Raw genomic sequence first — 70,411 nt, forward strand, 5'->3', positions numbered from 1 at the left:
AAAATTTGGCACGAAAATGGTACAAAATTTTGGTGGGAATGACATTTTCAAGGGCGGGTGATGGCGTCACCCGCTCCTGGTAAAGGCTTTACAGGGGCGGGCCTTTTACCCATTCCTACAAACAGCTATTTGTAGTCAGTGTTATCCTAAACACTAAACGGTAAATAGTCGGTCACCCTTTGTTTAGCGTTTAGGCCGTTTAAACAGTTTTGTATATAACACTAAAATATACATATTTATGTATATAAAAGTTAAATATACTAGAAAGTCTACATATTTACAAATGTAAAATGTAAGTATTCTACCAAATAATCTTTTTGGAAGAAATTTAAATCCATCAACACTTCATATACTTACGATGCTAATTAGTTAGTGTTGATTGTGATAGTTGTAATCCTCCTATTGACTAAATTATGAATTAAATGGTCATTTAGCTCATCTAATCACGTTTAACTTGATTCTGTTTAGACGGTTTAGATGGTTTTTAACGGTTTAAACGGGTTTAAACAGTCCAACCATTTAATTCACCATTTAGAGCCTAAACAACACGGGAGGCCTTTGTTTAGCGTTTAAACGCTGCTTAAACGGACTAAATGGCCGTTTAGGCGAACAGTGTTTATAGGTGTGAAAGCTAGGAGCGCGTAGTGCGCCCGCCCATGAAAATGCTACTTCAACCACCCCTGGAAACCGTTTTTGTAGTAGCGAGGGAATATGGGAAGAGCCCGACAGTCGGTAGGAAGTGGCAAGCTCCTTCTGCTTGCGGTCGGAGGAGCTAGTTAGGGTAACACCTCGAACCAGCCTTCAAACTCTAGTCACATCTCATGATTTTTACTTTTTTTTAAACTCCTTCTGCATGCAACATATGCTCCTAATTGCCCCTCACAAGATTTGGATGAAACGTTGTGTTGACTTTTGACTTAATTGATTGATCCATTCCCTATGGTCTCCACCCCTTGTTTATTTATATAGTACCCTCAAAAACGTCATACATGTAAGTATAAGTCCTAGTAGAATTCAATGCTTAATTTCTAGTAGAAGTAGCTATGGCGGAACCCCCAAATTAACTTAGCTAAAACACAATTAGGTCGCCTGACACACGATTATGTGCTTTAATCGAGTTAACTCGGCAGTCCGTCGGATTTCATCCGATAAACCACTACACAGGACCAAGAAAGCATAGCTCACACGAAGGTGAGTGGTTTCAGAGAATACAATAGATCATCCAAATTAAACTAATACATTAATTTATTACATCATCAGGTTCGAAATTCAAACATAGTTTACAGAATTCTTAAGCAGCGAAAATAAACAACGAAGGCTAGCGCCGAAGTCGACGAGGCCGATCATGACATCACTGATCCTGGTCCTCGCCGTCCGAGGAGGGATCCCACTCGACCGTTCACCCAGGAGGAAGCTGGGGAAGCCAAGTGCCACAAGCAGCAAACTCAGGGGTGACAACATCACCTGAAAAGATTTGCCACAACAAGGCCGAGCGACTACGCTCAACAAGACTTAACCGACAGGTGGTAACTACTCCACCAACTTCTAGACATGCAAGGCTTTTTGGCTGAGGGGTTTGTTTTTGCCAAAAGCGACTATAGTAGGTCCTTACTTTCAACATTTTAGCCACAGGCTCTATGTTCATTTACCAATCTAAGTTAGCCACTATACTAACCAAGCAAAAGTTTCCAAGCAATTTATGACAAGCATTAATATTAACATCACCATCAAGTTCCATTCTTACTCAGTGTAGCATAACGATCAAGTAGTCTCAAACTGTGAGAGGCAGACAAATCAATTTGAATTTCTTAACCATGCATGGTGAACCTAATCTCACGACATCCGCGCACCATGAACGGTCGCTTCACTTGTCAGCCGTTCCCATCAATTCCCAGGCGCATGTTAGGTCCAAACAACCTTTGGCATGCAATGCTCCACAGTCCCGGTCTCTACCATACTGTGACCGCACTTGCACCCACATGATGCACCATGGGAACTACGTTCCAAGGACAGCAGGGGTATAAGCCACTTGCCGGTTCAATCAGGTACTAGGCTTCCCCATCCCATACTAGGTATGAGATTAGTACTGTTCAAATACTTGATCACGAACACTAGCACATCTCGACCTTAGTCAAATTCATTTAGATAGATGGGGCAATCCACCGACCACCAAAACAATTCACAAGGTCCTGCCCCATCCATCATCCTTATAGTTGTAGCACAAGTAAAGCAATCAACTCCTATAACTCGCGAGTGATAGGGAATCACTCGACTTTTACCGATATCTGTTTAGCAAAGCAACTACTCGGCCTATCATACTAGTGTTCAGATCAAAGGGAATCTAAGTCATGCATCTACGATTTCAATCAACTCCCGGAACGTAAATTCGCACTCATAACAACAGAAGGCATGCACAAGTTTAGATAAACTGGGTTATGCTCTGGGGCTTGCCTTCAAGCGGGGCGGTAGCGAATTGGTCCTCGGCGTGCACAGGCTCAACTCCTGCAGGTAGCAGTTCAGCTACAACTTTGTCTTTCGGCGCCGGGTGAAGCTCGTAGGTTTCGTCTGCGAGGTTCAGCTCTACACAAATGCAATGCAAGGATAAGACATTTAGATGGTGATTTCAATAGTATTTGCAAGGATTTAAACCAAAACTGTAGCAAAACTACACAAAAAGGTGTGAAACCCACTTTATTGGATTCTACTCAGAACGAGGATTCCAACCAAAGTGATTTCACATTTTTCTGATTTTTCCTCGATTTAATATGTAACTTCCAAGTTTCTGTCGATTTCATTCGAGTTAAAAGAGTCGGATCAGGGAAAACTTACGATCTGACCCTTAGACTTAAGGAATAACTGTACCGGGATCCTCAGATTTAACACAGAGAAGTCCTCAAAATTTTACGTGGATACCCTCGATCAACAAAAAAGATACAACCGAGCCCTTGGACGAGGTGGACAACCCTCGGGCGAGGCGAACAGCACTCGGGCGAGTCGGGCAAGGCGGACAAGACTCGGGTGAGGCGGACAGCACTCAGGCGAGTAGAACAGGGTTGGGAAGAGCTGGAAAGGGGTTAGTAGCTCGGAAGTGTTCGGAGGAAGGAAACGAGCTCGAGCGGGCGAGAGGATAAGATCGAGGGAGAAGGAAGTGCTCTGTCGCGGCGAAGATTGGCCGGCGTCTCCATTGGTGAGCTTGGACGCAATCTTGCCCTGGTTGGGCAGCAAGGATTTTGGGGCTGGGGCAAAGCGGGTTTGCTGGGCGCGCGGATCTACTAGGTTTGTGCAAGTGTGTGGTCGCGGCCATCAATGGCGGCGGCGCCATTGGCGGACAGGAGGGAGGGAAGGGCATTGCAAGCGAGGGCGCTGCAGGTGAGGTGACAGGGCGAGCAGTGTGGCGCGAGCATGCGTGGGGCTAGCGGCTCTGTCGGGGCACGCTACTGGCGAGGCGGGGGAAGGAGTTGTCACTGCCTGCGCGGTGGTTGGCGGAGGCGATAGCGTCGGGGCGTGCGCGTGGGCAGCGCGGCCGGGGTGTGACGGGAGGGCCGGAAGGCGTTGGGGCGTGCGATCGAGGATCCGGGTGGGGCGGATGCGCGCGGGAGGCGAGGCCTCGAGCGGGACGAGACGGGGCGGAGGGGCCTGTAGGGCGCTACTGCGCGCGACTGGGGAACGAGGTGTGCTGATCCATCTTGTCACGGTCAGCGACTGGGCGAGGTGGAGCTCGCCAGCGAGGTCACGCCACACGGCGGCGGCGCTCTGGAGCGCGGCGCACGCGCGCTCTGGCGCTGTCTGGCCGACGGATCCGCGAGATCCTTTGCCGGGCCCATCTTCAAGCCTCTTGATCTCCCGATTTCCAAACCGCACCATGTTGACTCCCTTTACAAGAGTTGTAGAACACAGACCAAGGTCCAACTTTTGTAATTTGACCGAGTTCAAAAACATGGTGGATTTGAAGATTCAACACTTCAAGGTTCGGAGGCACGCCTGTTTTTAGGACTTAGAGAAAAACGGCTGTTTGGCTGGTTTTCAGGGTTCTGGGTTGACTTGAGCTGCAGATTTGGGAAACTTCGGAGGTGAATTGGACAAAGGTCCAATTACAAAGTTGTTGTAGGAACCTAGTTCTCCAACTCTTGATTGGATAGATCTTTAAGTTCCCAAGCAGAAACTCGAGTTACGGTTTTTGGGCAGGGCTTTAAGCTGGTGAGGGAGAAAAGGGTACTTTCACTTGCCTTAATATTGCCCAAGTTCTTCTTTAAGCACTAAAGAACTTGTTCTTACGATTAAAACACCGTTTAAGCACCCAGGTTGTTACAGTAGAACTCTGATAACACATCTCTATTAAGTCCAAGTCAAAATAAGATTTGAATCACCACGCAATAAACTTAATGGAGTCCCATAGCATTTTACTTTTAATTTCAAATAGAGTTTCAATTATAATTCTTGTCTTACAAGATAGAGTTTAGGCAAGTACAAAATTTACCTATCTACCCTTTGGAGGTGAATTAGTAACATCATTTATGCTGTAGGATTTCTCGAACTCAATAAGACATTCCGCATTGTTCGCCAAACTGATGTTGAAGGCCCTGTTTGGGAGGAAGGGGCTAAAATTTAGCCCTGGCTAAAGTTTAGTCCCCTCAAATGGAGTGCTAAATTTTAGCATTGTGGGATGTTTGGATGGGGGCTAAACTTTAGCACTTTGATTGTCAAAAGACTCTTTTACCCCCTTCTCTCCTTCTTCCTTTACCCCACGTGTGGTGGCGGTGCTGGACCAGGATCTGCAGCCCGACGCCAGCATCGTCGATGGCGTCTCGCTTTCGCCGGTGCCGCCCATGGTCTAGGCGCCCTTCCTGATGGTGGGAAAGGGAGTGCTCCAGGCGCGCGCTCCATGTCCCGGGGGCCGACAACATCGGCGGGGATAGGGAGGAGGAGGGGAAGAGCGGCGGCGGCTGCCGGACCCGAAGCGACGGCGGCGGCAAGGATGGGGAGTGAGGATCCGGCTGGCCACCTCGGATCCGGCCAGTCGCCTCCGTCCTACTACTCTTCCCCGTCTCCCTCGCCGACAGGGAGGACGGGCCCGGCGGCGCCGAGAGAGATAGGGTTGCGGAGGCGGCGGAGTACGGCCGAAGGAGGCGGGTCGGAGGCCGCTGGTCGCCGGAGGCCGCGGGGCTGGCCGGAGGCGGCGGGTCCGGCCGGAGGAGGTGGGGTCGCCGGAGGCCGCCGAGGCGGAGGCGGTGGGACCTAGCAGAGAGGAGGCCGGCGGAGACGGCGGGGCTCAGCGGTGGCGGCGAGACCCGACGGCGACGGAGGGGAGGCCGGCGGGGGGAAGGCGGCGGTGGCGGGGCCGGCGAGGCGAGGCGGTGGTGGTGGCGGAGCCGGCGAGGCGAGGCGGAGCCAGGCGAGGCGAGGCGGGGCCGGGCGGAGCGTGCGGGGAGGAGAGAGAGGGGAGGGAGGGAGGGGGTGGAAATTTGTCTGGGGGACCACTTTTAGCCCCCTTTAACCCATTTTAGCACCCCTTGGAGGGGCTAATGGATTATGGAGGGTTAAAGTTTAGCTCCGCCATTTTAGCCTAGGTGTTTGGGAGGAGAGGGCTAAAATCTAACTAAAATGGGAGGTTAAAGTTTAGTCCCCCTCCCAAACACCCCCGAAGTATGCTGGCTGTTTTGGCTCAGGCAAACTTGAGCTCTCGTTAAGCAGCGAGATGACATCTGTCATCGTAGGGCGATTAATCGCACTGTCTTGCACGCACATCAAAGCGACGTTTATGAATCTCATCATCTCGACGTCATTATGTTCGACGTCCAAACAAGGATCAATAACTTCTAACCATTTTCCTTCTTTCGATAGTAGCCAATTGGAATGCAAATATTTAGGTACTAGAATGCCCCTAGAAAAGTCAGACAACCTATAATTTGAAATGGAGGGAGTATATTGATTTACGCACAAGTTATATATGTTGTTGTAGAGTATACTTTCCTTTTTTACAGGAACAACACGTGTAACAAGAATAATAAAAACTGGCCGATTTCACTTACATATCCAATAAGATTGGGGAAATTCCCAGATTGATGGAACCCCGTGTTTCTTTTACCAGTAATTATCTCTAGGAGCAACACACCGAAACTGAAGACGTCATACTTGATTGAGAAGTGGCCCTCTGAAGCATATTCAGGCGCCATATAACCACTGGACGGAATAATATTAATTAAAGTTTGTAACACTTGAAACTAAAAAAAAATCACCATGTGGGATGACGCCATTGAGTACTATAGTTGAGCAAAGTTCTTACTGTGTCCCCACAACTCTACTTGTATTTGCATGGGTTTCGTTCGAACCAAATATTCGAGCAAGACCAAAGTCTGACCCGTATTATCATCTAAGAGAATATTGCTCGCCAAGCGCAAATGCTTGTGGAGGTAGAGAAGTTCTTGAGCTATCCCATCAATTATATGGCGCCTCCTATTCCAATGCAAGGATGCACCTCTTGTTGTATCTATACAAATAGTGCTTTAAGAACTGTAATAAATTGAAAGTCAGAATGAAACTGAGTAATACCATTCACGGATGCACATTTTGAATAAGATAGCATCTTCAATGCGTAGCCTTAACCACTATCCACTACATCACAAGACATACATTAGTGACGGCTAAAATACATATTAGTGACGGATATTTCTCGCGTCACTAAAATGCCATCACTACGTCACTAATAAATTCTTACCAATGACAGTTTTTTACCACCCATGTCACTAATATGTATCAATAGTGACGCATTTTATGAATATTCATATCACTAATATGTATCAATAGTGATTCGTGTCACTAATTCTACAACAGTAAAGCGTGAAGCGTTTTCTAGTATACCGTGCCACTAACGTGATCTACCAGTGACGGCTTTTAAAAACCCGCATCACTAATATGTATCAATAGTGACAGATTTTATTCAAAATGCGTCACTTGTAAGAGTGAATAGTGACGTGTTTTCCAAAATGCGTCACTGGTAAGAGTGAATAGTGACATGTTTTTTAAAAAACACGTTACTAATGATGAGGGAAAAAAAAGAGGGCGGACCTGATATGGTTGCATTCTGAAATACAAGATCAACATGCACTTCGCTTTTTCTATTATCACAATCAAAACAATATTGTACAACATATTTATATCAACGTGAACCAAACTACAACACCACATAACAGCTTTTGCAAGGTCATCTAAACACAAGAGCATCAGTTTGAGCTTTTCTATTTCACTCATCATCCAAATTAGTCAGGACCAGCATCGGTGAAATAATTTCAGATACAATAGTAACATGAAGCAGTTATTACAAAATAGATTAGTTTGTTGCTCATCTTTCCTTCTTAAAGTTGGCATCAGCATCCAACTGCAGCTGTACGCCCTCCCTCGGTCTCCCTAGATCTGATCCTTAGATCTTGTTGAAGAGATAAAAACACATAGTGCTGTCAGGTTCCAGAATCTTCATCACTAATGCTGTCACGTCACTTGCTGCTGATGCCAAGCAAACCGATATAGGAGGAAGTAAGCCCAAAGAGAAGCAGTTTACTTGCAGTTTTCATTATATTTAGACAACAGGAACCAAGTAGCGACATTGTAGGAATCATCCAAACTGCTGGGTGCTCTAAAACTCCTGGGACAAAAAGAAAAGGAAATTTCAGATGGCTTTTTAAGAATATTAAGCCTTGCATATTCAGATTAGACATTTCAGCATCCATGCATATATCCACAAAACTTGTTGAAATAAGGTATAGAGCTATGCACGTTCAATATAGTCATGGTTCAGTATATAGTTTGACAACCACAAAGTCACAGGTTCAAAAAATTACAAAGTAACTCTAACTTTCAATTGTGACTACCTCAACAAAAGGAGCATGTGGATTCTGAGATTCACTCTCATTGTTAACTAGCTGCAGTGTTGATGTCGAGCCTACCTTCTGTGTCTTTGCCTTACTTTCCCACAAAATCCTCAAATCAATCTACTTCTTGTTCTTCATTTTGCAATTTGCAAAGTTCTATGATCTCCACTTAAAGGCATACACTGATACACACTAATTAACAAAAATAGTATATCAATTGTACTCAAACAGAGTAACAGACATTAGCGCTCACCTCTGGACCTCTGGTTGTCGCCCCGGCAGCAGGTCGCCTGACGCCTCTGGTATATCTGAAAGGAAAAGCTACAGAGAATACTTCAGTTTATATTGCAAGCGTTATATATCTACATAACCATAAGAGATTAAATATTTCTCACCTACAGCTGGTCTAGTTAGTGAGTGATATGGATCAGTTAGTTGCTCACCTGCCCTTCTCAAACTTGGCATCAGTGTCCAGCTGCAGCTTTGTGCCCTCCCTCAGTTTGATCCTTAGGACGAGACTGAGGACGTGCTTGCTTCCCAGCCATGGGAAGCCACGCCACGGCTGTGGCGCTGATTCTAGGCGCCACACCCGCCACGCTACAGTGGCGTGGCATTCCATGGCGGGGAACCAAGCATCCTCTGAAACACACAACTAATTCGCAAAATATACTGAGCCGTTGGGTTCTATAGAACATCAGGAAAAATTGTTAATCTCTTAGTGCATTCCTTATATGATCGGTTGTATGACCGACACTTCACAAAATATACTGAAGCTGTTGTATGACCGACTCTACTAGAGATCTGGGCTTCACAATTGGCGGCGCATCACTAACGGTTGGCCATAGTATTGATGGCAACACTCTCGGTTCTGTGGCTCTAAGGATAAATCAATCATGAAGCCGGAAAGAACAAGGAATGATGCTAGATAGGTATCACTCCCCGTTCATAGGCAAGCACGGGATGACACTCATGGCTACTTTTAATAATCTGTGCACCCTGTCAATATGACAAATATAGTGTCCTTGATAGTGAAATCAATTTAGAAAATTGATGTTCTATGAAATGAATGAGTTAAACCTTTTTTATGTATGATACTAGAGTAGATGTTGGAATCAGTTTTATTTTGTTCTTCGAAGAAGAAGCTACAGAGGCTCTGTAGCTGGAATTGTTTAGAAATTAGAACACCTTTTTTCTTTCTTATTTGTTTTGTGGAAAAAGTATCACTTCCGATTGGTAACACCAACCAGTAGTGAAAAGTGATAATACCTTTCACTCCGAGTGGTGGAACCGGGAGAGTGGGAGTGATACCCACTCTCGTATACGTAGCGCTGGTTTACTTTTCGGTTGTGAATGAAAGGAGGTTTGGACCCAAAGAGTGAACGAAGCAAGCCAACTTCTCTACTAGTACTGAGGGAGTATGTTTTACTACAAGCTGTGTCAGGGCAGATGATTTTCAAGCGTCATCCCACAAGGTTTTGCTTTTATCTCACGCAAAGTCTATGGCTAAATGGCTAGTGCTGCCATTATATCAAATGATTGACACACGTTGTGCAAGCATAAATAGTCCACCGTCAAACTAAAATGACTGCACCCGCGCAAGCAGGAAAAAAACTGCTGGGACCATAGGCTGTATTCGGTTGTCTCTCTTACTTCCTCTGTCCCAAATTACATAGCTATTTTGGGACGCAGAGAGTATGCGGTGACAGGTGCATACCAGCTTAATATCTTAGTTAATATTCACCTTTTTAAGCCCCCTGCATGTCGGAGACGTCTATTCAGAACGTGAGGATTGAAGTGATTCTTTGCACATACTTTGTGTATGGAGACTACTCACAAAACTGCAGTTGCGCCTCTATCTTAATCCTACAGATTTTACCAGTGGAAGAGCCTGCATTGATGTAAATGATGGCCACCACTCACCAGGACCCACTAAATAAAAAATGACAACTTTATCTTTCACTAAAAATAGAAACTGTTGAAAACAATATCATAATACGCAAAAAAATGATATCGGATGGTCGGTAATTTTCTGTTCCGCTTTCAACCTGCAGCTTAGCGCGTTGAACTAGTGCTCTGCTTTAACTGTGCCTGCTGTGTTCCGACAGGTACCTTAGAAAATCTCGCAGGCACTGATCATTGGCCTCATCATTTCCAAACACTCTGGCGGCCTCTTTGGCCTTCATCCCCAACTCCTCGCTGGCATCCTCCACCATGACCCTCCTCAGCGCAGCTGCAATGTCCTTGGGCGCGAACGATCCGTCCTCCTCGTCCCGCACCACCTCGACGCCCATCTTCTTCTCCACGAGAAGCCTGGCGTTGAGTCCCTGATCGAACATCAGGGGCAGCAGCACCAGCTTCACGCCGTTCGCTAGGCCCTCGGTGACGGAGTTCCAGCCGGCGTGCGTCAGGAACGCCCCCACGGACCCGTGAGCCAGGAAGCTCACCTGAGGCACCCAGCCTCGGCAGACGACTCCACGGCCGGCGACCCGCTCCTCGAAGCCGGCCGGTAAGCCGCCGCCCGTGCCTTCGTCTCCGGTGTCGGCGCCGGCGCCGGGAGCCCTGAACGCCCAGAGGAACGGCAGGCCGGAGGCCTCCAAGCCCAGCGCGATCGCCTCCAGCTGCGCGCTTGCCAGCTTCGCCTCGCTGCCGAACGCCGCGTACACGACGGAGCCCGGCGCCTGCCCATCCAGCCACCGCATCGTTGCCTCGTGGCCGGCGACGTCTTGTGTTGGCGGCGGAGGGAAGAGCCCCACCGGGATCACCGGCTTCTGGTACAGCTCGCCGAGCAGCCGCAGCCACTCCGGCTCGAACTCCATGCTGGTCCTGATGCCCACGACCTGGCTGCCGGCGATGGACATGCCGGAGCGGTGGAGCTCCGCCACGCCGGACACGTCGGCGACCGCGACCGGCCTGAACATCCCGCGCGCCTCGTGGCCGCGGTACGCGACGGTGCTCGGGAAGGGCACGAAGTCGGGGACCTCGGTGAGGTGCTCCGGCGCCGTCTTGGCGTGCCTGCCGCGGCCCATGAGCGCCTCCGGGGTGCCGAAGAAGCCGAGCGCCGCGGCGGCGTACAGGCTGAGGTACGCGCACGGCACGCCGTGCCTCGCCGCGGCCTCCGGCGCCCAGTACGCCGCGTAGTCGGTGAGGACCCAGTCCGTCCGCCACGACGGCGCCGGCGCCGCCTCCAAGATGTCCGACAGCGCGCGGGCGAAGGCGTGGTCGTAGGCCAGGCGCAGGTACGGGCGGAGGTCGTCGGAGGGGAGGTCGATGCTCGCCTCGGCGTCCTCCGGCAGGTGCTCGACGCGCGGCAGCGGGATGTCCACGATGCGGATGAGGGCGGCGAGGTCCGGAGGGATGTCGATGAGCCGGCGGGTGTTCCTCGGTGTGGTGAGGATGGTGACCCGGTGGCCCTGCCGAGCTATGCGCTTGGCGAGCTCCGTGAAGGGGAGGATGTGGCCGAAGGCCAGCCATGGCAGCAACACGACATGCATGCCGCCGCTGCTGTTGGCGGCTATGGCAACGGAAACCAGAGCCTTTTTCAAGGAGATTGATGGATGCAAAGATTCTTCAGTTTGAGTTCTCCCAATGTCACCAATCAAATGCTTCCTCCATTTCGTTTTGGCCTTAGATACGTATCTAGACATAGTGTATATCTGAATGCATTGCAACATTTATAAACCTAGAAAAGTCAAAACGATCTATAATTTGAAACCGAGCGGAGGGAGTAGCAATTGGGGAAGCGGCCAGTCACAAGCCACAACTCGCAACAAACCAATCACCGTCCCACGCGGATGTGATCATTTTAAACAAGGACAACAATTCAATACTCAAATAACAACTATTATTCACCAGACATGGATGGTGGATGCTGCTACACGACGAACTAGACAGTCAGGTGCAATGCATTCCTGAAAACAATAGGTGGATCCTGATTCCTCCTTTTGTTGTATGATCAGGCAAATTTGTTCTCTCAAATAAAAGATGTTGAGAAATGAGAACAGGTGAATGCAAAACAAAATCAGAATCAGTAAATTGCGCCTGATCGGATAAGGAAGAAAAATTAACATAATTACAAGAAACGGCTTTATCAATCTCTTGTTATGCGAGCAAGTAAACCAGTAGGTGTCTGAACTGTTTTTATGTGACCGGATCCAATCAAATCGCGGAGGAGGAATCGTGTATCAAGAGGCGATAATCTTAACTTTGTCTTCTCCAGCGAAGAGAGCAGCATCTCCTTGTACTTTTTACGGTTCAACAACGAAAGAATTTCCTTCCTACCCTGCTCAACAGAACCAAATTAAATGGTAAAAGATGTCCATATTGATAAGTTTGCAAAACCTGAAAACTGAAATATCTGTCAAGGCGCACAAACCTGGGATAGGCCTTTCAGTATAGGGCCAATTCTTGGAATAGCAAACCAGTAAATGTTTGGATCAATAAGTTGGCGAGTCTGGAAGGAAAAAGACCAACATAAACATGTAATACAGTATTTAATAAGCACTGATCAAGAGAAATCTAATCGTATTTTTATCAAGCCAGGCGTAGCCATCGACTCACTGATAAGCATAGAAACAAACCATACAAGTAGTATATATACAGCCACATGTATTCTTTCAGTATTTAGAATTGGCATAACTTGAAATTATAGCCACACTACCTGTGTTAATTATCTTAAACAACAATGAGGAAATTACTTACTAAGAGACCAGCATTCATCAATAGTGTGATATGTTTGTCTGTCACACCACCACCGCGTGATAACAGTGAACACTGCAATGAGAAATATTAGATATATTTGAATATTTTATGTAAATCTTGGTTCGTCGCCTAATTCTTGATACTTACCAGCTCTATTTGATTTATGCTAACATCCAGTTTCGAAGGGATAACATATCTCTCAAACCATTTAAACACTTCACTACCATCTTGATCTTTGCCCCCTGACCGCTTGATAGCAAAAGCAACCTTCATAAGTTCAATGCAACAAAGAAACAGATAAGTTAATAGTTTAACAAGAAAAACATACACAAATATGATGGAGATATATATGGGTATGGTATTTGAACATAATAACTAAAACTATAGAACAAAACAGGAGTGAATATAATGAATTACATATTCACTGCTTTGGGCACATTTGTAAAAACATACTATTCAAAGACAAAGTGAATGCAATGTACTTCTGTTGTTGAATTTAAATGTGTCTCTTTCTCATAATCCCATGACAAGCAAAGCCTTACAGAACTCATCACGAAAAACATCACCACTTAAAGTTAAGTGTGTAAGGATCAAGTACAGTTGAATATTGAAACATGATATCAAATAAGAAATTTGCATGCATACCTATACGAAATTTGATGGAACCATTTAGCAGTCCAATAAAAGACAAGGTTTTCTTATGTTCAGGCATCTAAAAATATGCTTAAATACAGCATAGTGCAACAATCTGATCAAGCCATACAAGTAACAGCCTTGAAAGAACCAAGCTTGTCTGGTGCATACAGCTATTAGGTGGAGTTATCTACAACTCACAATTCGCAATACAAAAGCTATTCTGTCCAATATCTCGTAGATGACAGCAAAGAGAAATGTCTGTCTCTTCCCTTTTTAACACAGAAGTTTCAACATAGAGTTGTTCACATTTTTATGATGTAGATTCATAGTCCAATTACTGTCATCTAGTGAGCTCATTATTGCCGAATTCATGACATAGAGATACCTGTTTCAAATAATCATCCATGAACATGATTGCATGATCATCCTGCCCAGAACTAAGTTTGAATATACGTAATAATTTGTCTTTCTTGAATGACTGCAAAATAAGAAGCCGCTCATTTTTCGATGCCATGGTGATAACCAAGAAAAATTTCATCAGAATTTAGATTTTCTTTTGTCATAATCTGGAATCTCTGAATGTGGTCAGCGATAAAAATGAGCATGTTAACATGATATTTCTAGAAACTAATGCAAAAACAGAGGCAAAAAATGTATTGTTCCACAAAACATACTGATGTACTGGTGTCCCATTAAAAAACAACAACATAAGTTCAAAAGAAAACCTCCAAGTCTCTGTCAACTTGTGTTCTATCCTTCACGCTGCTATACAATTGTGACTGCAAAATGAATGGCTGCACCACAACCTGCAAGTGACAGAAAAGTAGGATTTAACTTACTCAATGCCAAAAAAAAGAAGTAACAATGAGATAAGTAGCATGTGATTAACAAAGTCCACAAATAGATTTTTGAATATATGTCTTACAAGTTACAAGGAATCAAGAGTTCTAGGTGCATTTTTTTCTGTGTCAATGATTTTAAAGCTGTGATTTGAGGTTAAGTAGTTGCGGTGTTTCATATAACAGGGTAAGGACTAAGGACGCGCTAAACAGTATAGTCAAAGTCTAAAAGACAAACAGGTAAGGTGCAGCAGGGGAAATATCCTTGAAGCTGCAAAAGGTGCAGCGTCCAAACACAGACTTATAGCAGAAATACCGATGGCACTAAGATGCCAAGTAATTTGCCTCTAAACAAATCAAAGTAAGTGAAAGATAGAAAATGGAGAAATTTTTGTTTCTGAATAGAGTTTAGGAGTACACAAATAGATTAAGAGGTCTATAAAATATACAAAATCCAATAAGAAACTATGATGATCCTTTATTGTGGACAAAAAACTATGGTGATCCTGTGTCTTAATCCTTTTTTTCCTCGAACAAGCAAGAGAGATGCACATCTTTGTATTAAGAAGGAAGATAGAAGAGAACAGTCCCATATGTCATACAGGCCTTAAGGGACAAGTTTCTTCCAAAGCATACAGTTTTTACTTCTATTTTCTTGAGTCTTGACTATAATTACAGATCAAATAAAAGGACAAAAATAACGCTAAAGCATTAGACATGTGTTACTCTGAAGATTTATTAATCTTTTTGGTAAAATATTTGCATCTTTTGAGCTGTCATGCTTATAAGAAACAAAAATGCTGTGAATGTTTGTTAAAAAAAAGTGACAACTTATTTAGTGGATTAATTATTTGCAATGGCTAAGAGAATCAAGAACAACTAGAAGAACACTTCCTCCTAGATCTCATTCGAACTTGATTATAAATAATGACTGATAAGACGTCATGTTTTTTAGCATACATTTTTTTTGGCACATTGTGCTTTAAGAAACTGATGAAGCTAGAGGCAGCAACTTCTATTGAATTTGTTGTGCTCAACATTGATTAAGTCTTGACTTTATTCTTCCTTGATCTAAGCACATGGGTGGTTGCACAGGTACTATGTTTAACAATTTATAATAAGAAAATCGAGTCCAGAAATATGTGAAACAAAACATATTCTTTACCAGGTTAAGTTTGCACGCAAACACTCAGCTTTGTGTATATATACTGGATTTAGTCTATCTGGATTGCAGAAAATAAAGCAACAAACTACATGTTTCCTTGTGATCATACTCTCAATGATCTTAAAAGGATCGGAAAGATGAAACTCAATTTCCAAGGAAGACAAAATACCTTTTCCAGCTTTGGAAACTGTGTGCGCATCAATTGAAGGGCTATCATGGTATCATTGAATGTAAGATTGTCCTCTGCATCATCAGAACTGTTAAATACAGTAAAAGTTCAGTTTTCTATAACTGAAGACATACAACATAGGGAAGCATACTGGAGAAAGAGAGTAGCACGCACCAAGGCTTGAGCATATTTGATCTCTGCCTTGAGGATGTTCATCATTATTATTAGGAGAGCGTGGTCGTTTTTTGGAGGACAATGAATACGATGATGATGGTTCTGCCATATTGATCTGACTCCCCTTTTAACTCAGACAGATGGCATCACATGAACAAGATGAAACTTCGGTGTACAATGCCAGAAGCAGATCCTCTGTTTTGCATGATTTAAATTCATCAATTTTAAATAATCAAAGTACTTGATTACTGGTAACAAATACTGCAAGAACTGAACACAGATAAAAGAACGGAACTTCAAACTTGATATCATATAAATATGGATGGTACGAACATGGTTAATGTATTGCTGATATTCGTTACATGTCATTATTCAAGAGAAAATCATATTATGAGAGCCACTGTTCACTTACCAGCAGGTCAAAATTAACCACTAAAACCAATCATAGTACCCATTTCTAGTCCTTTGAGAGGCTAATAACACTAACCTTGTTGTTCCTTTGAAAGACTACTTTCACACTAATCTAAGCAATAACCAAGCACTAAACAAAACTAAAAAGACCCAGGTTTGCAGAGCCGCAACTACTGCAGCAGCAGAGGCTAAGCAGAGGCCAACAGCAGGTCCACGTGGCGCTGCACGTTGTCCCTGAGCCGACGGAGCGCCCTGGCGAACTCCGGCAGCTCAGCCTCCCCGAGCGCATCCACATCCGCCTCCCACCAGAACTTCCCCCCGGTTTTGACCATGGCCTGGCGCACCTTCTCCCCGATGGCGTCCATCCGAGCCTTTTCCGCCGCCACGTGCGCCTTGATCTCCTCCGTCCGCCGCACAATGGCCTCCACGGCCCCGCGGTCCGCCATGGCGCTCACGCCGTCGCCTTCCTGAAGCAGCGCAAGGAGCTCGCCGTCGTCCTCGTCGCCCGGCAGCGGGTCGAAGCGGCGGAGGACGTGGTCGACGGAAGGGGTGCCCAGCGCGAACGCCCTGCCGCCGGGGGAGAAGACGACGAAGGCGACGTGCGCGCCGCAGAGGAGGGAGAGCTCGGAGGCCTTCTTGAGCAGCCCGGACTTGCGCTTGGAGAAGGTGACCTCGAGCCGGTCGGCGTCCTTGATGAGGCGGATCTCGATGCGCTGCCGCCCCTTGCTCGGCCTCCCCATCGTCGTAGCTGCCTGCTGCTTGGGCTTCTCTCCTCTGCTTCTTGACCCAAAGGCCTCTCTCTTTTCTCAGCAAGATTCGTCGATGCAAGGAAGGAGGGAGGCAGGAGGGAGTATAAATAGAAGAAGCACTGCCAAAAATGGCGATGAATCTGATTGGCGATTTCCTTCCTTCCTTGCGTGATGCGTGGTACGGTGTGGGAGAGGCGGCGGCGGAGGTCGAGTCCGACACGGACTCGACGTTACTTTTAAGGAAGGCAGTAAAATCAATCGAGGTGCTCAATTAATGGAGGAAATCAATCTCCTCCGCGCGGCGATTGAGGGAACAGAGAAAGGAAAATTCCGATTGGATTGCACACGCAGCAAATCGGGGAGAAGATCCAGCGCAAGAAAGCTCGATATGAAATTATAAACAGCAAAATCGGCTTGGGTTTTGACTTACCGTCAGAGAAGGAAGCGCTCCAACTTCAAATGGGTCTCAGATCCGCTCTCCGCCAGGCTCCAGCATAGGAGAGAAGGAAGAGCAGGAAGAGGACGGCGGCGAGAGGAGACCGCCGTCGACGTGGAAGGCAGGAGGCCTGTAACTGGCGTGTTCGGGCGAACAGGATGGTTTTCATTACTGGGCTGGACTCTCACGTACATCAAGACCCCCCCCAATTCCGCGGCGACCATTGGCGCGGGCCACGTCGCCCTGTTTTTCCCGTCCGTCCGATCGCGCGGATCCGGCCGTCCAAGGTAGGCCGGCAGGCGCGTGGAATTTTGCAAAAAAGCTCTTTAGTTCTCCGCCAATCGACTTCGGGTTCAGGGAGGCCTCTTGCCAACAGTAACCGCGTTCGATTTATTTACGGCACATTCCCTAGGTTCCAAAATATCTCAACACCAAGAAGAGAAAATTCCAATTTCGTGTCGCTTTTGTAAAAAACCGCCCGTCGGTCATTTTGCGAAGAACCCCCGCCGCAACCGCGACACACGCTTGGCTCGAGCCGCCCCCCCTCCCAGTTCTCTCTAATCCCTCCCTCTCTCTCTCCCTCGCGGCCTCCCCGACGGCCGCCGCCTCCGACGCTGCGGCCGCGCCGCTCTTTGCGGCTACCACGTTCCCATACCTCTCTTCTCCTTCCACCCTTCAGCCACTCCTAGTGCCGCGCCGCCGCATCCTCCCACTCTCTGATTCTCCTCGCCGCTAGGCGATTAGGGTTTGGGGTGCCTCGTCAGCGTCACCCATTCCCGCTAGTGGCACTGTGCCTCCCGCCCCTTCGTGTGGGCTTGCAGTGGCCCCACACCTCCGGTCCTCGCTCCCTGCTTGCGCGGTTTGCATCGGGCTGAGGCGTTCTTCTGCCTGCAGCTTGGAGCGCTCTTCTGCCTGCAACTTGGAGCGCTTTCCACAAGCGGCCTAGAGCACGCCCTCCTCAAGCCAGTGCCACTCGTGCAACAAATCTATGCCGGCTCTATGGAAGGACTGCCACAGCAAGACGGGAGCGGCCTCCGTACTCCCTCCAGGTGTAGGCAGCCACCTCCGTATGCCTCCAAGCCCCTGAAAGGTGAGGCCTATGACCTACGTTCCTCCCTCTTCCTTGCATCTATGCGTGCATGTAGATTATATTCTGAAAAAAACGTATGTGAAGAGAGGCAGAGGAAGACCAAAATTGACATGGGAAGAGGTAATAAAAGGAGATTTGAAGGGATGGAATATAGCTAAAGATTTAGCCCTGGATAGGAGTGCTTGGAAAACAGCTATTCATGTGCCCGAACCCTGATTTGTGGCTCTTGTTGGGTTTCAACTCTAGCCTACCCCAACTTGCTTGGGACTGAAAGGCTATGTTGTTGTTGTTGTTGTTGATCTATATGTGTTCATGTATATTTGTCATTCCTGGAACCTGCTATGTGTTGCTTCCTAAAATCTTAGTCCCTGTTAAGCCTTTTTATAGCAATTTCAAAACCATGTATCTATATTCTATATTGTGATCAATGTTTTAAATAGCGGGCTAAGGCATTTAGCGTTCGGCCTCCAAAAATAGATAATAGCCGGCTAAATGGAGCTATAGCGGCAAATAGCGGCTAAATTGTACATAGAAGCAAATAGTGGTACCCTCCTCGATCAACTATAGTGGAAGATAGCGGAGGCTATAGCCGGCTATTTAAAACATTGATCGTGATACATGTGCAAGTACAGAATCTAGCTAGCATAGCCTTTCTTTCATTCTCTTGCATCATGTAATCTTCCTTTTGTGGCAGGTTGACAGTATGCTTTGTTGTTGTTGCTTGCTCATACGCAACGGTTGTGCTCCGTGCTCTTCTGTTGCCTTCTCGATTATGGTATGCATTCTGAATTTATGAGACAAATTTTCTATTTGTAGTGTTCTTGGCTGTATCTTTGAGTTGCTGCTTCCATTTTGTACAGGTTTGATGTTGCCTTGTTGGTTCCACAGGCATCACCAGTTCTGGTGCTGCGGCATATTATCATCAATGCTAGCCACTATAAAGGTCAGCTCTATTTTCTTTTCTCATGTCGTGACATGGTTTTATCTTAATGAAATTATTGCTCTGATTTTCGGATGATGCTAAAGATAGATACCTTATTGTGAGTGGATCCACATATGGTAGCATTACTTTCTGGAACCTGAAGAGACCGTTCACGGCTTCATGCAACTAATATCCAAGATGCAACCACACATGAGTATTGATTGTCAAATGTGTCCCAGGACAGGAACAGGGAGCCAAGGCAGTCGTCGCTGATGGAGATCACTGGAAAACCATTCTTCGAAGAAGAGAGATGGAGATACATCACCCCCTGATCGGAGCAACCCGAGTACCCCATATGCTACTGAAAATTCATCTGAAACTTCTGGTGTGGAAAACACTCACAACGCAATGCATGAAGGAAGTGATGGCTCAAATTCTGAGATACCTTCAAGTACCCAATCATGTGACGTACCTGAATTGAGGCCAATACTATTATTATCCGGTGTCCATCAGTCAGGCGTTAATTGTCTCCACATATCATCCTCAACAAATAACAAGTCATACTGCATCATAAGTGGTGGGAATGATCAGGTTGTCCAGTGCTTCAGCTTCACAGTAGGATCTCTAGAGGACTGCTCAACTACCACAGCTAGGCTAAACTCGCATGACAATGGTACACTTAAAATTCTATATCAACATAAGATCCCATCAGCTCATAGTGCAGCAGTTAAAGGTTTGTCACCATTCGAATCAATGTAGTTGATATGTTTCCACTGTTTCATTGGAGTTAAGCATATCTGCATATGCATGTTTTTGTTAGGAATCTGGATAAACGGTACCTGGGCTTTCTCTACTAGCCTTGATCAAAGAGTAAGATGCTGGAAGATGTGGTCATCCAGCAAATTCACAGAATACTCCCATGCCATCATTAGTGTGCCTGAACCTGAAACTCTGGATGTTTTCCATGACCGGTGAGCCTGTCTTTAACAATGTGTGTGCTTAGATATATATAAATCAGGAAAGTTGTGGATGAGTTACCTTGTAATCTTTTTCAATACATAAATGATTTGTACATGTTATTTTTTACAACTAAGATCTCCCTGAATCTTACAACTGCAAATTTGAAGACCTCAATAGGACTCCTCAAGTGTTATGTCATCTGGCATTAACCTTTTTTTATTCTGTGGTTCCCAAATTTTAGGAGCATTTCTTGTTTCACGATAATATTCAATTGTTTGCCTTTGAAAAAGATAATGATTGTTTTCATTTTAAGAAAACATGATTTGAACATAATATACAAGTTATAACAATAAAATGATTTAGTAACAAAGTAAAAAAACACTATTCCCTTGCAGTTATATTGCATAGGCTATGAAATATGAACTGGGTTGTTCCCATCATTTCTTTATTTATTAGCGTACCTCCATTCTCCTTCCTAATGGTTAGCTTCTTTTCCCCACTCTTTTAGTGAGGATGGGGTCTTGAAATTTAGTTCTTTCACTCAACTTAATTGTTTTGTCATTAGTTTACCTTTATATGTTTACTTTACCATCTTACCCATGATATATTCTATTCAGATTCGTGATACCAGTGTTTTCGTAAAGCTAATGCCTACTTGCGAGGATTTGAGAAGCTATCTATCTGCAGAGGGATCGAAAAGGTTGAAGTTTATGTATGTGCAATGTCAGAGAGATTAAGCTCATGAGATGTGGAGACTTCTTGATCCAGACGGTAACTTGATAAGTCTGTAATAGCTTTCAGAAAGCGTAAATTGTGCAAATCAGAAAAGCCATCTTGTTTCAACCATTATGCAATTAATTTCTTATCAGTAAATTCAACCTTTGTACAATATAGAAAAGTCAACATTTAACCTTTTTTGCTTCCTTCTAGGATTGGATGTGTTTTGGTATTGAATTCTGGCATACATCTCGTAGTACTGGCACCGATCCTTTTGGTGCCCCTGCAAAGGCTTGGCCTTCAGAGGCCAACACAAATTCATTGGCCACGGCTAATAGAACATATATGATAATCACCTAACTTTGTCTTTAGTTCTAGCCTGTCAGGTCATATTTCAGGATTCATTTTGATAATATATTAGCACAGTAGCACCCAACGAACTTGGTATAGAAAGAGCTCCAGTTCTTTGCAATTGAACCAATAAAGAGCCTTCTGGTGTTAAGTATACTTTTTAAGATGGAGTGTTGTAACAGTTAACAACTTTGGTTTAGTAATAATGAAAATTTTGGGGTTGGTTGTAACATGACTGTCAAAAATTTCCTAAGACTGTTATTTCACATTGGAGGAAACAAATGCTAACTTTCTAACTCACCAACAAAAATTATTATCTAAAAAAGGTGAGGAAGATTTCATATGCCATAAGTGGTGTCTCTTTCTTGTGACAGCTGTTGTTTCTTCACCTAACCATTGGATAGCTTTACTATTTTAGGTGCCTTGGTTTAAAATTGAACAATTAACTGGAGCTCGTGTATTTGGTTTCTATATGAGATTAAAAGGAAATTTCCATATCTTATTGAATCATACATGAAAATGTTTCTATGCTTTAGTCCAAAACAAAAAATGCACATGTTGTTAAGTAAACATGGAGATCAGGAGCTGATCTGGCAACTGAATTGTTTACCGCACATATGTGCTTTAGGATATAATGACAGTTTTTCTTTGAAAAGAACTCTCAAATCTTTAAGCCCTACTACTACATGATATTAATCCCTATGTTTGACATTATTGCCCATCTCTTTTTTTTCTGTGGACCTTTTTCATACTAGATTAGTAATGAGATCCATCTGGTTCTTGCTTTTTGGTCATAGATTTTTGTGCATAGTGTGGCTCTTTATGCTTCAGTTTTTTTAACACAACGGGTAGACTTATCTCAGGCACAAACTGGCATTGCACATCTATGTGCCTTGCTTGGTTCTATACAAGAACTATTTTCTTGTACATGGATGCTAATTCAGTAGTGCTAACCAATGGTGTGTCCAGTACTCCAGTTAGGCCCTGTTTGGCATGGCTCCAACTCCGGGTGGAGCTGCTCCACTCCTGAACTCCACATGGAGCCAGCTCCGCTCCAAAACTCCAGAACAAAAATGGGGTGTTTGGCTAGATGGTGCTCTCAGCTCCAAAAAAGATCGATTTCAGTGTGGATTGCCATTGTTGCCCCCTAATTAAGGCCCCACTTGTCATCCTCTCTATCCCATCTTCTTCTTCCCCTTTTTCCACTGCACTGTGCTGCACACGAGAGACCCTCCACGGGCGGCGGGGTGGGTGGCGGGCTGGGCGGCGGGCTCGACGGCAGGCGGTGGGCGGCGACGGGTGACGACAGGCGGTGGGCGGCGACGGGCGACGGGCGACGGGTGCGGCGACGGGCGGCGGCGGGCGGCGATGGGCGACGGGTGCGGCGAGGGGAGGCGGCGGGCTGGGCGGCGACGGGCGACGGGCGCGGCGACGGGAGGCGGCGGGCGGCGGGCTGGGCAGCAACGGGCGACGACGGGCGGCGACGGGCGACGGGCGCGGCGGCGGGCGGCGGCGAGCGGCGGGCACGGCGATGGGCTACGACAGGCGGCGGGCGGCGACGGGCGGCGGACGCGGCGACGGGCGACGACGGGCGGCGGGCGGCGACGGGCGGCGGACGCGGCGACGGGCGACGACGGGCGGCGGGCGGCGACGGGCAGCGGGTGGCGGGCGGTGAGGCTGGCCGGCCACGGGGGCGGCGACGGGCGGGGCTCTAGCGGCGAGTGGGGCTCGAGAGAATAGAAGAGAGAATAGAATGAAACGTTTTTTTGTGTAACCAGTGGTATTGGTGGGTAATTACCCACCAACTCCACGAGGAGGTTCAAAAGAGAAGTTTCTGGAGCAGCAAAAGAGGTGCTCCAAAACTCCACCTCCATTTGCACTACAGCTCCATGGAGTTTTGGAGTTGGGGTGTTTGGCTGAATTTTTTGATGGAGTTGCTGGAGTTTAGGAGTGGAGCCGTGCCAAACAGGGCCTTAATCTTTGTGTGTGTTAAATTCTTTGTTCATGTTCAACTATCATACCTGAATATATGTACTTGTCTGAAACTTTGAATTGGTTGCAGAATAAATAACTAGCTTCAGGATCATGATCTTAATTTTTGTTTTGAACTTCTCTGGTCAAATTTGTAGGTTTTGATGTTTTGCGCGGTGTCAGAGTTCTCACCACAGCCTTTTGTACACTTATTGGGTGGTGGTTTGTGCTACACCAGCTTGTTTCTGAAGAAATGCATAGACAATTCAACATACATTGAGACATACCTAGATATTGGATAAGTCGCTTTCGGTATACCGGTCGAATCTTTGTATTGGTGGGTATTCACTGACAGTACATATTTATGCAAAAGTGGAGCCTTCCATTGTTGACTTGGCTGATCACATCTCTTTTGCAGGTTGTTCTTCACCTGGAGCTTTATGTAAGTATCCTCTGAATTCTGTGTAATTGCCAATATGCCTTTGACTGTTGAACATAAGTAAAATTTCTTATATTTGCAAGCCAATTGTGTGGGGGTACATTGCGTTGCTACAATACCTTAATGCCTACATTTGCTCATCCATGATTGTCCATATAAGCATAGCAGAATTTTGTTGCTTGCTCGTATAGTCCATTATTCATCACTGAAATGCCTGTAGCAATGTATGTAGCATATAGATTCCATTAAAGATTTTTATCAGTCCATAGGTTGGGCTCAAATATTTTGTAATCCATATATGTAAGATGAAGTGATCTTATATAATAAGTGGGTGTTATCGATAACATATTTTTTTTGTTTTTCTTACATATACCTGTTTTGGTCTATCTACCTCTACATTTAATAAATGTCTCTGGGGCCAATTCTGAAATTTGAATTCGATACTTTTGCTCATTTGATTGGCATTGTTGAATAAGCACCAGATTAGTAAGCAATGCAGTGGCCTCAGCCCCATAATTCAAGCTTGTATATTTTGTAAATACGGGATGGTCATTCTTGTCATATGTATATGGACACTTTAGTAGGCATTGTTAGTGTCTTTCGATGTTCTTAATACCTACTACTGGTTCAGATTTATTGTTTTCCCCTTCTGTATTTAACTAGGTTTGGTAGTAGCTTGTAGCCTTGCCTTATTCAACCCTAGCACCAGTAAATGTAGGCAATGGAGTTACTAAAAAACTGATAAACCAGCCACTTCAGTAAATTGGTGTCTTCCCAATTCCAACTCTTGGTGCTTATACCAAAAGCAAGCATCGGCCTGAACATTTCTGCAAAAAATTAGCTTCAAGATCACTAGCTACTGTATTTTGATCATTTGATTTCTTTTCCCTTTCTTTTTTTGGCAAAACACCATTTGATTTCTTGATGGTGATGAGTTAACTGTGTTGTGAGGTGAGACAATTGATTATCTCAGATCATTCCTGATATTGAGACCTTTAGTAAAACGGCTTTTTTGAGAATATTGTGGATTGTTTCCATTTTTACAGCTAATGCTTGCAAACTCTGTATGTGTCATTCAGACAGCTTGATTGCATATGACCTCCCTCAGCAATACATTAATTTTATGACATTCTTTTCAGGTTAGGTTGGAGAAAAAGAGGGCAAACTGAAGACTGCGCCAATGAAAACAAATTTTCAGCTTATGCTTCAATAATTTTCTAAATCCTGTTATCATTAATTAGTTTGAAGAAACAATGGGATCTGTAACTTGGTAAGTCTACCCATTTATATGGATAGACTCAAAAGACTTTCTGATTTGCGCAGGTCAGTAGTGATTAAAACATTGCATAGTCTTTTCTATTTATTATCATTGTATAGTTCTTTCTATTTATTATCATGTAGTTTCAGCTTTTGTACCAGTTGATTTGTCTACAAAATTATGTGCACCGGATTAAGTAAAGGTTATGCTGATTTGTCTACGAAATTATGTGCACCGGATTAAGTAAAGGTTATGCCAAAAATTGACGTAGAAAATGAGGCTATAATTGTACGAGTTCGAAATGGTGCTAGCTCAATGACAACAAGAAGTGAGCAATATAATCTAATTTTCCAATTTCCATCGGTGGACATGTGATTTCCACCATTGAAACTCCAAAACTACATTAAAAGTTGGGCCGGAGAAATTATTACGCAGCTGTTGGAAGCCTGGGTGAACCGGTGAAACCTAATTATTGCATATGTTGATTTTGAATGTGTTGCTAAATCTTATTGTTTGTTCTATGAACATGGGTCCATGATATTGTGTATTCTATTTTGACCCTAACACACATACATATCAACGTAAGATGCAAGGTGCTGTGATGAATTATGTCCTTGACCTCGAGAAGAATTGTTCTCTTCGTGCAGATCTTACAAAATCCAACTCCAAAATCATGTCCTTGACCTCGAGAAGAATTGTTCTCTTCATGCCTTAAAGCTCCGGGACATCTTTCTTGCTCTACTATGTGGTTCTTCATTAATGCTGTCACACTTTTGATCTAATCAGCTGATGCTTCACCTTATTCTTGTGAGAAAAGAACTAGGAAACCAATGTGATTTTCTGGTTCAGGTATCATTCAAGTAGCTTTTGAGACTGTATGTTATGAAAGAAAGCCATCTGTATTTTCACACCTTGTTGATCTATGCATGATGATATTAACGCTTAGAGCTTACAGTAGCTCCACTACTACTAGCTGATAGAGTTTGTTATATCAGTCTACCAGCTACCAACATACAGACACAAAACTGGACATTCATAAATTTATTTTGCTATTTTGGGACTTGGCTGTGGAAATATTGCTATAATGCTAGAGCATCACCGGAGTAAATTGCCAATAGCTCTTAAAAGTCAACGCCAGGTTTTTTCCCTTTTAACTAACTAAAAATATATAATGGATGGTATGCTGCACACTAAACTAGCCACTAGGCTGATGGCTAGTGCTCATGTTTCTGTTCTGTTATAGCCACTAGACTGATGACACATGCTCATGTTTATACATATGCGAATTATGGCGGCACTAAATAATGAACTTTCGTGGCAAAAGAAAAGAATAAAATGAAGGGTCGTAGACATGCCTGTTTCCAATTTCTCTCTTGACAGGCCAACATTGATGAGAGGGCTACTTAGACTCCCTGGTATCTCCTAGAAGAGGCCTCAGAATCTGTTAAAATGTCTAAATGAAGGACTCTACAGAATAAAAGAGAATGACTGTAAGTAATAATCATCAAATTTATTTGCTGAAAGCTTGCATCAATCATCAATTACACTCCATTGTGTTAACAGTATGCCATATTAGCTATTATGTATCCAAAAAGATCAAATTAAATTTGAACCTGAGGATCAAGAAAGAGATGAAATGACCTACTATGAGCCAAAAAATTATCTGTACGTTTAAACTCCGAATTATCAAACAATTCTAAATTAAGCTGGGTTACATAAAAGGAAAAGGTGTATACTCCATATGAGCATGGGCTTCCTACTTTTAAGTTTTAAACCTGCCAAATAAAAATTCATTTTATGGCATATAGGTATTGAATTACTGATAAAAAAATATTACAGAGAATATTGACATATACACAATGAAGGCGGATAGCACATATGGTAGCACGGTGCAGCGGTAGGAAGCAGGCACGGAGTGGCATTTTTTTTAAAATTGATTTAATTTAGAATAAATACAACAACATTCTCATGTGGCATCTCTGTTGCTGCACAAACGAGTTGAAAGATAGGCACGTCGGAGGCGTGCCCAGATTCTAGTATGACTAAAAATGAAGGTCCAACTGCATAAAAATGAATGTCAAACTGAATATTGAAATTAATTGAAGAAAGCAAGCTATCATGCATCGATTAATTCAAGTTTACTCTTATTGAAACACGATGAAGTAACTGGTTGGAATGAGTTAACGAGGGAGCCCCAACTGTTTCAAAGAGTGAAAATTCTAGCAAAATTTCTCAGTGAGAAGTTTGATTAATCCAAGATTTGGGATTGTTTCGATGGATGCACCGATTCTAGATGGGAGGGACTATCATGGCATCGCCGGTGCGTTGCTTCACATGATTTATTCAATTTATAAGACTTCACATCATTCTACCTCTAATCTTCTTCCTATGTCTCTTCTTCACATTTCCCCTTGACTCTTCCAAGTTTAGTGGCAAGACTGCAAAAAAAAAAGTTGACCAAGAAAAGGGGCAAAAAGGTTGATTATTAATTTCGCGGCCAGAACATGAGTAGAGGACTGTAAATAGCCTGTGAAATTAATGGCAGCCTCCCTAGTCCCCACAAAGAGCTGTAGTTTTTGAAGCTTGAAAAAAAAATGCTGCTAGTTTTTTTTCCTGAAAAGCCAACAATAGTTTTTAGAAGATATGTTTAGATTTCTAAGCTCAAAAGGCTACGAAAAGACTAAGCTTTTCAGCTTTCCGTATAAAGTCAACTTTTCTGAGCTACTGATTTTTTCGAAAGTTGCATAAGAAGTTCGCTGTTTGTTTTACTTTATGACTTTAGAAACTGACAGAAAGGTTAGGGCTATAATATGTGGCACAAACATCCAACTTTTTTTTTTGAAAAGAAACAAACATCCAATTAGAGAACACAAACTGCATTGATTCGCCAATACAATTTCTCAACCATTTCTGATCACAAATTCACAATAAAAAACCGTCGAGAGGAAATCCCCTATGACCACAAAGCACTGCACATTCCAAAAGAGAAGATGCCCAATCAGATGGAGCTCCATCCGTTGGCAGCCGGCAGAGGGGGGATGCTTTGCTCATTCCTGAAGAAATCATCCGGATCCACCACAGCCTTCACAGCTGCCAACCTCTCAAAATTACCTTTGAAATACTTCTCCCCCCAAATCCTCCCCTTCGCGTAGCTAGTCACGTTACCCTCCACCTCATTCGTCCCAAGATCCAGGTCCCTGTAGTTCACATACCCAGTTCTTGGATTCTTGGACACGTACGGTTCCATCTCCTTGTACAGCCCTCTCACCCAGCCCATCCGCTTCCCCAATGCCGCCGTGCCGTTCTCGACCCAGTAGGAATAGTACTGGAGGTTGTAGAGGTTCCCCTTCCGGTGCGGGAACGGCGTCGCCGAAGGCGAGATGCTGGCCATCCGGCCGCCGTAGGGGTCCAGGATGAGCAGCCCGGCCTCGGGCTTCTCCAGCCACGACCATGTCCTCTCCCACACATGCAGTGGGATGGGTTCTTGAACGTAGTCGGACTTGGCCTTGACGAACCTGCCCGTCTCGCCGCTCCTGTCCAGGAGCAGCTCCAGCGGCTTGGAGCTGGAGTAGAAGGCGAAGTAGACGGCGGATCGGATCCAGCTTATCTCCTCGCAGTCGGCTCGCGTCACGCCGAGGTCGGGGAAGTGAGCTCCCATGTGGTCGAGGAGGCGGCTGCAGCGGCCGAGGAACAGGGCTTCGAACCGCGCGTGCTGGTTCTGCACCACGACGCGGAGGATGAGGTCCCGCGGCAGCGCCGGCGCGATCACTTGCCATTTGGTGATGAGATCGGACGCGGACTGGTTCCTTGACCGTCGGACGGTGAACACGGTGACAGTCGGGGGCACGGGTACGAGGCGGAGTTTCCAAGACAGCACGACGCCGAAGCTCTCGCCGCCGCCGCCGCGGATGGCCCAGAAGAGGTCCTCCCCCATGGTGGTCCGGTTCAGGAGCCTCCCGTCGGCGTCCACGAGGACGGCGTCGAGGACGTTGTCGGCGGCGAGGCCGTACCTGCGCATCAGCGTGCCGAACCCGCCGCCGCTGAGGTGCCCGCCGACGCCGACGGTGGGGCAGATCCCCGCGGGGAACGCGAGCGCGCGGCTGGCGGCGCCGACGGCGTAGTAGACCTCGCCGAGCGTGGCCCCCGATCCGGCCCACGCCTCGGCGCGCGCGGCGTCGACGCGGACGTCCCGGAACGCGGCGAGGTCCAGCACGGCGAAGCGCTCGCGGGGGTCGAGGGACGCGTAGGAGAGGCCCTCGTAGTCGTGCCCGCCGCTGCGGGTGCGGACGCGGACGCCGTGCCGGCGGCCGCAGCGCACGGTGGCCTGCGCGTGGGCGGGCTCCGCGGCGGCCACGATGGCGAGCGGCCGCGGGGCGCCCGGCGCGGCGTAGCGGAGGTTCCGGACGGAGGAGAGCAGGAGCGCGGCGTAGGACGGGGACGCCGGGGTCTGGACGAGGCGCGGCGGGACGCCGGCGGCGGCGAGGCAGCCGACGAACGCATCGGTGGCGCCGGAAGCTGGGGCGATGGCGATGCTGCTGCTGCTACAGAGGAAGCACAAGGCGAGAAGCAGGTGCAAGATTCTTCGTGTTCTTGCCATGATTGAGGCGAAAGAAGCAAAATTGATGTGGACTGGAGGGGATTTGATTCAGTTCAGTTGTACACTTGTACTTGATTTGCTATAAGGGCGGCGGCCTAGACAGATCGATTGACAGTTCTCTGAGCGCATCTGGATCCTAGTACTGCATAGTGCCAATCGCTTTGCTTTCCTATTTTTTGATAAGAATAATCGCTAGTTTTGGATCTATCTTGAGTTACAATTTGGAAAATCTGAGACGGAGAGCGCGAGGGACGTGGGATATACAATAAAAGACGAAGTCGTAGCAAGTGGTAGTAATACGAATATACTCCCTCCGTCTCAATTTGTAGGTCTTTTAACTTTTTTTTATGCATAATCTTTGCTATGCACCTAGATATAGTGGATGTTTAGATGCATAATACTATCTATAGTTTAAATGCATAATACTATCTATAAATCTAGACAAGTCAAAACGATCTACAATTCGGGATGGAGGTCTGTCTTTTAGCTTTTTTTTATGCATAGTCTTTGCTATGCACCTAGATATAGTGGATGTTTAGATGCATAATACTATCTATAAATCTAGACAAGTCAAAACGATCTACAATTTGGGACGGAGAGAGTAAGAAATTAAAACATGTGCAACATGCTAACAGTTAAGTTCTGGTAGTATAATGAATGAATTGTTAAGTTGGTATATCACAAAGTGGGAGGCATCCATTATATTCCATCCATTTTCAAATAAAAGACACGCTTTTTGTTGTGATCTCTAACATTATACTTTTATAGTCTATCTTTTATATTACATAGTTCGTAGCTATATAAAATAAAACAATATAAAACGCTTTCAATTATGAATCAGCTCCCCCTGTCCCAAAGCCCATGTCAAACTATATAGCATGCATAAGGATTTTGATCTTTAATACATGATGTCCCTAGCCACTTGTATACCCAAACAAGGATTTGAGCACTTTTGTTTAGAAGAACAGGTGAGACCAACTCAAAAAATGATCTTTTTACTTCATAAGGCCAGATCAAAAGAAAGAATCTCCTAGTTTCACTTGAACTTCAATTTCATTTTGTTGTTTAAGTCCTTCTTTCTAGTATAGTTGTTGCGATACCACATCTTTATTTACTAGTTTTAAAAGTCATTTGACAAACAAACACATATTATGTATCTCAACTTTCTGAAGACCCAATTCCCCTTGATGCTTGGGTCTGCATAATACTCCCTATTTGTCCAATCTATAACAGTGATGTCTTTTTAGATTCCTTTGGGAAAATTCAAAGAAAAGAAAACATATATATACATTGCTAGGCAACAAGTCAACACCGAGTTTGACTAAATCTGATTAACATGCAACAGATACCATTTTCCCAACACGTTTGCATGACTTGCTTGTGTGTTTGACCTTAGAAACCAAGTATTAGGCCTGGTTTGGTTAGTTTGCTTATTTTTAAGCACCCGTCACATCGAATGTTTAGATACTAATTAGGAGTATTAAATGTAGACTATTTACAAAATCCATTACATAAGTGGAGGCTAAACGACGAGACGAATCTATTAAGCCTAATTAGTCCATGATTTGACAATGTGTTGCTACAATAAACATTTGCTAATGATGGATTAATTAGGCTTAATAGGTTCGTCTCGCTGTTTAGCCTCCACTTATGTAATGGGTTTTGTAAATAGCTTACATTTAATACTCCTAATTAGTATCTAAACATTGATGTGACACTTGCTTAAAAATAAGCAAAGGAACCAAACGCCCCCTTAGTGGTGGAACACCGAACTCGCTGACAACTCAGTGATGTTGAATTGGAAGAACCGTGGAACTGTGGGTGTTTGGATAGCAGGTGCTAAACTTTGGCAGTGTCACATCGAATGTTCGGATGCTAATTAGGAGGACTAAACATGAGCTAATTACAAAACTAATTGCACAGATGGAGTCTAATTCGCGAGACGAATCTATTAAGCCTAATTAATCCATCATTAGCAAATGGTTACTGTAGCACCACATTATCAAATCATGGACTAATTAGGCTTAATAGATTCGTCTCGCGAATTAGACTCCATCTGTGCAATTAGTTTTGTAATTAGCCTATGTTTAATACTCCTAATTAGTATCTAAACATCAGATGTGACGGGTGCTAAACTTTAGCACCTTGGAGCCAAACAGCCCCAGTGGAACACGCTACAAACAAATTGAGCAGCGGTCTTGCTTACCGATCATCAGTCAATAAATAGAATACATGTTGTCAAACAGCAGGAGATTAGGACTTTCAAGGATTGAATTTGACATCTGGACCTTTGAGTCATCGTAACGTAACGTGCACGGTGCAGCCAGAATGCGTTATATATGCACAATGCATCCACTGGGAGCAGAGAAAATATGATATGAATGCAATGAAAAACCAGAGGGGCTTCAGCTGCCCACAGCTCATGCCCTTCGCTCTACTCCAATTGCTCTGCCTGCTCACCGCCACTGGTAAACTGATTCTTACCTCCACTGTTCTGCGTAATCTAATTACAGTTTTGCACAAGCTGAACTCCGTTATTTCATCCTCAAAGATCGGTGGAGAGCGCTTGGAACGAGGACAAGCAGGTGGTGATCGAGCTCAAACACTTCTTGCAAGCAAACGACAGGGCCAACCACGGCGCCTACGACTCATGGTCGGAGTCGGATGCCTCGCCGTGCGGCTGGCGCGGCGTCAGGTGCAACGCTGCCGGGGAGGTCGGGTCTCTCGACCTCTCCGGCTCGAGCATCTCCGGCACAGCCTTCGGCGGCTTCTCGCGCCTCCGCGCGATCACGCGGCTCGACCTCTCGAACAACTCGATTCAGGGGGCGCTCCCGGCCGACGATAGCGGCCGGTACCACCGCCTCGTCCACTTCAACCTGTCGCATAACCTCATCGGCGGGCACCTGGACGTCTCCGGGCTGGCACAGCTGCAGACGCTTGACGTATCTGAGAACCGGTTCACGAGCGCCAGCCTCCCGGCGGTCTGCAGCAGCCTCACCGTGCTCAACGTCTCCTCCAACAGCCTCTCCAGCGGCCTCGCCGAGTGGCTCAAGAACTGCACGAAGCCTGAGCATGTGGACGTCAGCTAGAACAGCCTCACCGGCGAGGTTTGGCCCCACTTGGCAAGGCTCAAACAGTTCAATGGTGCCGAGAACAACCTCACCGGCATCGTTCCAAACAACGTCTTTCCAAATGGGTGCAAGCTAGAGTCTCTTGATCTCTCATTTAACCGGTTGCACGGAGGTTTCCCAGGTTCAGTTGCAAACTGTGGAAATCTTGTGCTTCTCTCACCCTGGGGAAACAAATTTGGAGGCTTGATACCGGCGGGTATTGGGAAGATCACCGGACTTGAGACACTGATTCTTGGGAGTAACCTTTTTGACAGGAGAATACCATTAGAGTTGACAAACTGCACTAACCTCCGGTACTTGGACATCAGCGAAAACTTCTTTGGTAAGGAAGTGCAGAGCGTCTTTGGCAATTTTACAGGCTTGAGGCACCTTGTGCTGCATGACAATATGTACACCAGTGGGATCATCTCCTCCGGCATGCTGCGGTTGCTGCTGCTTGCTAGGCTTGACCTCAGCTTCAGTGAATTCCATGGAGAGCTTCCTGAAGATGCTGCTGACATGAAGACTCTCAGGTACCTCATCTTGACCAACAACTTCTTCTCCGGTATAATACCACCGAGATGGGGTCAGCTCAGTGATCTTCAGTTGTTGGGACTCTCTTATAACAACTTGTCTGAAAGAATCCCATCCAGCATAGGGAACCTTACTTCTCTGATAGGTCTGATGGTTCCCTGGAACCATCTCTCTTGTGAAATTCCACCAGAGATTGGGAACTGCACTAGCCTGATCTATCTGAACCTTCAAGGTAATAGACTATCAGGTAACATTCCCCCGAAGATGATGCAGGTGGGAAGTGATCCTTGGGTAACCTTTGACAAGAATCGAAAGGATTCTTCAGTGCTTGTTGGCTTCGGGCAGTGCATCACATTGATTTCTTGGTATACACAGACAAGTTACTCTCTGTTCAACTATTTGCACCCGATGATGAACTGGCAAACCTCTCTCTTTTTTTTTTCGAACCGCACGAGATAGTGTGAGTTCCATTGATATAGCAGAAAAAATACAAGTCTACGACCATGGAAGGCCATAGGTAGGAAAGGAAAAGAAAAGAAGAAGGGAAAAACAATTTATACTCGTCCGGTTGGATTGGGACATCAACGCGGGTAGCCACTCAGCTCGAAAACGCCAAAACCGACTGGTTAGATTGGAACATCAATACAGCCACACCACTCCACTCGACAATGGTAGTCAAACTGAAGCCTAAACGTGACATCCACTAATATTCGCACTCTCATGTAATTGTTGAAACCTCCAGGCGTGACCCTGTACAGACAGGGAACCGAGAGAAATAGACCACACCATGTTGAGAAGGCCGCCGCCATGCGGGACCCTTTGCTGTAGTGCTGCTGCAACATCACACTCCACCCGACAGAGTGATACCACCAGATCAAGACCTGTCGCAGGCTGCCTCGCAGCCGCCACCACGATAACACAAACGCGCGGGGGCCTCGCCACATCTCCCATTGAACTCCACCTCGCTCACGTCGCCTTGAAGAAACACTGCGTGCGGGGGCCTCGCCTCACCTGCTACAGTACTCCATGTCACGAATATGTCTCTTTTGTCGCTATCAGAATGGTGAGCCATATTGCCCCGCTTCCCAAGGTCTCCATCAACAACCAAGTCATCGTCGCAGGTTGACCTCACCTCGTTGCTCTACCCGCGCACCTAGCCTTTGCCATCGTGTCAGCAAGCCAAAGTAATCTCTTACGCCATCTTCCGATGATGTACCGCATCGGAGTAGCCTAGCAAAGCTGAGCCACCCACCACGGTCCGCTGCAAGCTAGTCGTCCCATGATGCCGTCACTACAAGCGTCGTCCTTTCCTTGCAGTCCCACGCCGCACTAACAGTTGCCAAGCAATGTCAGCCGCTGCGGTCCGCTGCAAGCAACTAGCCCGACAACAATGTGACAACCCCTGGCCGCCACCAAACCTGCGATCGCCTCCACGTGAGCTCAACAACCCTGTCAAAACTTGCCATCTAGCACCATGCCGCCTTGCCGCACCACCACCGGCTGCAGCCTCCCATGATCAACATGACGGGTCCACAGACCTAGGGTCCCCAATAGAACTACTTTCCCATGACACTTAGTCCAATAAAGGGCACAACAACAACATGTACCTTGGTGTACCTAGCTACACACAGTCGGGCCGAGACCACGATCCGGTCACCGACCGGCTCCTCTGACCAGGAGGCCTGGTTGGCGCCCCGACCAGAGGGAGCCAGCCGAGGGTGGGACCACAGTCGGACCCCGACTGAGTACTCCCGACCAAGCGCTCCTGACTGAGTGCTCTTGACCTCATCCCCCGACCGGGGACTTGCCGTACCCTTGCACTGACCTCCCCGATCGACTCGATTAAGGCGGATCGGGACTCCCAACTGAGGACGCTCACCTGGAGTAGGCCCAGGGAGCAGGTGGGGCGGATAACGAGGTGGCACCCGGGTCAGCCGGCTGTACGCAGAGCCGTACCACGCCACACCCTGCGCACGTTTGCACAGTGGCGCCGTAAACCTACCCGCTACAGCGTAGTGGCCTGACGAGGAGAATAGGGACTGAGGATGGAGGCCATACCGTATCCACCGATGTGGGATTCGACAAGATTAGGCAGCGCCCGTACACTCACTCTCTTATCCTCCCCTGTAAGGACCGTCCCCTTGTACTATAAAAAGGGACGGACCCCCCGCTTCTACACTGACACACGCGCTCTCAGACTCTTCAAACTCTAACACCCTCACACTCGGAAGTTCGAAGACTCTCGGACGAACATTCTCACATGCACTCTCACACACTTAGCACACGTTTGAGCTCCTACCACTCTCTTCCACTGAGACGAGAACAAGGTCAGGACTCAGGCATCCCCTCTCATCCACCTCTCGTTTGTATCCCCACTGCAAACTTTGAGCGCCTGGGCTCAGGAATAAAGTCGACCAACTGACCTGACTGGACGTAGGGCGCGTTGCCCGAACTAGTATACATCCTGTGTCATTGTGTGCTAGGCCATATTCAATCTAACGCACGGCAAAATTACAAATATTTACTTATTGGCTAGATTTCACACCGACACAACACGTCACCAGCAGTGCCACAAGCCGAATTGGGTCTCTAAAAATGATGCCTCCAAGGAGGGGATGACGCCAGTGGTGCCGCCATCGCTCGTCCAGCATCTGGACAGGGTTTTCTGTGGCGGAACCGCCCAAATTAACCTGACTAAAATGCATTGAAGTCGCCTGATATGCGATTATGCACTTTAAGCAAGCCAACTTGGTTGACCGTTGGATTTCCTCCGATAAACCACGTAAACAGGATCGAAAAGCATCGCTCACACGAAGGTGAGTAGCACAGAGATTACAACATTCCATCATGATAACATAGTTCAACAATTTATTACATCAGAGTTTTTGGAAATTCAAACCGAAATTTTGCATGGTTCGAAGTCAAATTAAAACTAGCGGAAGCTAAACGTCGATACAAGACATCATGATAGAGCCGATCATGACATCAAAAATTCCTTCCTTCGCCGTCCGAGGAAGGATCCCACTCGACGGTCCAGCCTGGAGGAAGCTGGGTCGGCCAAGTGGTACCAACGCCCAAGCTACTGACATTACCTGAAAAAGATTAGCCACAACAAGGCTGAGCAACTAGTACTCAGCAAGACTGACCCGTCGGAAGGACATGACCGAGACTTAGACATGCAAGGCTTTCTGGCTCTGGGGTTTTCTTGCCAAAAGCATCTAAAGTTAGTCCTTACTTTCAACCTTTTAGCTCATGTTCTATGTTCTTTATCCATTCTAAATTAGCAACTTATACTAAACAAACATGGTTTCCAGGCAATTACTTAACAAACATCAAGATTTAAATCATCATCATGTTCCATCTTTACTCAGTGCCGAATAGCGATCAAGTAGTCCCAATCTGTGAGAGGCAGACGAATCGATTCGAATTTATTAACCATGCATGGCAAACCTAATCTCACGACATCCGCGCACCACAAAGGGTCGCTTCATTTGTCAGCCGTCCCCATCGATCCCTTAGGCACGTGTCAGGGCCAACTTCCTTTGGCGTGCAATGCTCCACAGTCCCGGCCTATTGCTGCACTGTGACCGCACTTGCACCCACATGATGCACCATGGGAACGACGTTCCAAGGACAGCCGGAAGGTATGCCATGCCCCAGTTCAATCATGTACTAGGCTTCCCCATCCCATACTAGGTATGAGATTAGTACTTTCAATCACTTGATCACGAACGCCGACACGTTTCGACCTTAGTTCATTTTCATTTAGACAGACGGGGCAATCCACCAAGCATCGAACACTAGCCTAACCCCATCCGTTGTCCTTATAGTTTCAACAAAACTGGAACATTCAACTCCTATAACTCGCGAGTGACAGGAAATCACTCGACTTTTACCGAAACCTATTAAGCATTGCACTACTCGACCTTAGCAACTAGTATTCAAAAACAAGGTACTAAGTTATGCATCTAAGGTTCCATTACAACTCCTCGAAACGTAAATGTGCAATCAAGTGATCAATAAGTGGTATGAAAGCAAAACAGGGAGTTCATGCACCGGGGCTTGCCTTCAGAAAAAGCTTGGAGCTCCTCGGGGTCTTGCGCTGGCTCAGGCTCTCCTTCGCAGGGGTGCAGTTCCTTGGCGGGGTCTTCTTCCGGGGCTGGATGAAGCTCGTACATCCCGTCGGCGAGATTCAACTCTACACGGAATGCAATGCAGGGGTTAAACATTTTAGATGTTTATTTCAACACACTCATGTTTTAACACGGACGCTTGTAGCAAAGCTACAGAGAAGGTGGGGAGTTCAACTTCTGTAGGTGGAGAGCAGGATGGGAGGGTCGGATTGGGGAAAACTTAGGGTCTGACCCTCAGGTTTAAGGAAAAACCGTACCAAGGTCCTCAGACTCAACACAGAGGAATCCCCGAAATATTTCACCGATACCCTCAGGTCACAGAAAAAAGAATTACAACCGAGCCCTCGGGCGAGGCGGAGAAAGGGTCGGCGAAACTTGGCGGGGTCGGGCGAGACGGAAAGGCAGGGGTCGGGCGAAATGAACAAGGACAGGGGTCGGGCGAGACGGAAAGATAGGGGTCGGGCGAAACGGAAGGACAGGGAGGTTAAGCAGCTTACCTCCAGGTCTACCGGCGAAGCCTTGGGGCCGAACAGGAGCAGGCTTGGGGCGGAAAGGTTGTACGAACGAAGGCTTGGGCGGCGGCGAGACTTCGACGGTGGTCCGGTGGCGGCGGTGCTACTGGTGGACACAAGCAAGCTCTATTACCGCGCGGAGGAGCGGGCGGCTGGTGTGTTGGAAGAAGCGGCTTGCGGGTGGCGGCGAAGTCGCCGGAGTGTGGGGGTGGCGCAGGGGGTGAGTTCCACGGAAGCTCAGTGGCGGCGCGGAAAGAAAGCGGTGGCTCAAGGAGAAAGCAGGGCGCAGAGGAGAAAGCGGCGGCGCAGGTGCGGGCGGTGGCAAGGGGTGGCATTGCCGGCGAGGGGGTTCCCTTTTATAGGGCTGGGGTGGCGCGGAGGGTCGAGGCGGGGCTCCGGTGGGGAAAGGATAAGGCCGAGAGCGGCGAGTGCTCGAGCGAGGCGGCCATTGGCCAACGACGCCATTGGGCAGAGGATGCGGAGCTCCGGATGGTCTTCGGCGGCGATTGGCCTTGGGCGGCGCGCGTCCGGGGCTTCCGGTCTGTCGGGCGGGCAAGGCGGAAAGGCTACCATGGGGGTTGGGCGAGCGGGCGGAGGCGCGGGACGTCGGGGGCATCTCAGCTTTCTTGGCGAACGGGCGGAACCGGGTTGGCGGAGCAGAGTCGTGGCAGGCGGAAGGCGACCTGCGCGCGGCCGGCGATTGGCTAGCCCGGCGCTCGCTCCGTCCTGTCGTGGGCGCGGGTTGGGCGCCGTGGCTCTCGTCCTGTCGCTGTCGCGCTGGGGATAGGGCGCCAGCGAGCTGCCGGTGGCCTGCGGCCACGCGGCGCGCGGCGCGCGAGCAAACATGCTCGGGCGCGCGGGCGTCGAGGCTCCTATCGGGCAGCAAGCCAGACCAGCTTTGGAGCGATCCTTCTCCGAATCTTTCAACACAACTCCCGAAACTCCCTTAAACAAACTTGCCCAACTCAGATCGTTCTTCAAACTTTGTTTAAGGTGTCGGTTTAGATTGCGAAAGGATTCAAAGATATTTCACGCTAAAGTTAGCCAAAAATCTGGAATTCCAGACTTAGGATTTTTAAGGCACCAGGGTGAGTTGACTGGTTTACCTCACTTTGACCGGGATTTTGAACAAGTTCGGGTCCGATTTGGATCTGGGTCAGTGTAACAAAGTTGGAACACTCTCGAGGTACTACAACTTTATTAAGGCTCTGACTTGAGTTTAGATAGGAAAACGGGAGATGAAAGCTTGCAAAGATAGAGGAAAACTCGAATTCCAGGACTTAAAGAGATTTTTAGGGTCCTGTAGGAAGGCCGGCTTGGGTTGCTGTTTTTATCTCCTTTCCACTCCGAATTAGACAAGGTGCCTTTAACAAAAGTTGTTGGAATTAAAAAGTTTTACAACTCTTATTTGGGCAGAAACTTAAGTTTGTATATAGAATTTCAAGCTTCAAAACAAACTCCAAAAGAGAGCTTCTTAGGTTTATAAAGGTCATTTCACTACTTAACTTAGGGATTTCTCACTGGTTTAGAGTTAAAGCACTTAATTTAGGTAGAGTTGTTACAGCCTACCCCCCTTAAAGGAATCTCGCCCCGAGATTCAAGTGCAGAAAGAACTAGTGTGGCTGGTGCAACGTACCTCCTTGATCGAAAAGAAAATCGCGGAAGTTAGCGTTGAGATATTCTTCCGTCTCCCATGTCGCTTCGTCTTCCGTATGGTGACTCCACTGAATTTTGTACATCTTGACAATTTGCCGACGAGTGTGTCTTTCCTTCCGGTCGAGGATCTTAATTGGATACTCCTTATACGATAAATCGGGTTCAATCTCCAATTCTTCCGGGGTAATGATCTCAGTTGGAATCCTGATGCACTTCTTGAGTTGCGAGACATGGAAAACATCGTGTATCGCTGCAATCTTCTCTGGAAGTTGTACTCGGTACGCTACGGGTCCACACGCCTCTACGATCTCATAGGGACCAATATAGCGCGGAGCTAACTTTCCCTTTACTCCAAAACATTGTACGCCTTTGGTCGGTGAAACCCATAGGTATACAAAATCTCCCACCTTAAATTGGATGGGTCTTCTTCTTTGATCGGCATAGCTCTTCTGTCGAGATTGGGCGGCCTTGAGATTTTCACGGATGACTCTCACTTTTTCTTCGGCCTCTAGGTCAGGTCCATACAACGTTCTCTCTCCGGGTTGCGACCAGCTCAGAGGGGTTCGGCATCTACGTCCATACAAGGCCTCGAAAGGTGCCATTTTCAGGCTAGCTTGGTAACTGTTGTTGTAGGAGAATTCCGCTAATGGCAAACACTTATCCCAGTTCTTGTCATAATGAATAGCACAGGCGCGCAACATATCTTCCAAAATCTGATTAACCCTCTCAGTTTGCCCATCGGTCTGAGGGTGATATGTGGAGCTGCGGATCAATTTCGTGCCAAGTGAAAACTACAACTGCTCCCAAAAGCGTGCTACAAACTGACTACCTCGATCAGAGATGATCGTTTTAGGTACACCATGCAAGGAAACAATCCGATCAAGGTACAGTTCTGCATATTTCTGTATGGTGTGGGTGGTGTGTACTGGAAGAAAATGTGCTGTTTTGGTTAGTCGGTCTACTATCACCCATATGGAGTCATGCTTGCGGGAGGTATTGGGTAGTCTGACTATAAAGTCCATGCTTATGTCTTCCCACTTCCATGAGGGAATAGGCAGCGACTGCAAGGGGCCAGCTACCCTCAAGTGGCTTGCCTTAACTCGCTGATAGGTATCGCACTCTGAAACATATCGAGCAATGTCGGGTTTCATCCCACTCCACCAGAAATTTTGTCGGAGGTCGTGATACATCTTGGTACTGCCGGGGTGAATCGAGAACTTGGACAGGTGTGCTTCGTCTAGAATTTGTTTCTTAAGCTCGGGATCACTTGGAACTACAAGTCGAGTTTCATAAAATAACACTCCTTTCCAATCCCGTCGGAAACGTTTATATCCTTCGTCCTCCTGTGCAAGTTTCGCTTTGATAAGGTTTATCTCTTTGTCCTCTTGCTGTGCTAGAATTATTTGGTCACGCAGGGTGGGCTCCAGAGATATATGACTTAAGGTGCCGTGTGGAATAATTTCCAAGTTAAGCTTAGCCATTTCGTGACACAGGGTCTCAGCATAATTAACCGCCGATAAGTAGTTACAATGGACCTTGCGGCTGAGTGCATCTGCAACTACGTTGGCCTTTCCTGGGTGATAATGCACTTCTAGGTCATAATCCTTGATTAATTCTAACCATCTCCGTTGACGCATGTTGAGGTCTGCTTGAGTGAATATATACTTAAGACTCTTGTGGTCTGTATAGATGTTGCATCGGGTTCCCATGAGATAATGTCTCCACATTTTCAGAGCATGAACGACTGCCGCTAACTCAAGATCATGAGTAGGGTAGTTCAACTCATGTGGCCGTAACGCTCGCGAGGCATAGGCAATGACTCGGCTGTCTTGCATAAGAACACAACCAAGTCCAGTGCCAGAGGCATCGCAATACACATCAAATGGCCTAGTGGTGTCGGGCTGAGCTAAAACTGGCGCCGAAGTCAATAATTGCCTCAAGGTGTGGAAAGCTTCTTCACATTTGTCACTCCACACAAATTTACTCCCTTTCCTCAGCAGTTCCGTCATTGGCTTAGCTATTTTTGAGAAGTCAGGGATGAAGCGACGGTAGTAACCGGCTAAACCAAGAAAACTTCGAATCTGATGAACTGAAGTGGGCGGCTTCTAGTCCATTACTTCTTGCACCTTGCTTGGGTCTACTGCTATATCGTCTCTGGATATGGTGTGTCCCAAGAATTTAACACTGTCCAGCCAAAAGTCACACTTAGAGAACTTGGCATATAGTTGGTGGTCTCTTAAGCGTTGGAGTACAGTATGTAGGTGCTCTGCATGTTCTTGTTCATTCTTTGAGTACACCAAGATGTCGTCAATGAATACCACGACGAATTTGTCGAGTTCGGGCATAAACACCGAATTCATGAGGTACATGAAATAAGCCGGTGCGTTAGTAAGCCCAAACGACATGACTAAGTACTCGTAGAGTCCATATCGTGTAGAGAAGGCAGTCTTTGGAATGTCACACGGGCGGATCTTGATTTGATGGTAGCTAGAACGGAGGTCAATTTTGGAAAACACTCTAGCTCCAGCTAATTGGTCAAACAGAACATCAATGCGGGGAAGGGGGGTACTTGTTCTTTATCGTTACCGCATTGAGAGGTCGGTAGTCGACACACATTCGCAGACTATCGTCCTTGTTTTTCACAAACAAGGCGGGGCAACCCCAAGGTGATGTACTTGGGCGAATAAAACCCTTTTCCAACAAATCATGCAACTGAGTTTTCATTTTTGCCAGTTCGGCTGGTGGCATCCGATATGGTCTCTTTGAGATTGGGGCGGTACCTGGTTGCAACTCAATGGCAAACTCGATGTCTCTCTCAGGCGGCATACCCGGCAAATCATCTGGAAACACATCCGGGTACTCGCACACTACTGGGATATCTTCCAAACGGGCTTCAGACACGGGATAGGCACAAGAAGTTTGGCACTCTCGGGGAGGTAAGTGTATAGTGGAGCTACCATACTTGGGTGAATTTATATGGATTGCCCTGGCAGGGATATCTAGGGTCACTCGGTGTCGGGTCATCCAATCCATACCCAAGATAACATCTATTCCTTCTATCCCCAGGGCAAGCAGGTCTTCCTTAAGGAGGGTTCTCCCTAACTGGATAGGTACTTTGCGGCTCACTTGGTGTGAAGCTACCCTTCCACCCGGGGTAGAGATTATGTAGGTACCGTTGGTGTGACAGAAATCTAACCCACACTTAGCACTGATTCTAGTCCCAATGAAACTATGGGATGCTCCGGAATCAAACAGAATAAGGACGGGTTGATCACAGATAGAAAAAGTACCCGTCATCACTGGTGCGCCCTCTGGAAGTTCAGCAAGGGTGGTGAAGTTCAGCCTGCCTTGTCGGACCTGCACCTTTGGCTTCTTCCCCTTGTTGCCCGATGTATTGCTCTGACCGGGTCGTTGATTCTGGTTGCGGGGGCAGTCCTTGGCGAAGTGACCTGAGTTCCCGCAAGTGAAACAGCGGTTTCTAGGGACCGGGCGCAGTGGCATCGGGAGAGCAGGGTGGGGCCCTTGCGGCTGGAAACCGGGGAAACGAGGTGCTGCCTGCGGTGGAGGTCGAGCAACCCATCTCCCAGGCTGTGCAGGCCTGCGAGGCGCTTGTGGAGGAACCATTCTGTACTTCTGGGCAGGCGGGCTGGGTGCCGGCCTTGGGGCCTTTCTCTTCATGTCGGCCTTGAGAGCTTTCATGCAATCTTCCTGGGAAATTGCCAGGTTCACCAGTTCATTGTAGGAACCCACTTTGATAGGGTTCAGCCTTTCCTTGAGCTCCAAACTCAAGCCTCTGCGGAAACGGTCCCTCTTCTTCTCATCGGAGTCCGCATGATAGCCTGCATAGTGGCACAGGTCGTTGAAGGCCTGCGCATAGTGCAGGACATCGCGACCTCCCTGGGTGAGAGCCAGGAACTCGTTGAGCTTGCGCTCCAGAAGACCCTCAGGGATGTGATGGCCCCTGAACGCCGTCTTGAATTCCTCCCAGCCGACGACGTGGTCGGCCGGCCGCATGGCGTGGTAGTGTTCCCACCACAGGAGAGCAGAACCACGCAACTGCTGCGCGGCAAACCGGACCTTGTTCTCATCCAGGCAATATGCGGTGAGAAGGGAGAATTTGGACTCGATAGCGCGAATCCAGGCATCGGCGTCAAGTGGGTCCTCCGTCTTGTGAAACAGAGGAGGCTGGGTCCCCAGAAAATCCTCATAGCGAGCAACGTGTGGCTGATGATGGGCCCTTCCTCCTTGGGGTTGCTGCTGCTGCCCCTGAGCGATGCGCCTCAGCAGCTCGGTCTGGGCTGCCAAGATCAACTTGAGGGTGGTCGGAGGCGGAGGTGGGGGAGGCACCTCGCTGCCACTGGGAACGGAGCCGGAGCGTGTGCGATGCGCCATCTGCAAGATTCACCTTTCCATTAGTTCCATAACCTCAGAAGTATCCCAATTACAATATGGGAATGCCTGTGTTAATTCGGCAGATGTAACTTTTGCAACACAACACATATCCTTATAAGGAGGTGCACATATCTTAGCTAGCAACTAGCCCATTTCTGCAGCGTCATTTTATCCTTGTTACCGATCAGAAAGGTATTTGGATCCACGTTTTGTAGGGTCCACAAGATTCGGTGTCTCCCTAGTCGGTCTGCACACACCCTTGGCGAGCCAAACCTTATCCTCGGGGTCCCACTAATTTCCGACCTCTGGTGCCGGGGTCGGGCGATACGGAGCTTCTCAACACGGGGTCGGACGAAACGGAGACCTTCCAAACTGGGGTCGGGCGGGGCGGAGACTTTCATCCTGGGGTCGGGCGGGGCGGAGACCGTCCGCGAGGGGTCGGGCGCATCCGACCTCGCGACTCGGGGTCGGTTAGCTTAGGACAGGCCCACAAGAGGCGAGTGTGTGGTCACAGCACTAAAACCCACACCACTTGGCATCCACGACGTGTCGCAAGGATCAGAAGTAGAGTTAAAAGGGAACAAAAACAAAAGGAACTGCTTTCACTAAGATCATTTCACTGCTGGTCTTAGCATACAGGAGGAGTACTCACTCAAGGCTAACCTATTACATCACTGGCCAAAAACATAGGTCGCCGAGGAGTACAAACAAAGACAAAATAGAACCGCTCAACCTAGTTTGTCATAACTAGAAGTCGTCGAGGTTGCCCACGGAGGCAAAGCTAAGGACCGGTAAGTGCGCGTCACCAACTGGAGGCTGCGGTGAGGCATTCTCATAGTCCATGCTCGAAAAGCCTTCGATCTCCTCAGGCTCCTCCTCCTGGGCCATCTGCTCATCTAGCTGCACCTCTAGGGCGTGGATGGTATTAAGCTCATCTTGGTGGTCCTGCAAGTGCTCATTGGCGTTCGCCAGCTCCATGTTCACATCATAGAACTGGTCAGCCAAGATCTCCATATCGTGCTCCATGTCCACGATCTCTTCCTCCAAACGAGTAATCTTGTCCTGCATCTCTGCAATCTGAACATCCTTCTGTACCAGCTCGAGCAACTGGTCCACCATGCCACTCTGCACGGTAGACAAAGCAACCTGGTTGGCCACTGCCATCCCAATCACCGTAGCCATCGCTCGGCTCTGCAGCTCAACCATCCTGTAGAACACGTTCAGGCAACGAGCTGAAACAAAAATCATGCGTTGAGGATCCATAAGCCCGAGCAAGTCCATATGCTCCATACGATCCAACCAGTCCGGGTCCCTCGTATCCCGGGCAGGGAACAACCCAATCGGGTCTAGCACGATCTCAAGAGGGTGTGCCCGGCAGAACTGGGTCAATGTCTGCAAGGCTGCGAACTCCCAGGCGTCGTGGAGTGTGTGTCCCTCAGCCACTACCTCCAACAGCGGCCACTGTGGCTGATCCGGAGGCGGGGGTACCCGCACGTGTACGCGGCTCCACGGAATCCCGTGGTCCTGGTATGCACGGCCCGCATAAACCGGCGGTGACCGGTACCCGAAAGAGCGCAGAGTGTCCCACAACACAGCTGGAAAACCCTCGTAGTGAAGGCACCGTGAGTAGGTGGTGCCCTCCGTACCGACTGCCACGTGCACGGGCTGCGCCATCTGTAACCAAAGGTTAAGTGAGAAACGGAGCTAACACTTGGAAATCAAACCGATTTCTGGCAGTTGGAGAAAAGCTCATAACTCAGCAAGTATTCCTCCAAAACTTCTCAATTTTTACCAGCATGCTCTTTAGATAGTGTGTAACAAGTTTGGTATTCAAAGGTAAGGCTAAAACAGAACCTAACAAGGTGATAATCTCAGATTTCCATTAAGTGTTCCTGCTGGAATTTTTTTTTTGGCCGAGCCAAGATAAACTGAACACAACTTCCAAACCAGAGACTTAACAAAGTTGAAACTCTACCAGTAAGTCCTTTACTAAGTTCTGAAAAACTTTGCTTAAAGGACTCCTCACAGAAAAGGTCCTTAAGGTGGTCGAAACAGCAGAACTCTGCGGGTGTGCACTTTGGGGCTAACAGCCAACAGGGGGTCACCAACTGAGCACAATTCTCAACCCAAATGTTAGTACCTTGTGGCAGCTTTTTACTTGGGGGTTTTTAACACAACTTTACTATACAAAGTTTCTGGAGTTATCATGGCGGAAAAAGGACAGCTAGACAATCCTTAACGCGGTGCATTACTCTTTACGGCGTACTCGAGTTTGGTTTTATTTCTGAATGCATGCACGTCCTAGTCGTCCTCTCAACCAAAAATAATTGCCAAAAATCTTTGGACTTACGTGGTTAGTGCCGGTGGCAAGGCAACAATACGGCCTCCACTATAATAACTAGTCGAGTTACTAGGCATCGTTTCGAACGCAACGTTTGTTAGTGTACCTGCAGAAAAACACAACACAGCTTGAACCTTCCGTGCCAGCACTCACGAAAGCGTCCACAATCATTACCGTTCACTATAGAAATGGCACCCATGCGTTTAACACTGCATGGACAGCGCAACAACCGTGGAAATAGGTTCCTTTGAATAGAATCCTATAACCCTTCGCATTCTCGGGATGCGGAATCATGCACACGTGTAAGAAACGTGGGCGAACAACCATGACGATAGGCTCGTTGGAATCGAACCATACCATCCTTCGCATGTATTAACATACGGAACCTGCACACGTATAATAGACGTGGGCGAAACAACCGTGATGATAGGCTCGTTGGAATCGAATTCCCATCACCCTTCACATACTCGCGATGTGGAATCATGCACACGTATGATAGACGTGTCAAAAAGTGCTGGAAGTTAGAAGATAACCCATAACTATTAGCCACCTTAAAAACAACCCCAAAATCCCCTAGGGCTCCTCGAACTAAACTCATCCTTAGCGAACTTACGAACTTCTTGATTTCACTTCTTGCAAATTTTAGTTAGAAAAAAGAGTTTTAAGGTTTGTTGTTCTCCGTACTGTGCTTTGAGCTCTGATGCCAGCTGTGGCAGAACCGCCCAAATTAACCTGACTAAAATGCATTGAAGTCGCCTGATATGCGATTATGCACTTTAAGCAAGCCAACTTGGTCGACTGTCGGATTTCCTCCGATAAACCACGTAAACAGGATCGTGAAGCATCACTCACACGAAGGTGAGTAGCACAGAGATTACAACATTCCATCATGACAACATAGTTCAACAATTTATTACATCAGAGTTTTTGGAAATTCAAACCGAAATTTTTCATGGTTCAAAGTCAAATTAAACTAGCGGAAGCTAAACGTCGATACAAGACATCATGACGGAGCCGATCATGACATCAAAAATTCCTTTCTGGCATGCAAGGCTTTCTGGCTCTGGGGTTTTCTTGCCAAAAGCGTCTAAAGTTAGTCCTTACTTTCAACCTTTTAGCTCATGTTCTATGTTCTTTATCCATTCTAAATTAGCAAATTATACTAAACAAACATGGTTTCCAGGCAATTACTTAACAAATATCAAGATTTAAATCATCATCATGTTCCATCTTTACTCAGTGCAGAATAGCGATCAAGTAGTCCCAATCTGTGAGAGGCAGACGAATCGATTCGAATTTATTAACCATGCATGGCAAACCTAATCTCACGACATCCGCGCACCACGAAGGGTCGCTTCATTTGTCAGCCGTCCCCATCGATCCCTTAGGCACGTGTCAGGGCCAACTTCCTTTGGCATGCAATGCTCCACAGTCCCGGCCTATTGCTGCACTGTGACCGCACTTGCACCCACATGATGCACCATGGGAATGACGTTCCAAGGACAGCCGGAAGGTATGCCACGCCCCAGTTCAATCAGGTACTAGGCTTCCCCATCCCATACTAGGTATGAGATTAGTACTTTCAATCACTTGATCACGAACGCCGACACGTTTCGACCTTAGTTCATTTTCATTTAGACAGACGGGGCAATCCACCAAGCATCGAACACTAGCCTGACCCCGTCCGTTGTCCTTATAGTTTCAACAAAACTGGAACATTCAAATCCTATAACTCGCGAGTGACAGGAAATCACTCGACTTTTACCGAAACCTATTAAGCATTGCACTACTCGACCTTAGCAACTAGTATTCAAAAACAAGGTACTAAGTTATGCATCTAAGGTTCCATTACAACTCCTCAAAACATAAATGTGCAATCAAGTGATCAATAAGTGGTATGAAAGCAAAACAGGGAGTTCATGCACCGGGGCTTGCCTTCAGAAAAAGCTTGGAGGTCCTCGGGGTCTTGCGCTGGCTCGGGCTCTCCTTCGCAGGGGTGCAGTTCCTCGGCGAGGTCTTCTTTCGGGGCTGGATGAAGCTCGTACGTCCCGTCGGCGAGATTCAACTCTACACGGAATGCAATGCAGGGGTTAAACATTTTAGATGTTTATTTCAACACACTCATGTTTTAACACGGACGCTTGTAGCAAAGCTACAGAGAAGGTGGGGAGTTCAACTTCTGTAGGTGGAGAGCAGGATGGGAGGGTCGGATTGGGGAAAACTTAGGGTCTGACCCTCAGGTTTAAGGAAAAACCGTACCGAGGACCTCAGACTCAACACAGAGGAATCCCCGAAATATTTCACCGATACCCTCGGGTCACAGAAAAAAGAATTACAACCGAGCCCTCGGGCGAGGCGGAGAAAGGGTCGGCGAAACTTGGCGGGGTCGGGCGAGACGGAAAGGCAGGGGTCGGGCGAGACGGAAAGATAGGGGTCGGGCGAAACAGAAGGACAGGGAGGTTAAGCAGCTTACCTCCAGGTCTACCGGCGAAGCCTTGGGGCCGAACAGGAGCAGGCTTGGGGCGGAAAGGTTGTACGCACGAAGGCTTGGGCGGCGGCGAGACTTCGACGGTGGTCCGGCGGCGGCGGTGCTACTGGTGGACACAAGCAAGCTCTATTACCGCGCGGAGGAGCGGGCGGCTGGTGTGTTGGAACAAGCGGCTTGCAGGTGGCGGCGAAGTCGCCAGAGTGTGGGGGTGGCGCAGGGGGTGAGTTCCACGAAAGCTCAGCGGTGGCGCGGAAAGAAAGCGGTGGCTCAAGGAGAAAGCAGGGCGCAGAGGAGAAAGCGGCGGCGCAGGTGCGGGCGGTGGCAAGGGGTGGCATTGCCGGCGAGGGGGTTCCCTTTTATAGGGCCGGGGTGGCGCGGAGGGTCGAGGCGGGGCTCCGGTGGGGAAAGGATAAGGCCGGGAGCGGCAAGTGCTCGAGCGAGGCAGCCATTGGCCAACGACGCCATTGGGCAGAGGATGCGGAGCTCCGGATGGTCTTCGGCGGCGATTGGCCTTGGGCGGCGCGCGTCCGGGGCTTCGGGTCTGTCGTGAGGGCAAGGCGGAAAGGCTACCATGGGGGTTGGGTGAGCGGGCGGAGGCGCGGGACGTCGGGGGCATCTCAGCTTTCTTGGCGAACGGGCGGAACCGGGTTGGCGGAGCAGAGCCGTGGCAGGCGGAAGGCGACCTGAGCGCGGCCGGCGATTGGCTAGCCCGGCGCTCGCTCCGTCCTGTCGTGGGCGCGGGTTGGGCGCCGTGGCTCTCGTCCTGTCGCTGTCACACTGGGGATAGGGCGCTAGCGAGCTGCCGGTGGCCGACGGTCATGCGGCGCGCGGCGCGCGAGCGAACATGCTCGGGCGCGCGGGCGTCGAGGCTCCTATCGGGCAGCAAGCCAGACCAGCTTTGGAGCGATCCTTCTCCGAATCTTTCAACACAACTCCCGAAACTCCCTTAAACAAACTTGCCCAACTCAGATCGTTCTTCAAACTTTGTTTAAGGTGTCGGTTTAGATTGCAAAAGGATTCAAAGATATTTCACACCAAAGTTAGCCAAAAATCTGGAATTCCAGACTTAGGATTTTTAAGGCACCAGGGTGAGTTGACTGGTTTACCTCACTTTGACCGGGATTTTGAACAAGTTCGGGTCCGATTTGGATCTGGGTCAGTGTAACAAAGTTGGAACACTCTCGAGGTACTACAACTTCTATTAAGGCTCTGACTTGAATTTAGATAGGAAAACGGGAGATGAAAGCTTGCAAAGATAGAGGAAAACTCGAATTCCAGGACTTAAAAGAGATTTTTAGGGTCCTGTAGGAAGGCCGGCTTGGGTTGCTGTTTTTGACTCCTTTCCACTCCGAATTAGACAAGGTGCCTTTAACAAAAGTTGTTGGAATTAAAAAGTTTTACAACTCTTATTTGAGCAGAAACTTAAGTTTGTATATAGAATTTCAAGCTTCAAAACAAACTCCAAAAGAGAGCTTCTTAGGTTTATAAAGGTCATTTCACTACTTAACTTAGGGATTTCTCACTGGTTTAGAGTTAAAGCACTTAATTTAGGTAGAGTTGTTACATTTTCACCTAGAGAAACCTGTGCAGCAGAGATGGAACTCCTGAACTAGGTTTTTATTTGAGAGCGAAGTAGGTTTTTAGTCCCCCAACGGGGAGAACGACGCCCTAGGGTGCCGTTGCCATCGCCACCAGCAAGATCGCCGGCAAAGATTTTCGCCCGGAGCATCCCATCTCTAGCCACTACACATACATAGCCCAGCACTCCTTAGACGGCAATCATGAAAGCCCACCCGAGTGTGGCGCCACCGCCATGCCTCCTCTTGCCACGCGTAGACCACCTTCGGCTGCCCACCACGATACCTCACCGCATCATCAGTGCGTGCGCGGCAGCTGCCGTGCGCAGTCGTCACCGCCCGCAGCGGCCCAGGACTGCTGAGGTGCCCCCTGCGCCACTGCCAATAGGCTGCCTTCACCGCTGCAGCCCGGCTGCTTGCGCCCTGCGCTTGCCAGCCGTCGAGGCCCGCTGGGCCCACAGGCCACGCCTGTCGCGGCCGACGCTGCACACAGTCTCCATGCCCTTCGCTGGGCCGGAGTCGCCGCTGCGAGGCCTGGTCGACCCTAGCCGGGCTGACGTTGCACAGGGCGTCACGCCCACACCGGCCTTCGCCCTCCGCACGCGCTGTCCACGACCGCCCCGCCAAACCAACATCGGCCGATGCCTCCACCGCCTTGGGGACGTACAGGGCCGCGCCTACCGTGGCCAACTCTTCACTCGTCCCTGGCCGGGCTGGCACCGCACGGGACGTCACGCCCACGCCGGCCGTTTGCCCTCCACACGCGCCGTCCACGACCGCCACTCCCAACCAACGCCGGCCGATGCCTTCACCACCTCGAGGACACACAGGTCGCATAGCCACCAGATCTGACTAGCGCCGTGCCAGATCCGTGCCGCCTAGCCTCCATCGCTGTGGGGTGCCGCCCATGCCGGCGTGCCCCCTCAGGCGGCATTGGCGGTCGCGCCCGCCCAGATCCGCAGGAGGAAGGGGAAGGGGGCCCGCCACGACCCTCATCGTGAGCCGCGTGGGATTCCGGCGACCCGCTTGGGCGGCGGCACGGCAAGGGTAGGCGTCGGTGGAGGGCGGCGGCTGGGGTTTCAGTGCCTGCCCGAGTCGCCCATGCGGGGGTGACGCGGGAGGAAAGTCTGTTGTTCTTGGGTATAGTATGCGTTATTGTTCTTAACTGGCAAACCTGTCGCATGTTATGGAATAGTATCTTGAAGGGCTACCGAGTTATTCCAATTTGTGACAAATCATCCTTATCAACATCATACATGATCCCCAAGTATGTCATATTGTCGGGGAACATGCTGTCAGGAGGTATACCAGAGCTCGGCAAGCTCCCACTCATCGTGCTCAATGTCTCTAGAAATTACTTCTCAGGTCCAATTCCGCCAAATACCGGTCAAGCTTCATGCCTTGAAGTTCTTGACTTGTTATACAATAACTTGTCAGGTGAACTTCCATCCAGTCTAGGCCAGCTTAGCAGGCTCAGTATGTTCAATGCTTCTTGCAAGCCGCTTCTCTCCGGCAAAGTCCCTACAGAAGGTCAGTTTGGTACCTTCGACGAGCGCTCATTCCTAGGTGATCCACAAATATCATTCCAACAAAGTAATGGCAAGCACTCAGGGGGTAGGGAAACCCCTTCTTTCCCAACAAGCGGGGTCAATTCCCAAACGATTGAACCATGCATCTTGTTCTCCATTATTGTTGCCTCGCTGACAGGATCTGCCACCTTCTTTATAATTAATTTAAAGTTTGATTCTGCGAGGAAGTTCATTCCTTATGGATACTATCTGTAGCAGTTTATCCTTGATTCTCAGTTGGCTCAGCGTTCGGCAAAAAATGCATGTTATTTCTATACAATATTATGTGTACAGGTCTTACAAAATTGTAGTCAATATAGGGGTCCTCATGGATGGAGTATTTGTTTTGGTTTCAAGTGTTTAGAGATCTTCTATGTCTTGGACTTGCTTTTGTTTAGTTTGATTCTGTATGTGATGAGCTAATAATTGTGGCCACGTACTTTCTATTTGGAGTTTTTGCTCCACTGCCAATGAATTACGTGGTGATTTAGAAAACGAAGTTTGAAAGCACAAGTGGAATCCACTAGAAACAATAATATCTTTCAGTCAGCAGTTGGAACTGCATACTATGTCTACAAACAAGTCAACAAATCAAGGGTTGAGGCCACCTGCGCTGGAAAAACTATTGAGCCGAGGTGTTCGGCATTCCTAAAGAATTGCATCAAAACCAAGATGCAAAGAAGTATCCATTGAAGAGTGGCTGTCTGGCTGATTAGCGCAGTAATGGAATCTTTGGCTTACCACCAAGCCCAAGCTTTGGCGTTAAAAAATGTGTACTTATGCTAATAGTAACATGATACAAGTTTATATCAGCTTGTAAATTGGCGACCATACTATACTGAAAAGCAAAAAATCAATTAGCTGAGTATTAATTGTGCCAAATAATGATATACATATGGGAATAAAACTAAATGATGCTTTTGAGCAAAAAAGTTATGTTTCTGAACTTTTGAAACTCAATAAAGTGTTACCAAGTGGATATATATTCAATTAGAAGAAAATCACTTAGAAAATGCAGGGCTTCGGAACGGCTCCTCCACCGGCTTCTCCAGGTAAACGGAAAGGGCATCTCCACTGAAGCACCGGGGAGCTGGAGCCATTTTTGTACTGCATCCACGGAGAAAAAAAACTAGCTTCCCCGGCTCCTCCTCCCTTTTACAACTGCCCCGTTAGGATGTGCTCCTTAACTTCAAGGAAATTACACTCGAGATGCCATTTCGTGCGGTGCAGGGTGACTAACCTATAGGCGTCAGTGTCGTTGCCCGGGAAACGCCATACCTGACCGCGGAAGCCCCAACGACGGAACAGAGCGGTGGACTAGAGCAGCAAAAGAGTGCGCAGCGCGGCTAGCGCGTCAAGGGAGCAGGGCGGTGCTGCGGCAGGCCTGGGGAGCGATGGAAGAGCAGCATCAGCGCAGCGGGGCCGGAGCTTCGCGACGCGGCTTGGCGGGAGACAGGAGCAGTGCTGGGAATGGAGCGACACGGCGATGAGGAAAGAGATGAGACAGAGCCATAGAAGACGACCGAGAAAAGTGTTGCGGCGTCTGGATGAGAAGAAAGAGGTACGGTGAAAAAAAAAAGAGAAAAGGTAGTGAAAAAAAGGAAGGGAGGGGGTAAAAAGGAAAAAGAAAACGAAAGAGGAAAAGAAAAAGGAAGGAAGAAAAAGAAGGAGAGAAATTGATTTTAATCTACAATTATATTTTCATCTCATATGATAACATTATGAAATATGCAAGGGTGCATTGGACATTAGACATCTTTGATGCATTCGTAAAAAAAATAAGAAACTGTTTTTTCAAATATTTTTCAAAATACTTTCAACTCCATCAAACAAGCCGCTTCACTATAGAGCTAGAGCCAGAGCTATTTTTGGAGGAGCCGGAGCCTGACCAAATAGGCCGATGTAGCCATTTACCATTTGTTTTTTTCATGGGTTTCCAGTGTAGTCTATATGCCCCAACTAGCAGGTTCTAAAACATTAGAGCCCGAAAAAAGAATCCGAGGGAGGAGGCACGGGCGATCTGGTAGATGTAGATGCGATGCAGGATGCCGCTGCCGGAGAGGCTGCCACGCCGAGCAGTGATGGGCGCCACTGCACCAGGCCACCCTTGTTTCACTACCGCAGAGCGCCGCGAAGGGTTGGAGCCGCTGCCCCCTGGTTACAAGGTTACATGGACTGGACTTGGGCAGCAGCCCCCCTCCTCAAGCTCGAGCCCCTGGATCCGCCCTTGTGTGCTGATAAAGCATCAATGCCGCCTCATGATAGCAAGTAGCTTTACCTTGAAGACTATCCGTGGTAGCTCTTAATCTTATTATGAGATGGTACGGATAATATGTATCTATATAGACTCTTATCACCATTTGGCACAGATAGCAAGCATTGTTTGTCAGCTTTAGTGACGAGTCGACACAAGTACTTTCTCACGTGTGTAATTTGAAGTTTCTACTTACTGGAAATTCATAGGTTTTTCATATGCGGACTCAAATTCATACAAACTTTATATAAAATTTATAGGTTTTGACGATGCATTTGATTTTTTTTTGAAGTCATTAGATATCCAAATTTTTTTTAGGTAGATGTTCAAATAGTTGACTAAAGTTTTAGGGGAATAAGAATCCAAATCTTAATGTTTTTTTCTTAAATTAATGATGTGGCAGTTAAACAAGATGTCATTTTTCAGTTGTTATTATTAAATTGATAATGTGGCAGCACTTCAATACCTTTCAACAAACCTTTTGGAAACTGTTGGATCATACGTGTATTTTTAGCAAGGTTCCAAAATTAGTTTTGTTGGCTATAATTTTTAGATACTTTTGGAGACCTACGAGGAGGGATGCGGTAGAAGTCTCGGCTCGTTCATGAAACATACTGTTTATGTGCCGCATGTCTGGCTCAGTCAGTTTGTTGTGCATCGCATACCTGTAGAAAAAAATTTGAGGAAATTTCTTATTTGGCACTAAAAGATAAGTTAATTCCTTTCTTGATCGTGAAAAGTTTTTTCTTTCTAATATGACACCATATTCTAACTTTCATTCCTTATTTGACATTTCCGTCACTTATCTTAGTTAAATCAGGTGAAACTAGACCTGAGCAAACCTCGGGTCGGGCTAGCAAAAAGTCCAGTTTCTTGTTAGCCCAAAATCTCCGCCCAAGCCCGCCCATTAACTCCACCGGATCAACAAAATCGGGCCCAATTCGATCCGGGCTCGGACTCGGGCTGGGCCGCACATAATTTTCTAGTATAAATTTAATTCATTTTATTATTTGGGCTGAGCTCGGGCCTGCCCATTTTTCCGGGCAGCGAAAATTAGCGCCACGCCCGACCTTAAATGAGCATCGGGCCGGGCTTAGTTCGTCGGGCTCAGGCTGGGCCTATTTTGCTCAGCTCTTGGTGAAACGATCTCCAAATCAGCTCCAAAAATCATGAAATTTTTTGTAGTGATACACCAAATGAATATGAAACCATATTTATTGAAAGGACAAATATACCTTTACGGTTTTAAAATTGAAATTCACCAACTTAGGCTACCTTTATAAATTATCTGAATTTTTATGTCACCAAAACACTTTTAAAAATTGTAAGAAAATAACTAATATTTCTCACATCAGATGTTGGAACTTATTAAATTATTTCCAAGCAAAACTTACATAGAGAATTATGAAGAACCGTAAATTTGGGACAATTTAAAAGAACTTTGTAATTCTCTATGTAACTTATGATAGAAAATAATTTTATAAATGGTTGCATCTCATGTAAGGAATATTAGTTATTTTCCATAATTTTTGAAAAGTCTTTTAGTACCATAAAAATTCAAATATGCTTCAAAAGTAGTTAGATGTTAAATTTTAATTTGAAAATAGCAAAGGTACATGTGCTTTTTTAAGTAAAATGGACTCAATCTTCAATTGTTCTATTATCAAAAAAGTTTCATGAGTCCTCTATGCCACGTCTGTGCAACAAATCGGCTTTCGACCTATGTGACAATCGACAATCCTTTCCGGGACGACGGAAGAGGCAGAATGCTCTGCTCGTTCCTGAAGAAGTCATGGGGATCCACCTTCGCCTTCACCGCGGCAAGCCTTTCAAAATTTCCCTTAAAGTACGCCTCCCCCCAAACCCTCGCCTTCTCATAGCCAGTCACGCCATCGCCGCCGTCGCCGTCGTCGTTCACGCCGAGGTCCAGGTCCCTGTAGTTCACATAGGCGCCCCTGGGGTTCTTGCTCACGTACGGCTCCATCTCCCGGTGCAGCCCCCTGATCCATCCCACATGCTTCTCCGCCTCCTCCGTCCCGTTCTTGAACCAGAACCCGTAGTACTGGAGGTTGTAGAGCTCCCGCCGGTGCGGGAACGGCGTCGCCGACGGCGACACGTCGCCCATCCGGCCGCCGTAGGGGTCCAGGATGAGCAGCCCGGCGCCGTCCCTGAGGAGCCAGCTCCACGTCCTGTCCCACACGTGGCTCGGGATCGGGTTGGTCACGTAGTCTGACTTGGCCTTGAAGTAACGCTCCGGCTTGGTGCCCCGGTCCAGGAGCAGCTCCGCCGGCTTCCCCGTGCCGTAGAACGCGAAGTAGAGGACCGACTCGATCCACGTCATCTCGATGCAGTCCTCAGGCTTCACGCCGAGCTCCGGGAACCACCGGGTCATCGTCGCGACGAGGCCGGCGCGCGTGCCGAGGTAGAGGGACTCGAACTGCGCGTCCTGGATCTGGAGGACGACGCGGAGGAAGACGTCGGGGGGCAGGGTGGGTGCCACGCGTTGCCACTTGGTGAGGAGGGAGGTCGCGGACTGGTTCCGTGGCCGGTGGACGGTGAACACCGTGACGGTCGCCGGCACGATCACTAGTCGTAGCTTCCAGGACAGGACGACGCCGAAGCTCCCGCCACCGCCGCCGCGGATGGCCCAGAAGAGGTCCTCCCCCATGGTGGCCCTGTCCAGGAGGGTACCCGTGGCGTCGACGACGACGGCGTCGAGGACGTGGTCCGCGGCGAGGCCGTGCTTCCGCAGCAGCAGCCCGAAGCCGCCGCCGCTGAGGTGGCCGCCGACGCCCACCGTCGGGCCCAGGCCGCCGGGGAACCCGAGGCGCGCGCTGCGGTTGGCGATCGCGTAGTAGAGCTCGCCGAGCGTCGCGCCGGAGCCGACCCACGCCGTGCGGCGCCCGGCGTCGACGCGGACGGCGCGGAGCGCGGCCAGGTCGACGACGGCGAAGGGGCGCACCGCGCTCAGGGAGCGGTAGGACAGGCCCTCGTAGTCGTGCCCTCCGCTGCGCGGCCGCACGCGGACGCCGTGGCGCGCGCCGCAGCGCACGGCGGACTGGACGTGCGAGGCGTCGGCCGCCGCGATGATGGCAACCGGCGTCGGGGTCGACGGCGTCACGAACAGCAGGTTCTTGATGGAGGATTCGAGGACGGAGGTGTACGACGGGGACGCGTTCGTGTAGACGACTTGCGGAGGGATATCGACGGCGAGGCAGCGGAGGAAGGACGCGGTATCAGGGGACGGAGCAGCCGTGGCGGCTGCCGGTGTAACCGAGGCCACCACATGGTGCTGGATGGAGAAGAAAGCGGCGAGGAGTGGCAGTGCAAAGCTCCGGACGATGGCCATCTTCTTGTTTGGATCGTGTTGAGATGAGCCAGGTTCGCCGATGGTTGCTTAAAAGCAAGTTGGCAATGGAAACAAGCAGCTGGTGAACTGATCGCACCAAGCAGGAAACAGCAGGAGAACGTTGATAGTGCTAGCACCATTTGCACAGAGGAAAGTGACGCGCATGACTGCATTGATCCAGCAATTTAATTTGGCAGGTCCGCAGCTTGCATTTGTGTCTTGGCCTGAGAGCTGCCCACGACACCAAGTCTAACGGAGAACACGAGATTGTTGTTTCTTAAACCTGATGCGACAAATGGATCTTTGGTTCGTTACTCCCTTTGTCCTGGGAAAGAGACAAGGGACAAATAGTCGCGTCCTCTTTGTTTCCCTTTATCCATCGCCTAACAAATTCGCAAACATGGCGCAACTAAAACAAGCAAAAATACATGAAGCCGGTAATTATATAACCTGCTAAAGTACAACCGGTTGATATTTCGTTTTTCTATCGATCAACGCCTACAACCATTGGATCTAGATCCAACAGTCCATCCGATCCCTATCTCTCTCTCCTTTCTCTTTCTTCCTTCTTTCATCTTCCACGCGCTGGCGCGACACTTTATGAACTCCCGACTCCTGAGCTTGACGCCAGGTACGCCGCCCCCGCCGCCAGCACCTCCCCTCGCTTCGGCGGCCTCCGCCGTCACCGTCCTCCACTTCCCAATGCTAACCCATCGGGGTCAGACACCCCCGCTGCCCACCAGGGTTCCTCCACCGCCCGACTCCAGTGGCGCCCTCGCTCCCTCCTCCGCTCCCCCGCCGTCTCTCCCGCCTCCACCGCCGGCCGGCGAGCCTCCCAGAGCTCCCTCTAGGCCTGCAAGCCACAGGCAACCTCTAGCCCCAAATTCCCCAAACCCTAACCCCAAATTCTAATTTTCATTCATTTTTCTTGTAGAGATTTTGGTGATTGATGGATAAGCAAGATTTCAATCGATTGATGTGGAGTGAATCTCGAAGTAGAAAGCTCCTCAATTCCAAAGACATGATTCAAATTAAAATTCTAGATAAAGTAGCCATTTCATGTCTTCTTACCAAACTATAAGGCATATATATCATATAAATAGGCCATTTACTCTAAAAACTGGGAAAAAGTTGCAATGTTTTTGTTTTCTGGTTGCTACCTCCGTTCAAAATTATAAATAAAGCATATGCATATTTTACCATAGCACATAGAGGAGGAAGTAGAAAACTACAAACTGACCAGTTTTTCCTTTTTTGGTTTTACCTGTATTTGATCCGCCGGGATCCTATACTTGTACTTCTTCTATATAAATAGAAATGACACCAATCTGGTGGTCGTTCATTCAAAAAAGTGTGCACACGCGCAGACCAATTTGAGGCGAGAGTAAATTTGATCAGGGTCACAAATAAGTCCTGGTACGGTGGAGATTTTAAACTTGATGACAGTCACTAAAACTGGAGGGGGGGGGGGGGGGGGGGGGGGGGGGGGGAGATGTTTCATCTAGATGAAACTGGATAATCCTCCAATAATGTATGCCACATTGGAGGTCTAAACTTTATGTGACATTTGAAAACAATAAAATAAACCTCATCATTGAGATTGGTCTAAAATAGGTCATTCATGTTATTATCGTAAATACAGCAGACAAGACTAGGACATTGGGTGGACCACATAACTCCCACACACTCCGGCTAAGACACATTTAAGATGCCTGGTGGACTAGAAAGCCCACTTGACCTAACGATTAAACAGCTTGATGGCTAGTTCGCGTCTGCAACTTGTGCGCAAGTTTGCAGCGAGTTCGTTATCAGATCACGCTAGTCGTTGGAAGTCTTGATTTGCATTTGTGTGCGATGCTGGATTGGTTATGGATGGGTTCCTTGCATTATTGCATTATGTGCTCAGTAGTCCTTTGCTGAATCTGTGAGGGTTTAGGGTGCTCGTTCGTCCCTTTTTTACTAATAATATACTCAACAACGCGTGTGGATGTCAGTGAGAACGATGTAGTAGCATGTTTTTGAAGGTCAGCCTCCCTTTGTTTAATCATCATTTTTACGGAAAGTAAGCTATCCGTTTGCTTTCCAAGTATTTCATGTTGTAGTGACAATTGCTATTTGTCTATTTGTATCATAAATGTACTAGTTATTAAAGCATATTTTGTATATTATTGACCTAATTTTTCTGGAATCAGCTACTCATATAGGAGAACTTTTGACATGTTTGGATATTTGGGCTAATTGTTAGCCAGCTAAAGTTAGCGCCGGCTCATCCAAATAGAATGGCTAATGGCTAGACTAATTGTTAACTAAAGCCATGGCTAACTATTTAGATTATTGAGAAGATTAATTTCAAGGTTTTTATTTTTTCTAGAAGATAGCAGTGATAAAAAAAAGAGTGATTCATTCAATTATCCAACAAAGCCCATCCACTAGCATTTTGGAAAATTTCCCATCCTTGTGATATGTACGAGTGGTACTACCTCTATATCAAAATATTTATCACTGTTAACTTTTTCTTACGGCGTTTGACCATTCATCTTATTCAAAAAATTATGTACTTTACCATATCATAGGTGTTTTAAGTATGACTTATCCTTTCGTATATTTGCAACAATTTTTTTAATACGATGAACAATCAACGTTATAAGAAAAAGTCAACAAGTCAACAGCAACAAATATTTGTAACAGATGGAGTATATAATTTGCCATCCTTTCCCACTTTCAACAATCCAGTTGGTCCCACGTCCCACGTATCAATGACACAAGTAATTGACACTCCAAGAGTGGTATAAAATCAAATGCCGCTCCAACTTTGATGAGCCTATCATTTACTCTACCTCCGTTCGAAGATGCATCAATACCTAGTCAAATTATATACAGTATGTTTAGTGTATGAAAATCATATAACTAGGTTCATATTTCAAAACCTATTCTTTAGCTATAAATATTATAAATGTGGGTGTTGACGCTTGATTTGGTCACACACCAAAGTATAGTCAAAGTATAATTTGCACGTTGTGTCAAACTGGTCCTATTACATGTCACAAAGATATCTCACAGAAACAGAATCATTCTTCCACTACTTCATTGAGCACCGATCAAGTCTGACACAAAGCTGAAAGCTCGCGAGCTGCTCATGCTTGGTTCCTGAAACTAGTGAGTCCGATGTAAATTATACATAAAGGCATGAAACTTCTCATGCTTGGCTCTATTGGTGCCATCGATAAGCACTGTACTCCCACTTTATTGTTTTCTTATTTCCAAACTGTCATATGACTACAAGAACTGTATAACTCTACTGATGCATCGTATTTTAGTATTTTTATTAAGGACTCTCGAATAATTAATTGTTTCTAGCTGACCCAAAGCATCATGCATGTATCTAAGAAATAACTCCATCCTAATACAGTATCATACAGTTTCTAATGATTGATTGTTCATGCTCAAACTGTATCTTATTTAAGATAACCTTTCTCATCCCACCTCATTAGTTCACTACTGCCATATAACAGAAATCATATGCGGCAGCTACATTGATGTGCATGATATGCTATAGAGCATCTCCAAGAACTGATTCAGTTTGCTTGGTCTAATATTCTAATGCATGTTGTTATTAGCCACTAGTAGTTTGATCTTTGGTTAACACGACTACAACCTGACCCTTCATCAAGATTTTAAACCCCCCCCCCCCCCCCCCCCCCCCCCCCCCCCCCCCCCCCCCCCCCCCCCCCCCCCCCCCCCCCCCCCGGTCTCTCTCTTGTAGCTCTAAGGTGTATTACCATTGGGGGATTAAGTGAGGTATATCATATATCAAACTATTCCACAAATGTTTCAGCACAAGTAGTAACAACGTAAGTTTGGCGACCATGTCACAGATAGATGAGCAAAAGATATAACAAAACGTCATCACACATTCATATGAATTGGATGCGAAGAACATAAGTACATGATGTGGAAAAGTAACAGGCTGCTAGTGCCTACATAACTAAAAAAGAAACAGAACTTTATTAGCACACACTGTATTCGCATACCCTTATCTAATTTTACTTGGAAGAGCACAATTTGGACCGGCTCCTATATGCCATGGGAAATAATGCCATCCTTACTCTCCATGCACTGCAACTTAATCTCAACGCGCGCAATGCAGGATCAAATCTAATTATCAACTGAATCAAGCACGACTCGTCGTCCCTTTATTTCTTTGGCGCGGTCGATGGATCGATGGTCGATCTAGCAGCGGCATCCTCATCACTTGAGCAGTGGCGGGATGCTCTGCTCATTCCTGAAGTAGTCTTGAGGATCCACCCTGGCCTTGATCCTGGCGAGCCTCTCGAAGTTGCCCTTGTAGTACTTCTCGCCCCAGACCCTGCCGCTCTCGTAGGTGGAGACGTCGCCGACCACCTTGTTGACGCCGAGGTCGAGGTCCCTGTAGTTGACGTACGCCTGCCTCGGGTTCTTGGTCACGTAGGGCTCCATGAACGCGTACATGTCCCTGCTCCACTGCGTCGGCAGCGCGGCGGAGCCCTCGCCGAACCAGTAGCTGACGTACTGGATGTTGAACAGCATGCCCTGCCTGTGCGGGAACGGCGTCGCGTCCTCGGCGATGGAGCTGATCCTGCCGCCGTAGGGGTCCATGATCATGACCCCGGCGCCGGGCTTCACGAGCCAGGTGAAGATCGTCTCCCACACGGCCTTGGGGATGGGATCCCGGACGTAGTCCGACTTGTACTTGCCGAAGGCCTTGATGTTTGACGTCCGGTTCAGGAGGTCCCTCACGGTGCCCGACTTGCCGAGCGGGATGTAGGGCACGGACTGGATCCACGACATCTCGTTGCAGTGCGTCGGGTTCATGCCCAGCTCCGGGAACCGGGCGTTCATGAGCGGGACCAGGTCATTGCACGTGCCGAGGAACAGGGCCTCGAACATGGCGTCCTGCCCCATGGCCATGATCCGGATCATGAGGTCCTCGGGGAGCGACGGCGCGACCTGCTGCCACTTGACGATGAGGTCGGCGGCGCCGTCGTTGACCCCCCTGTGGATCTGGAACACGGTCACCGTGGGAGGGACGGGCACGAGCTTCACCTGCCACGACACCACGATGCCGAAGCTCGAGCCGCCGCCGCCCCTGATGGCCCAGAAGTAGTCCTCGCCCATGGCTTTCCTGTCGAGCAGCTTGCCGTTGGCATCCACCACCTTGGCGTCGATGACGTTGTCCGCGGCGGTGCCGTACTTGCGGAGCATCATGCCGAAGCCGCCGCCGCTGAAGTGGCCGCCGACGCCGATGGTCGCGCACACGCCCGCCGGGAACCCGAGCTTGGGTGTCGCCTTGGCGACGGCGTAGTAGATCTCGCCGAGCTGCGCGCCGGAGTCCACCCACGCCGTGGCCTGCTTGCCGTCGACGCGCACCTGCCGCATCTTGGAAAGGTCCACGACGGTGAACGGCTCCGGCTTGTCGGACCGGTACGACAGGCCCTCGTAGTCGTGCCCGCCGCTGCGCACGCGGAGCCGCATGCCGTATCGGCGGCCGCAGACGACGGCGGCTTGGATGTGGGAGGCGTCGGTGGGGGTGATGATGTAGAGCGGCTTCACCGTCTTGTCGGACAGGAACTTGAGGTTCCTGATGGTGGACGACCAGGTGGCGCCGTACGCCGGCGAGCTCTTGGCGAAGAGGAGCCGAGGGGGGACGCTCCTGGTGAGGCACGAGAGGAAGTCATCCTTGGGGGGCGCGTACGACGGCGGGCCGGAAATGGCGACGTGGCAGGAGGCCGACAAGGCGCAGAGGAGGAGCGCCAAGGCAGAGGCCCGTGATGTCGCCATTGTGTAGCTTGCAGTGTTGGGTGGCCAAAGGGACAGGACATGAGCTTTATATAGAGGCTTCGAATGGGCAGTTTCGCTTCATTCTCCGGTTCCTACTCGCGCGGATCGATCGATTGATGGAGGAGAGACGGAGTTACCACTCGGTAACTACTCTATATCGAGGAAGGTAACTAGTCAAACGCTGCGTTTTTACAGGGTCTGTGCCGGGACGGGATTTCTTGAGGTCGTGCGCGGTAAAGCTGGTGATGAGGAACGGGCATGTTCGAGTTGGTCAAAAGACAAAATCATGTTGAGGCATGCAGTACTAAACGTGGATGTGAAACAGAGACAACTTCGAAAATAGAAATCAAGGGCCCCAGTGGATGAGCAAAAGGAACGGAGAAAGCATAGGTAAAATGGCTACTCTAAGAGTTTCAGAAGAATTAACATATCGTAAACTTTGTAGGTTCAGATTTTGCAATTCTGACACTAATATATCCAAACTTTCAAATTGAAATTTCCAGTTCTCTATATGTTCGAGTAAATATTTTCAAACTTTCGATTCCAAAGTCTGAATGTTTAGTTGTGATACCTTCAACTAAAGTATTGTTTAAAAGGACTGATACCTTCAACAATAGTTAAAATTGTGGTATTCACCATCTAATAATCTTAAGTTAGATAGTACCAGCCCATCAGCCTGTGCTATGCACGGATTAATAATCTTGCAAGGCATAAATACTAGAAATTCATGAACAAATAAGGTCACATAGCTAATAATAAAAATTGTTTACCTTACGCTCTCTAATTTGTTAAATACTCTAACACAATACTTATACAGATATTTAGTATATTATCTTCATCTTCGTACATGTTTTTATCCATATTTATAGTCTTTCTTTGTTCACTTTGCATCACTCTTCCATATGTGAAATTATTTAATTGAACCATTTGTTTGAGCTATGCTTTTAATATGAAAATCGGTATTATTGTCCCTTCCTCCATTTATTTATACGTGATAACACACATTGTGCATGTATATTTTAAGTTAGTATTTTCTATACTGTCAATAGCAGAAATAGATAATTTAGAGTTATATATTGGTGTACTTTTTTTTAACAATGATATACATAAGTAACTAGGTTCATAATTTAAGTGTCACTTTAGTTTTTTTAATAATGACATACTTAGGTAATTTGATTACAAATTAAGGGGTTAATTTTAGTTATTTTTTATAATGATAGATGTGAGAAATTTATATAAAATTTTATGACTTTATTTTAAATTATTATTAATTGCACATATGGGTAATTTAGATGAAGTTAGGAGGCCATTTTAGATTTTTTTAGTAGCAAAGGCGGATAATTTAGTTAGATTTAAGAGGTTGTTTTAGGTTATTTTTATAATTACATAGGTGGATAATAGTTTGGAAAATACGGTAGATCTAATGGACACATGTTTCCGATTTTGTGAAAATTGCTAGGATTTTTATATTTTTATTTCGTACGTTTCGTGAAGATTCCAATTAGTAATATTAACTTATTTTGCTTTACATGACCCCTCTAGTTCTCCAACCCGATCTCATTTTTGCCTTTTCTACTAACCATTCTAGTTTTTTTTGGCTATATGGACATTACTTTAGACATCAGTTTTGCAGCCTCGAATGGTTGCATCACCTGAAAGTAGATATACGACGATGGTCTGGCTACTAGAGCCTATTGAACATCGGGAACAACTTTGCTAATTACTTCCTCCATCCCAAATTCCTAGACTATAGTTATTTTTAGATTTATTCTAAGTGAAATATTTATCTTTGACCAATAATATATCAAAAAAATTATTTCAGATAGAATCATTAAATCTTGTGTAGTTGATTTCACGGTCAATCTTTATGAATTTTGCGGATTTTTTAATTCATAACCAAAGTTTAAAATATTTGACTTATGCCGGATCGAAAAAGGTCTATATTCAAGGATGTAGAGAATAACAAGCATGAAGCAATTAATCCATGCCATGTTTCCCTCTTCGGTTATGCTTGACCATACAAGAATGTAAAATTACAAAAAGTTGGAGTCATGCACTAATAATTGTGGAGGTGAAGCAACATTGAAAGTTGATTTTAAGGGCCTAATGGATGACCTCAAGGAACAGAGAGCACAAGGAGAGTGCAAGTTCATTGCAAGTTCAGGAAGAATTCATGCATTGTATGCTTTTTAATGGTAAAATTGTTTTTCTGATTTCAATATTAACATGTTCAAACTTTCAAATAGAAATTTAAAGTTTCTTAGAAAATCAACTTGAAATTACCAACTTTCAAATTTATGAAATGTTTGATTGTTTAGTTGTGATATCTTGAATTGCATGATTGTTAAAGGGGAATGTAACACCTGTCCTCCAAAGCTGCACCACCCAACCCTTCCGAGGAGCGAACACATGTATACATAACACCCTACTTACACTTTCATATTCGCTTTGCTTCGTGTAAAAGGGTTAACCCGAAAGTGTTATGGCTGGAAGACAAAGGCTTATAAGTTGGCTCCACCCTTGCTCAATTAGCAAGGTGGTACTAAACATGCGCACCTGCGCTCATGGGCCACTACTGGATCAACCAAATTGGACCGGGTGTTACATACACCCCCCTCAAACAATCCGACGTCCTTGTTGGTCTAACTCATCCACACTTGGGCAGATGTTTATGAACGTTCCCTCTTAGTGCACGACCGTACATCCAGTGCCGGCACCATATGCCATGCTGTGTGTCCCGTCCAGAGCCCACACGCGTCATGTGCTACATGCCCGCACACTGACCCGTATGCGCAACCGCGAGGGTCAGCTCTGATACCAGTTGAAGCACCCCGTCCTCCAAAGCCGCACCGCCCAGTCCTTCTGAGAGGCGGGCACACGTACACATAGCACTCTACTTGCACTTTCGTTCTCGCTTCGTGTAAAAAGGTTACATAGGGAATGAATTAAAAGTTCTGCTCATTTGTTCCTAGATTGTGATTTTGCCTAATCTTGTTGGCAATTGGTGGGATGGATGATGAAGTTTTTGACACCGTTAACAACAGTGTTTTGTGGATCCCATCTATCATTTAAGGTCCCCCATCTATCATCCCAAACCTTCCTTTTCTTTTTATCATTTCTTTTTTCCCCTTATCATCTTCTTCCTACCGACTTTTTTTTTCCCTTATCATCTTTTTCGCACCGGCATCCTCAACAGTCTCAGGTGAACTCCTCCCAACCTCCCCTAACCCTGCCGGCCTCCTCCCTCCTCCTCGACAGCTTCTCTCTCGCGGTCAGCCACTGAAGGAGCACGCACGGCTATCCATGGGGGAGCTCATGTGGCCTCCCGATGGAGGAGCTCGCGCGGCAGCTCACTGGAGGAGCTCATGCGACGGCCTCCAGCTCACGCGGTCGCTCCCCAACACCGGCCTTCTCAACGCGGGTCTCCGCCCCACCAGCCTCCTCCCCGCCGTCTTCGTCTCACGCTGTCGGCGCCACCCTGTCGCGTGAGTCTATAGCCGCCGTTGAACCGAGGTGATGGAGGAACACGGAGAGAGATGGGGAGGAAGTGGGACGCTCCCATCCGCTCGATTTGGAGGAATGGGGGTGTTCCACATCTGGAGGGAATAATCCCCTCCATGGATGATCCCATCTCACTTGTCTCCAAACCAAACATCTTCAAAAATAGGATCGTCTCGTCCCATCCCACACCGTCCTTGGAACCAAACGTACCTTTAGACTACAAGTGCTGCCCGGCATAGCCATCAGAGGGAGGTGGAAATGCAAAGGAGAAGTAATAATTAAGAAGAGAATAATGTTGTAAGAACAAGCACTAAATAAACTTCTGAACATAGCCATTTTTTCCCTGCAATGTCAACAGTAGAGTAGTTGTCCTAAGCTGCATTTATGAGTTTTGACTTTCGCACTTGAGTTGTCTATTAGACTAGTGAAGAAAGATGTATAATTTGTGTGAATATAGAAGATAAAATATACCTTATATTATCAATCTGCATAAGTACTATGTTTCTATGTATTGATTTCAAGTTAAAAATATTTAACTTATCAGAACGAGCGAGCTTGAGACAGACCTGCTCCCTCCGTCCTAAATTACTATTCATTTTGGCTTTTCTAGGTGCATAGCATTTGCTACATATTTAGATATACCGTATATCTAGATGCATAACAAAAGTTATGTACCTAAGAAAGTCGAATAATAATTTGGGATGGAAGGAGTATATTTGTGATCGGAGACCAAGTAATACGAGTAGGCTCTAGCGCTCTATACAGTAAGGACGTAACGAGAGCTCTGGAGAACCCATGTGCAGTTCAGATTAAAAAACAGAAGTCGAACAGACTGCACTGCGTGTTGTGTTTCCTCATAAAAAGTACGTGCAGGCGTGCAATTCTTGTCCTCATTCATTCAGAAACAGTCAGGTACTTAGGTTCTACACTACCGGCTCATACCAACGGAACGACCTGAAACAGAAGTTACATCACTTCAAGATTCAAGAGTTCGCACTATTCGTGTAAGCCCAAACGCTTTCCCCAACGATTGCCTTGGACCAATGGCGGGATGCTCTGTTCGCTCCTGAAGAAGTCGGTTGGATCCACCGCCGCCTTCACCGCGGCGAGCCTTCGGAAGTTGCCGGCGAAGTACTTCTCGCCCCACACCTTGCCGCCGTCGAACGTGGTGACGTCGTTGACCACCGTGTTCACGCCGATGTCCAGGTCCCGGTAGTTCACGTACGCCACCCTCGGGTTCTTGCACACGTACTGCCCCATGAAGTCGTAGAAGTTGTTGATCCAGCTCGTCGCCGCCGAGCCGTCGTTGCCCCAAGGCCAGAAGGTGATGTACTGGATGTTGTACAGCACCCCGCTCCGGTGCGGGTACGGCGTCGCCGACGCCGGGATGGTGCCGATGAACCCCCCGTGTGGCTCGAGGATGATCATCCCGGCGCCGTCCATGGCGAACCAGGGGAAGATCTTGTTCCAATCGTCCTTGGCGATGGCGCGCCGGACGTAGTCGGACTTGTTCTTGGTGAAGGTGCTCAGGCTGGTGCCGCGGCTGAGCAGCGACTCCACCGGCGCGTTGGGGTTCCAGGAGTTGAAGAAGACCACCGACTGCAGCCAGGTCATCTCGAGGCAGTCGCCGCCCGTCATGCCCAGCTCCGGGAAGAGGTTGCTCAGCATCGGCACGACGTCGCTGCACTTGCCGAGGTACAGGGACTGGAACGTCACCTGCTGTCCCATGATGATCACCCGCATGTTGATGTCGAAGGGGAGCGTCGGCCCAACCTCCTGCCATCTGGTCAGGACGTCGATGGCGCCCTGGTCCACCGTCCTCACGATGTTGAACGCCGTGACGGTGGACGGGACCTTGACGAGGCTCACTTTCCACGACACGACGATGCCGAAGTTCCCGCCGCCGCCGCCGCGGATGGCCCAGAAGAGGTCCTCCCCCATGGCCGCCCGGTCGACGAGGTCGCCATCGGCGTTCACCAGCTTGGCGTCGAGGATGTTGTCGATGGAGAGGCCGAACTTGCGCATCAGCATGCCGATCCCGCCGCCGCTGAAGTGGCCGCCGACGCCGATGGTCGGGCAGATGCCGGCCGGGAACGCGACCTCGGAGTTGTTCTTGGCGACCGTGTAGTAGAGCTCCCCGAGCGTCGCGCCGGACTCGACCCACGCCGTGGGAGCCAGCGGCCACACGGCGTCGGAGCCGACGGTGATGGCGCGGAGGCCGGCGAGGTCGACCACCCCGAACACATCGCCCTGCTGTAGGGACCGGTACGAGAGGCCCTCGTAGTCGTGCCCGCCGCTGCGGACGCGGACGCGCACGCCGTGCGCGCGGCCGCAGCGCACGGCGGCCTGCACGTGGGAGGCGTCGGTGGCCGTGACGATGCAGAGCGGCCGCACCATGTCGCCGGTGTAGACCCTGGGGTTATGGACGGAGGACGCCAGCACGTCGGTGAAGTTGCTCGCGCCCTGCGTGTAGATGAGCCCGCTGGGGATGTTCCCCAACAGGCACTGCAGGAAGCCGTCGGAGTTAGGCGTAGCCGAGGTTGGAGTGGTGAGGTAGCAGCAAGAGGAGAAGGTGAGGATGAGCGCTAGTGCGGCTAGGCCTCTGAACGTTGCCATCTTGGCTGCTTCGTCTTGCAATGCCAATGCAACAGTGCTTGTTCATCTCTCTGGATCGGAGGCTTTTTATATGTAGCAGTTGATCTCTACTGGCCGGTGTAGTGACATGGAACGAAGCTGCGTGCATGAGTAGCTATGACTTGTGACTCTGGGGTTCGTGCCAGTTAGTTTGAGCCCTTGGTGGACGGAGGAGCCGCGGGGTCAACTATTCCGACGGTCGGAAGGGATCAACCGACCTGGCCGGAGACGATAGAATGGCCCGTGAATTGAAGTTTACATGCATGGACGAACTGCGTGTGCAGACTGAAGAAGAGTAGCATAGTATACACTGGTACTACAGTTACAGTACTATAGCAATTTTCTAGGCCATGAGATCGTCGTGAGATACGCGACATGTGAGCATCTGTCGCTGACGGCGCCTCGATCACGTCCAAGGTCGGTATTAATGAGGGTCTGAGCTCCAGATCCAAGTCAGAAAACAGGAGGTAAACTACGACAGAGCGCTCACAGAATCCAGATTGGCATCGTTCACTGCTACGTACTGTCAAGAACAGTCAACCACTCTTTGATCCTGCAGGTTAGTTTTGTGCCAGTATTTTATGCCCTCATCTCCCAAGGAATTGTCTATGGCTGCATAGTAACATGAAACTACAGGACGCGGTGAAGCGTGCGCGGTGTAATGGTCGTACAAGTGATAACATAAACTAGGAATTCCATTGGACATAAAGTATTTGGTAGCTGCTGGTTGCATTGTGTAAACACTTGGACTGAAACAGACAAAGGAATCAATCAGTTGGAGGTTGGCGCCTAAAGTTGCAGTCGGCGTGCAGTGGCAACGTTTGGCCCTTTCTCTGAAATATACGCCGGCCGGGTGCTTAATATTCGATCCGAACAAAAGAGGCCTATCTGTACAAGACAATCCGCGGCACGGATGACAGCGCGAAATGGATATGAGTGTTCACGGATATATGTTCGAGGAAGGATGCAGGCTCACTGATGATGGATGAAGAACGTGGGAGAAATTCCTGTCCAGGCAACATATGGCCGTAAAGAAATGCTTCCGCATGCTGTTTATGACATGCGGATATGCACATCCCTTGCTAGATAGGTCTCACT

General features: G+C 47.7%; 7 protein-coding genes and 1 pseudogene across 9 annotated transcripts; 1 reads left to right on the top strand and 7 right to left on the bottom strand.

Moving 5' to 3' along the window:
- Positions 1–9,799: 9,799 nt before the first annotated feature.
- Positions 9,800–11,633, bottom strand: LOC117852984 (putative UDP-rhamnose:rhamnosyltransferase 1). Its single transcript, XM_034735316.2, has one exon. It carries the CDS (start codon positions 11,534–11,536, stop codon positions 9,944–9,946), a length of 1,593 nt encoding a protein of 530 aa, XP_034591207.1. The 5' UTR covers positions 11,537–11,633; the 3' UTR covers positions 9,800–9,943.
- Positions 11,634–11,871: 238 nt separating this feature from the next.
- LOC117852985 (uncharacterized) lies at positions 11,872–17,317 on the bottom strand. Of its 3 annotated transcripts, XM_034735317.2 has the most exons (9): positions 17,137–17,317; positions 15,547–15,741; positions 15,373–15,446; positions 13,925–14,005; positions 13,585–13,677; positions 12,711–12,830; positions 12,564–12,635; positions 12,238–12,315; positions 11,872–12,144 (listed from the first exon to the last, which is right to left on the bottom strand). In XM_034735317.2, exons 2-9 carry the CDS (start codon positions 15,653–15,655, stop codon positions 11,953–11,955), a joined length of 819 nt encoding a protein of 272 aa, XP_034591208.1. In that variant the 5' UTR covers positions 15,656–15,741; positions 17,137–17,317; the 3' UTR covers positions 11,872–11,952. The 3 variants fall into 3 exon arrangements, with proteins under 3 accessions (XP_034591208.1, XP_034591210.1, XP_034591209.1); XM_034735319.2 differs by lacking the exon at positions 13,585–13,677; XM_034735318.2 differs by lacking the exon at positions 17,137–17,317 and having other exon boundaries at positions 15,373–15,460; positions 15,547–15,703.
- LOC117852987 (agamous-like MADS-box protein AGL62) lies at positions 15,842–17,129 on the bottom strand. The gene has a single exon (XM_034735320.2). It carries the CDS (start codon positions 16,695–16,697, stop codon positions 16,146–16,148), a length of 552 nt encoding a protein of 183 aa, XP_034591211.1. The 5' UTR covers positions 16,698–17,129; the 3' UTR covers positions 15,842–16,145.
- A 10,346-nt stretch (positions 17,318–27,663) lies between the features above and the next one.
- LOC117851831 (berberine bridge enzyme-like Cyn d 4) lies at positions 27,664–29,659 on the bottom strand. The gene has a single exon (XM_034733733.2). The coding sequence runs from the start codon at positions 29,445–29,447 to the stop codon at positions 27,849–27,851; it is 1,599 nt and encodes a 532-aa protein (XP_034589624.1). The 5' UTR covers positions 29,448–29,659; the 3' UTR covers positions 27,664–27,848.
- A 2,020-nt stretch (positions 29,660–31,679) lies between these two features.
- On the top strand, positions 31,680–51,974 carry LOC140222634 (probable LRR receptor-like serine/threonine-protein kinase At1g74360; annotated as a pseudogene).
- A 3,602-nt stretch (positions 51,975–55,576) lies between these two features.
- On the bottom strand, positions 55,577–57,532 carry LOC117851883 (berberine bridge enzyme-like Cyn d 4). Its single transcript, XM_034733792.2, has one exon. The coding sequence runs from the start codon at positions 57,359–57,361 to the stop codon at positions 55,733–55,735; it is 1,629 nt and encodes a 542-aa protein (XP_034589683.1). The 5' UTR covers positions 57,362–57,532; the 3' UTR covers positions 55,577–55,732.
- A 3,717-nt stretch (positions 57,533–61,249) lies between these two features.
- On the bottom strand, positions 61,250–63,178 carry LOC117853861 (berberine bridge enzyme-like Cyn d 4). Its single transcript, XM_034736141.2, has one exon. The coding sequence runs from the start codon at positions 63,176–63,178 to the stop codon at positions 61,610–61,612; it is 1,569 nt and encodes a 522-aa protein (XP_034592032.1). The 3' UTR covers positions 61,250–61,609.
- Positions 63,179–67,488: 4,310 nt separating this feature from the next.
- On the bottom strand, positions 67,489–69,699 carry LOC117851998 (berberine bridge enzyme-like Cyn d 4). Its single transcript, XM_034733916.2, has one exon. It carries the CDS (start codon positions 69,293–69,295, stop codon positions 67,676–67,678), a length of 1,620 nt encoding a protein of 539 aa, XP_034589807.1. The 5' UTR covers positions 69,296–69,699; the 3' UTR covers positions 67,489–67,675.
- Between the last annotated feature and the right edge of the window lie 712 nt (positions 69,700–70,411).

This window comes from Setaria viridis, chromosome 4 (genome assembly GCF_005286985.2).
Source record: "Setaria viridis chromosome 4, Setaria_viridis_v4.0, whole genome shotgun sequence".
Classification (NCBI taxonomy): Eukaryota; Viridiplantae; Streptophyta; class Magnoliopsida; order Poales; family Poaceae; genus Setaria; species Setaria viridis.

Bases quoted from the DNA above. Each gene is read 5' to 3' on its own strand.
- LOC117851831 (XM_034733733.2), bottom strand. From the start codon at position 29,447: ATGGCAAGAACACGAAGAATCTTGCACCTGCTTCTCGCCTTGTGCTTC.
- LOC117852985 (XM_034735317.2), bottom strand. From the start codon at position 15,655: ATGGCAGAACCATCATCATCGTATTCATTGTCCTCCAAAAAACGACCA. The intron at 13,678-13,924 runs GTTTTCTTTTGA...CTTATTTTGCAG, and splicing joins AAGTTGACAGAGACTTGGAG to TCATTCAAGAAAGACAAATT. The intron at 12,831-13,584 runs GTATCTCTATGT...GAACTTATGAAG, and splicing joins TGGATGATTATTTGAAACAG to GTTGCTTTTGCTATCAAGCG.
- LOC117851998 (XM_034733916.2), bottom strand. From the start codon at position 69,295: ATGGCAACGTTCAGAGGCCTAGCCGCACTAGCGCTCATCCTCACCTTC.
- LOC117852984 (XM_034735316.2), bottom strand. From the start codon at position 11,536: ATGTTGCAATGCATTCAGATATACACTATGTCTAGATACGTATCTAAG.
- LOC117852987 (XM_034735320.2), bottom strand. From the start codon at position 16,697: ATGGGGAGGCCGAGCAAGGGGCGGCAGCGCATCGAGATCCGCCTCATC.
- LOC117851883 (XM_034733792.2), bottom strand. From the start codon at position 57,361: ATGGCCATCGTCCGGAGCTTTGCACTGCCACTCCTCGCCGCTTTCTTC.
- LOC117853861 (XM_034736141.2), bottom strand. From the start codon at position 63,178: ATGGCGACATCACGGGCCTCTGCCTTGGCGCTCCTCCTCTGCGCCTTG.